Below are 72,089 nucleotides of genomic sequence, written 5' to 3'. Positions count from 1 at the left end.
ATTTTTCCTAGCATAGGGGCAAAATAGTCATTTTGCCGCCCAAGGGTAAAATCGTAATTTTACACCACCCAACACTTGTCCAGCACATGGATTTTACCCAATATTATCATGGATAATTGAAAAAATTTAAGTGGTGGAGAGAGATTGCTTAATGGCTAAGTATGACACATGGACCAGTGGAATGGTGACGTGTCAAAATCTCATCCATTCATTATTTTCCTTATAAATTAGCACAAAATCAGCCCATTTCTCATTCATATGGCCGGCCAAAGGAAGAACAAAGGAAGGAAAAGAAAGAACAAACCTTAGGTGAAGAATTTCAAGAGAAAAAGTGTGGAAAATCAAGGAAAACAAGTGAAAAAGGTAGGATTTCTCAATTTAAACTTGAAATCTATTTTCCTTAAGCATTTCTCCTTATTTTTCATGGTTAAATTACATGTTTTCATGGTGAATTCATGGCTAGCCAAATGGATATGGAGAGAGAATGATGTTGGATTGAGTTGATTTCAAGTTATGTTAGTGTTTTTAGTTAGTTTACCATGTCTAGAAGCAAAACAACAAGAAAAGAATTCATTTTCCCCATCACCCATCAATGGCTGAACCTACCTTGTATTGAGTGAGGATGAATTTGATTTTTATTTTAAGAGAATTGGTTAGAAAATGATGAATTATGGTGTGGAAAAGTAGTAGAAAAAATCACGGTGTTGATGCACCATTATTGACAGAAAATTCTAAGAAGAAACGTGAAGATGGATTTGCCAAATTTTAGGCTATTTGACTTGTGTTTGGTGAATTAAGAATTGGAAGAAAAATAGAGTTAATTAGAGTTAAATTGGACGTATTGGCCAATTAATCGGGTGATAGATCGAATTAGGCCCATACCGATTTATTTAGGTACACAAGTGAATTTATATTGAACACCGTATTTAGATAATTACCCGAGTATTTCACATCCCATTTCATGCATTAGTATAGAGCCTGAATTGGTTTTATAACAATTTAGCACAAATGTAGTAAATGGCTTATTGTGCATTATGTCTAGGTGGTGAGCATTCTAGCAAAAGCAAAGAGATAGTACTCGAGGATCAAGAATCGGAGAACTCGAAATTCGACTCCCAAAACAGTGAGTAACCTTACTATCGTCTTAATTATCTAGAGTGATTTTTATCCGATTTTGTGATTTTTAGAAAATGAGTTTAAATGGTAAATCTTTATGTTTTATAAATAAAATGTGTTTAAATGAAATAATTTTATAAATTGTCTTGAAATTAAATGATGGCTTTGAAAATAGAGTAATTGGAGACCACTTGATGTGTTGTAAATTTATGGTTCTAATTGATTGGCTTATGGCAATATTGGCATGAATGGTTAACTTGATAAATGTGTTGCAAATGTATGAACTGTTGATTTGTCTTAAAAGGCTGTAAAATAAAATAATTGCCATGTCATGCTATATCAAATTTTATTGTATGGTGGGTTAAGCTTGCTGCAGTGGGCAGGGTTCTGTGGATTAGCCTATTAAAGGGGCACGGAATCCTGATATATTTTACCTCGATTGGAGAGGCGAGCAGGGTAACTCTCGAGGTATAACTTTTAGAGTTCACTTCACGCCAAACCACCACGTGAGGGTGAACTCAGCCAACGCCAAGGAATGGCTATATTTTCAAAATAAAAACATGATTTATGAGTACATAACTTTTTAATAGCCTTGGCAGACTCGGTTTGGGATAGCCCGCGGCCAAGGTATCCCTGATAACTGAGTATGAGAATGATTTTGGCATGAGCCAAATCTTTTAAGAAATTCATAAGCCATGTTAATTACTCAATTTATATGAATTGATTTTATTTGGTTAAAACTTGTTGAAAGGTGATGAATTACAGTATGTTAAACTATTTTATCTGTCTCCATTTACTCAGCTTTAGATATTTTATATGGTATTTGTTTACTCACTAAGATTATATAATCTCACCACCCTCCTTTCCACCCATTTCAGGCTCAGAATAGATTGTAGATAACTTATATCGTTGAGGACTACAGTTGGACTTGCCACATCCAAAAACTGTAGGTTCATTTCTTTTGATACTTTTAGTCATTCGTGGGCCCACGTGTCATTGTAAATTAAATTTTATACTTTGGTTATCTGTATTACAGTATGTATGAACTTATTTAGCTTTTACGCTACAAAAATTATTTACCGATAACTCTATAAATATTGTTGTATAAGAAAATAGAATATTTTATTGAATATTTTTGTTATATTCAAATCGATATAGTTTCATTTTAAATGAATGTTTTAGACATCTAAATTTATTTTTGATTATGAAATATGTGTTTTCCACTCGTATACCACATTTTTAACTAGTTTCGAGATTTGTGAGGAAAAATGACCAAAATGCCCCTGTGAGACAAAAGAATTATTTTTCTATTGTTTTGATTTGGAAATAGTTTATAACCTCTCAAAACATGTTATATTACAACTATTGATCACAGGGGAGGTGAGAAAACTAATATTAAAGCCTTACGAGGTTCCGATCTGCATTTCGAGCTATGAATGTCTATTGGGACATCGCGGCGGTTGTCACGGGCTCGAGGAGAGTACCGGGTTTGACATTTCCCATGCATTATTTTACATTTTCCATGGTTGTATCACAAGATATCATGAAGGATGCATGGCTGACCGAATTTAGAGAGAGAAGATTTGATGATTGATTTGGTTAGATTTTAAGATATTTTAGTGTTTTTAGTTAGTTAGTGATGTGTAGCATGAAAATCAAGCAAGAAAAATTCATTTTCTCCCATCACCCATCATTGGCCGAATTTTCCATGTAGAGTGTGGATGATGATTTTGATTTTATTTCAAGTGAATTGGTTAGGAAATGATGATTTAAGGTGTGAGAATCAAGTTGGAAAAATCATAGTATTGATGCACCCACCATGGCCGAATTTTCCAAGAGAAAATGTGAAGATGATTTTGCTAGATTTTATGCTATTTGACTTGTGTTTGATGATTTGGAGTATTGGGAGAAAAATGGAATTATTTGGAGTTAAAGTGGACATATTGGCCAATTAATCGAGAGATAGATCGAATTAGGCCAACACCATTTTATTTAGGTACATAACTGAATTTATATTGAACACCATATTTAGATAGTTACCCGAGCATTTCACATCCCATTTCATACATTAGTATAAAGCCTGAATTGGTTTTATAACAAGTTAGCACAATGTAGTAAATGGCTTATTGTGCATTATGTCTAGGTGGTGTGTATTCTGGAAAAAGTAAAGACATAGTACCCGAGGAATCAAAAATCTGAGTACTTGAAATTCGACTCCCGATATAGTGAGTAACCTTACTATCGTCTTAATCATCTAAAGTATGTTTTATTCGATTTTGTGAATTTTATGGAAATTGAATTAAATGATTAATTTTTCGATTTTATAAACCAAATGTGATTTAATGAAATGATTTTATAAAATTATCTTGAAACTGAAAGATAATTTTGAAAATGGAGTAATTGGAGACTAATTGGTGTGTTATAAATCACAGTTTGAATTGAATGGCTTATGACAATATTGGCATGAATGGCTGAATTAGTATATGTGTTGAAATGTATAAACTGTTGTTTGCCTTGATAGGCTGGATAATGATAAAAATAGCCATGTCATGCTGTTGAATTTTTATTGTATGGTGGGTTTAGCTTGCTGCAGTGGGCTGGTTCTATGGACCAACCTATTAGAGGGGCAAGGAACTTGGTCATATGTACCTCGATTGGAGAGGCGCGTAGGGTAACTCCCGAGGTCAAACTTTAGAGTTCACTTCATGCCAAACCACCATGTGAGGGGAACTCGGCCAACTCCAAGGAACGGCTATGTTTTCAAAATAAAAACATGATTTATTAGTACATAACTTTTTACTAGCCTTGGCGGACTCGGTTGGGATAGCCCTCGATCAAGGCATCCCTGATAACTGGGTATAAAAATGATTTTGGCACAAGCCAAAGTTTTAAGAAATTCATAAACCATGTTGATTACTCGATTTATATGAATTGATTTTATTTGGTTGAAACAAGTTGAAAGGTGATGAATTTCAGTATATTAAACTGTTTTATCTGTCTCCATTTACCCTGCTTTAGATATTTTAGATGGTATTTGTTTACTCACTGGGATTATATAATCTCACCACCCTCCTTTCCACCCCTTTCAGGCTTAGGATAGTCGGTAGATAGCTCACTTTGTTGAGGGCTACAGTTGGACTTGCATCCTCAAAAATTGTAGGTTTACTGCTTTTAATACTTTTGGTCGTTCGTGGGCCCACTTGTTACTGTAAATTAAATTAAATACTCTGGCTTACTGTATTACAATATATATGAATTTATTTTGCTTTTATGATGTAAAAACTATTTATGCAGTGTTCTAAAAATATTAATTTATGAGAAAATTGAATATTTTAGTCAGTATTTTTATTTTATTCTAATAATCATAATTTCATTTTAAATGAAAGTTTTAGATTTTTAAACTTATTTTTTATTATGAATTATGTGTTTTGTACTCGCATACTACATTTTTAGAAGATTTTGAGATTCTTAAAAAAAAATGACCAAAATGCCCCTGTGAGAAAAAAAATTGTTTTTCTATTGTTTTGATTTGAAAATAGTTTATAATCTCTCAAAACATAATTCTAGTGACTAATACTCACAGGGGAAGTGAGAAAAACTGATGTTAAGCCTTGCGAGGTTTCGATTGACATTCCGGGTAATGAATGTCTATCGGGAATTCGCGGCGGTTGTCACGGGCTCGATGGGAGTTTCGGGTCCTGACAACTCCGATTCTTGATCCTCGGGTACTATCTCTTTACTTTTGCCAGAAAGCTCACCACCTAGACATAATGCACAATAAGCCATTTACTACATTTGTGCTAAACCGTTGTAAAACCAATTCAGGCTTTATACTAATGCATGGAATGGGATGTGAAATACTCGGGTAACTATCTAAATACGGTGTTCAATATAAATTCAATTATGTACCTAAATAAAATGGTATTGCCCTAATTTGATCTATCACCCGATTAATTGGCCAATATGTCCAATTCAACTCCACATAATTCCATTTTTCTCCCAATACTCCAAATCATCAAACACAAATTAAATAACTTGAAATATGGCAAAATCATCCACACATTTCTCTTGGAAAATTCGGCCTGGAGGGTTCACTAACAATATAATTTTTCAAGCTTAATTCTCAAACCATAAATCACTAATTCCTAACCAAATCACTTGAAATAAAATCAAAATCATCATCAATATTCCACATGGAGAATTCGGCCAATGATGGGTGATGGGAGGAAATGAATTTTTCTTGTTGGCTTTTCATGCTACACATCACTAACTAACTAAAAACACTAAAATATCTCAAAATCTAACCAAATCAAGCATCAAAACCTCCCTCTAAGTGTTCGGCCAGCAAGGGATTCATCATGATTTCATGTGATTCAACCATGGAAAATAAGAAAAAATGCTTAAGAAAGGGAGATCTCAAGCTTAATTGAAAAAATCTTACCTTTTTCACTTATTTCCTTGAATTTTCACACTTTTCCCTTGAATTTTTCCACCTAGGGTTTTGTTCTTCCTTTTTCTTGCTTCTCCTTGGTGAGGCTGACCATAATGAAGAGAAATGGGCTGGTTTTGTGCTAATTTATAAGGAAAATAATAAAGAAATAAAAGCTTGACACTTGTCACCTTACCATTGGTCCATTTTTAAATTCTGAACTATTAAGCCTTCATTCTCCACCACATAAAATCCTTCAATTATCCATGACAATAATGGGTGAAATTCATGTGCTGGACAAGTGTTGGGTGGTGTAAAATTACAATTTTGCCCTTGAGGTGGCAAAATGACTATTTTGCCCTTATCCTCAAAAAAATGCCAAAATTAAAATTCTTCACTTCTCAAACTCAAATTATACTCCAAATGATCAATCTTAATAAAACATTTCATGCAACACTCACATCTTAACCTCGGGTAGCAAAATGACCATTTTACCCTTAAGTCATGAAAATTCCAATTTGACTCCAAATCGGTCCTCGAACTCCGAATCACCATTTTAAGTCATTCTAGGGTTTTAAAATTCTCAATTTCATCTTAAAATCTCTATTTGGCCTAATTCGAGGCTTAATTCAACTTAATTGTACCATTTGGTACATTGCCGTCCTTTAACGATTTTTGAGGTACCCAAGTAAACAAACATGCATTCTTATGTAGGAATGGCATAATAAATATATTGTAGAGCTGGGCTTGACATAAATAATCAAGGGTTGATGTCACGGTCTAATTTCTAGTCCATGACCGGCGCATGGGCCCAATGGGCACAACCCACTAAGCCCAAGCAAGCCTTTCTATGTAATAAGTTCATACTTTCTTTAAACATTCCTAAAGCCATGATTTGTAATTTTCCACTATAAGTACTGTAATAACATACTATGACAACCAAGAATTTACATTTGTATAATCTAAAATATGGTTGTACATTTGCCATCTCATAATGGCATCATCAAATCCAAATTATACAATTATTGTTTATAGCATAAATCTTAGAGATTTACATCAAGTGTATATGTACACATGCAACAGACTCTCGACGACCAATGGAGTGACTTGGACGAGGGTACGGTTACTGAATGCCAAGATACCTATCAAAGGGTGAATACAAGCAGACGCCTTATTCTAGGTCCCAATTGACTCCGAATATGAAAACATGAAGTTTAAAAGAGTGAGTGAACATAAGAAAGGGAACAAGCAATGATACGAAGAAATTTTGAAAACATGATGCACTTTAGTTACAAACAATGCAATTTAGTTTACTTTCTTGTAAAGCCTCTTAATTCATCCTTTGATTATTTAATTCCTTAACATTTAAAATCCATGATAAACCATGAAGTTGAAAATAATGAAAATTTCAGCAAATGTCCACGCAAGACAAGCAAAACAGAGGGTTTCTCGCTACAGCAGAAAGGCATTCTCGCTGCAGCAAAATTCGAACCAAAATTTTGAACCACTTGAGAGTTTCTCACTACAGGGAAAACAGAGCCAATGCACACCCTCCCCCAACCTAAGACTTTCTCACTGCAGGGAGATTGATTTTTGCTGCAGTGAGAATCTAGCTAGCTGATGTTAGGGGAAATTTTCACTGCTATATAAATCCAATCTTGTTGCAATGAAAATCAACTTAAACACATTTGACAATAATAGAGTTTCAACAGTAAATGCAATCACATATCAATTCCAAACCTCTCTATTTAGTAAATATATATATAAGCATATACACCATCACCACCTCACCCAGCTCATGTGCACTCCCACACTACACATAGCTGGAGTCATCATGTGCATCCCCCACATCACACACAGGCATTATCATCATCCACACTCCTGCACTCATCATCACTGGCATGTGCTCCCCCACATCTCGCACATGCACGGCTATATTTATTACACAATATCACCTCTCAACGCACAACACATATATGTTTTTATCAACATAATAAATGAGTACATGGATTCATCACAGTCACATTTCACAACACAACATAAAAAAAACGTTTCATCAAGGGCTTGTTCCCATGTGCATTTTGAAGAAAAATCAACTAAAATATTTCAAGTGATCATTCAAAAATATATACATGTACCCATAACATTTTAATGCAAGTTCACTCACTTGTTTTTGTTAATGCTTTTGGATCGACTCCAACTTCGACTAATGCTCTGAGTGAAGATGTGGGGCCTCGTTGGAACCTATCACAACAATAATATCACAACCAACTCAATTTACATAAATGTTACTCCAAAAGCTATTTTCTAATTCAAACTTTACTGGTTATTCCTAACTAACTTCCAATTACCATTTGGCTGGCTATCGATTCTCCCTACTCTAGTACCACTACAAACAAATAAACAAACCTAAAAAAAATAAAAAAACTCACAACTCCAATTACTTGCCATTATCAATAACCTAAAATCAATCCTAATTCATTACTCACCTTGGTAGATTTGTAGTTGAATTCTTTCTCAAGAGTTCTCAAGCTATTATGGACAATCTCTCTCTCTCTCTCTCTCTCTCTCTCCCTAAAATGTCCAACTAGTGAGAGAAAGTATTGAGGAAAGACTTTTGAGGGTTCTTGAAGTGTAGAAGTGAAAGAGCATGAAAAATCCTATGACAAGGTATATAAAAACATAAGTTTTGGGGTTACCATGAGAAAATTTATGGAGGTTTCAAAGCAAGCTTTCATGGAAGATGAGAAAACTGAGAAGGGGAGAAGAGATGGAATGAAGAAGAAGAAGTTGCTGAAAGTTAGAAGAAGTTGATGGAAATTAGATATTTATATCTAAAGTTTATCCAAGTTTTACTTAATTTACAAAAATGCCCTTAACAAGGTGGCTTTATCTTCCTCCTATCCTTTGTGCAATCTTTTTACTATTTTGACACTAAGACAAAGTCCATAATAGTCTAGAAATACTCGGGTTCATGAAAACTTAAAAATTTTGACTCAAGATAAAAATGACCATTTTGCCCTTACTATGGAAATTATCGTTATTTCTATTTTCTTCAGTTATTTCATTATTGTGTGCATCACTTATTTATCCCTTAGGCCTACTTAGGCATTAATAATATCAGAAAACCCACTTCTAGGAGCTCACCAAGGAAAATGACAAAATTACCCTTAGTCCGTGTTATCGCATTTGCTTCTAGTTACGTGTCTATGGAGGTCAAGGTTTCATAGTTGAATTAAGGGGCTTTACAAGAAATTAAAATAAATTGCATTATTTTTAAAATAAGTGCATCGTGTTTTCAAAATATTTCCTTATCGTTTACTTGTTCCCTTCCTATGTTCACTCACTGAGTTTATACTCATTATTTTCAACTTCATGTTTTAGTTTTCAAGTTCGAAGGTAGTTGGATTCCTAGGCCGAGGTGCTTCCTTTTATCTATTTTTTGGTAGGTCACCCTAACACTAAATGTTAGCACCCACGCCCAGAGTCACTCCGTTGACGATCAAGGTCTTTGTATATGCACATATATGTTTAATGTGAATTGTTAAGATACATTTGACAAACTATTTATGTATATTTTAATTTATGATATCAGTGCGAGTATTTACTTGGGTTTTACGAATTATCTTTGAACAAATTAGCATTCAAACACTATTAAGTATAGATCTTAAAGAAATATGAATGATAGATGGACTAACATACAAACTCGTATAGGAAGGCTTTCTTGGGCCTAGTGGGCTATACCTATTGGGTCCTTGCACCAATCATGGCCCGGATAGGGTTATGACAAAGGTGGTATCAAAGCTCTAGGTTTAGTTGAGTTCTAGGGAATCTTGTGTCTGTCAGCGGAGTTGTGGGAGTCTGTGTAGAGTCTCATCCTTGGATTGTGGGTGTGCAACCCAAGCTAAGGACGGGAGGCTACATAGGCCCCTAATTCTTTAGAAAACCTACCTATTCCTATGATATATATATATATATATATATATATATATATATATATATATGTGGCTAAGCAATTGATGCTTGGTTACGTATAGGTTTGGAGGTGCGCCTGTTACACACTCCATGTCTAAAAGCGACAGTAGTCCAGATGCCCCTCACAATACTAGCGAAGGATCGCTAGACTCCACTGTTAGGAGCCAATGGCGCCCTGATATAGGTAGTCCAAAAAGTGGCCCGTCCTGGATTCCTATTACATAGATTCCACTGAAATTGGAAGAATAGTTTCGTAATAAGGAAAGCTTTGAGAGTAACGAGGGCTTTGAAAGTAAGGATAGCTCTGACATTCAGGAAGTTGTAAGAAATTTCCTTTTGGAAATGTCTGAGGAATGGCATAAGAAAAAGACGAAAAGGGCAATTGCAAAGGGAGATATTCGTCCTAGGAAAGTGTCAGGTATCCAACACTTTCCTCCTGGTTGTGGTATAGGTGTTACGCCTGTGAGTAAGGAGGAATACATAAGAATACAGCAAGCTTGGATTAAAGGTAAAATGGGAAAATCTCAAGAGGTAGAAAAGGACCTGGAAGAGGATCCATCGATGTGCTCGGATCAAGGTAACGATGATCCTAAGGACACTTAATACTTTTGTTGAACTCCGTATTACTTTAAGTATGGGAAAATACGGTGTAAATTAAGTAGGAGTAGTCGTCTGTACAAAGGACTTAAGAGTTTGGTTTTTATTTTCGTGTGACTCGAATGGATTATGAAGCAACTACTTAAATGATTTGGTGCATATGGGAATCTTTTGGTATGACAGAGGAGGACTAACAATATAATTATTGAGGAAGGATATACACCCTAGTGGCGTGATTAGTCACCTTAGGCAATTATTGAAGGTTGACGTAGAAAGTCATTAACGATTCAAGCAACTACAAGACCTGACGATAAAAATGCTTTGCAGTACTATGAAATGGTTACCAATAAACGTGATGGACTTTTGAGTGTTAACCCTAGATTTTTGACAAGGCATAAAATGCCATTTCAATTGATAGCGTTTATTAGAAATTATCATTTACCATGGTATGTGGGTTTTTGGCATGATTTCGAATGCAAAGATAAATAAATAAAGTCCTAGCTTATGTGGGCAAGTTGAATAAAAGAAGTCGATTTTTGAGTAAACACATTGAACTAGGGATTATGTTATAATAAGCAGGTTCAATGTGTTGTAACTGCATAGAATATTGTGAGAAAGCATGGTAAGGTAAGTAATCCATCGCGAAAATATAAAAATTGAAATCTCAATTACAGTTACAATTCGGAAGGATATGAGAGAAATCAATGAGGCTATAGGTGGCACTTTGCATGGTTAACGTGATCAAGTCAAGGATTGTAAAATTTAAGTATGGAGGGAACTACAAAATGATGCCATGACATTATAAGATGATAATTTGGTACAAATATAGACCAATTGAGGCAAATTATGGAACCTGGAAAAGGTGAATTTTTTATTTAATAAGAATTATGAGTATAAAGTGTGGGAAAAAAAAAGAAAAGATAAACTATTTTCCTAATCATTTGTAGTGGAAGTCAATGAACTATCTGAGTTACGAGAATAGAAAGATAATTAATTATGAATGGTATGAATTATGAAATGCCATAAATAATGAACAGTTATGTGTGTAGTGATATATATATATATATATATATATATATATTGTGAATTCATTACACCATATGGAAAGGATGTCCTAAGGTGGGACTTAGTGATTGATGATAAGTGTTAAAAGATAATATGAGTTGAAAGTATTAACTTGGCTTAGTGCAAATGATAAGCAAAGAGAAGATACACATGCTTATGGAAATTGTGGTAAGAGCTTAAAGAAAAGCCATATGGTTGAGAAGGATTGAAGTAGTAACTTTGAAAGTAGGAGAACTTCCTTGTGGAAGAAGTTTCCGGCAGTTGCACCATCGCAACACTAACTATTAAGCGCACGACGCTAAGAACATCTTGTGTATTGAATGTATGAGCAAAGGGTTGTAACCCGATCCTTGGGAACTCTTGTATGTACATAGTGGCGAAGCATGACTCTTTGCCTAGAGGTTTATAGAGGAAAGGGCTACCCAAAGAGGTGGAGCTGCCCTTAGTGACAAAGTTGGTATTAGAGACCTTGATATTGAGCATTGTTATGCGGAGATTTAAATGATTTGTAGAATGATACATGAATTGAAAAGTCACTTTATTGCCCTATATATAGTGGCATGTAAGTGAAAGGGGAGATGGAAAGTCTTTGAGATAAGCTACGATGTAAAGAATCAAGAGGAATATTAAGTTGATTAAAGATGGTTAATAGTACTTTCAAATACTTTACCTGCATGATGAGGTAATGTGGTATTCGAAATTGTCAATAAGCGTAATGGCTAAACCATGGGTTACGAGGTCACATGATGTGAGTTTGAAAAAAAATTGATTTTGACAGTGATATTGAGAGGTACTTAAGTAAAATCCTATTTCAAGTTATGCAATTACGGGCATTGACTGTGTAGATGCAAAAAGAAAAATAATGGCACACTAGTGTAAAAGAATAGTACAAGATGTTGAAGGTAATCCCGATAATGAAGCTGGTTAATGGGAATTCCCTAATGTGGAAATTGGAATTCAAAAAAAAAATGCAAGATGTGCACACGACTCCCATAAATCTAAATTTTAAGTGACTAACTAATATCAGGATGAATAAGGATATATATGATGGAAGTATAGAAGGTAAATGAGAAATGAAGATGACTCTTAGGAATTGTGATATTGCATAAGAGGCAAGGATGAATTAAAGGAAACCTTTGAAGGATCAATAAGATCGTAAAGCATATGCGGATACTGGATTGTAATTGGATGAAATGATATTTAATGATTGAAATGTGGTTAATGACATTGTGATACAAGTATGCGTAAGATGATGAAACTTATGTGTATGGTTAGAAATGATAAGAGAAAAGCTTAAGTTTGTAAGTACGTAAAGTTATAGATCGGCATAATGTGAGTTCATGTGGACTATATGAGGGATAAAGTATAATAGAATGTAAGCTAAATGATAACTTAAATGTCCAAAGGGTAACTTGGGAATTGATTATATTTGGATGTTTGTGGACTAACTATGATCTATGGATATGAAATGGAAGGATAAATTAGACATGTCAAAGTTGAGGAAACTAAAAAAGGTTTCTTATACATGGTAATGGATGTTGACATTTAATGGATGTATATATGTGTATGTGGAGTTACTCATGTCATCGATGGGAATAAAAAATTATTTTTAGTGATTTGAAATTTGAACAGAGTATGCTTGATGAGTTGCATAGGTGGTACAATAATAAGAGATCCCATCAAAAGTTGAGCTATGTTGATATAAGAAATTTTGGAGAAATAGTCAAGGGGATGATATCAAGGAAATGTAATCCATAGCGTGGTTAAGCCATACAAGATGGACAAATACAATTAGGAAGATTAAAGTTGCATAAATGCAAGATAAACATGATGCATGAGGGAATAATTGAAGGCATTAACCTCCCTTCCAACGTCGAGAAATACATGCAGGAATAAACATGGCATGTCTATAATGCTGTAAGCTATATAATAATGTATGGGGATAAGATGAATGAATGAAAGTCAAGAAGTTCGACAAGGAGTGAAGTAATAAGATGGGGATTAGGCATATATAAGAAGTATACTGTGTGATCAAAATAGGTAGGATTGAGATGGAGTTATGGTTCAAATTTAATGATAGTGATAAAGGCATACTCGATGTCTCAATATAACATATAATGATTGTAAAGGGTACTGCTGATCTGATTCTAACAGATGATAATAGACATAAGTGAAGTATTCTAGTCGAACTGGAGATGAACGAGGTGAATAAACCAAAATTCCCTATAAAGGGAGGAATGAAATACGATCATAAAGTGAGATTGATAACCCGACATCGCCATGAATTCGAGGACGAATTCTATTTAAGCGAGGGTGACTAAGGGAGATTGTAATACCCCGTACTTTGATATGGTGGCTAATAAAGCTTATCAGATGCCAATTGAGGTTAATTAGAATGTGTAAAAGTGATGAAAGGTGAAACGAATAGGTTGGAGAAAAATATGCCGCACGCAAAGAAATACTAATTAAATAATAATATTTTTTTATTGAGGATGAATTAGTGAGAAAACAAGTGATTCGAAAGTGAATCAGGGTATAACAAGGTGTTTTGGGTGCCAAGGAGACAAGTGGAAAATTTTAGAATAAAATAATATTAAAATATTAATATTTTATTCTATGTCAAAATTTTCAATAAAGGAGGAATCTATGGTCAATCTAAGTGGGGGAGAAGACGAACGAGGAAATTTCAGAGAAAAATGGCGTTAATGGAGCCCGCGTGCCTTTATTAAATAAAGATAGCGCGGGTAAATAAATATTTTAAATATTATGGGGACATTGCGTTGGAGTACAAATTTTATATTTCATTTGTACATATGTAAAACAAGATAATAAAAGGAAATTGGGATTTAGAAGAGGGTTGGGAGGACTAAATTGAAATGATGGGAACCTAGGAGGGTAAAACGATAATTTTCCTATCAAGCTTGGTCAAAGCTTCCTTTGACCCTTCATCCTTATCCTTGGCTGATCCTTATCTCTTCAAGATGACCATTTTTTCTTCTTCATCTTCTTCCTCCCACGCCATTTCCATACTATCACCCCATTTTTACTTTACCCCATGCAATTGAAGAGAAAAATAAAAAGAATCGGCTAATAAAAGAAAGGAGAGAAAGGTGGAAGGCTTGGGTAGTAAATGGTTCAAGAGAAATTGAAGAAATATCAAGTGGGTCTCAAGATTCAAGAAACATAAGGTAAGGATTTTTGTGTTTTAAGTTCATGGTTGGTTAAATCCTTGGAAAAATAATGTGTGAATCATTTTGTGGCAGCTATGGTGACCATGGGTGTGAGGAAATTATGAATTTTGTTAGGTGATTCAAGCTAAAACCAAGTGGTAAGCTTAATGCTACAATTTGAAGCTTATGATTGGTTTAATATTGTGAGAATGATTGTATGCATATGTAGTGTTATTGTGATGTCATGGGTATGGATGGAAGGCAATTATATTAATTAAAAGTTTGGTGTATAAATATGTGTTGTTAGGAAAGGTTTGAAAGGTTATGGATGTTGGTGTGCATGAATGAATATTAATGTTATGCTTGGTGGCAACATGTAAATGAGGATGGTGGTACATGTAGACTTAGAAAATGTTTGATGGAAGTAAATTTATAGTTGCTGCCATATGCTAGGTAATTATTGTGGAAATGATGGATAAACTTGATAAACATCCTTAGACAAGATTTATATATGTGCTAGAGTCATAAATAAGTTGTCGGTATCCATAATCTAAAGAATGACGCAAGTAAAGGATAAAGGCCACTTTGGTAAAGAATGTGTCAAGATATAAGTTAGTTGAATAAGGATTCATGATTGAAGGAAAGAGAGAAGTAGAAATGAGGTACACTAAAGATATTGAATTTGGATTGTTGCTAGGAAGTCCAAAAGTAAAGGTAGTGTCTGTGGTAACGTGCCGGAGGAAATAACGAGCGATCAGCAAGTAGAAATAGCTAGATGCGCCTCCGAACTAATAGCGATGTAACATCCCGTTATCGTAAGGTGAGTGAACTTGGATCAAAATGTTTTGGAACAAATGATTATATGCTTGATTGAACCACTTGAAAAGTTTTATTATTTTTCTTTAAAATTTGCATGGGAACAAGCCCTTGATGAAACGTTGTATGTTGTGAATGTGTAATAGGATGAATCCTTGTGCTCCTATATTATGTTGATATATATATGTTGTGTATTGATAGTTAATATTGTGTGATAATTATAACCGCGCATGTGCGTGATGTGGGGGGTGCACATGCCAGTGATGACGAGGTGCGAGAGTGTGAATAATGATATTGCCTGTGTGCGATGTGGGGGTGCACACGATGGCATTAGTTGTACGTGATGTGGGGGTGCACACAATGACTCCAGCTATGTGCAGTGTGGGAGTGCACATGAGCTAGGTGAGGTGGTGGTGGCATATGTGTGTGTGTATATATATATATATATATATTTAATGTATAGAAAGGTTCGGAATTAATATTTGATTGCATTGACTATTGAAACTTGATTATTGTCAAATGTGTTTAATTTGATTTTCATTGCAACAAGATTGGATTTTTATAGCAGTGAAATTCCCCTAATTTTCATCTGCTTAGAAATTTCGCTGCAGCGAGAAACTCTCAGGTGGATGGCCTTAACCCTTGCTCTGGATTTCGCTGCAGCGAGAATGCCTCTCCGCTACAGCGAGATTCGCTCTACTATGCTTGCCTTGCTTGAATGTCCTAAATGTTTTAAAATGAGTTGAAAAATAGCACGACATCAGGTTATGTTCATAATATACAAAATTACATTGTTTTTAAACGAGTGCATCATGTTTTCAAAAAGTTCTCCGTATCATTTGCTTGTTGCCTTCCTATGTTCGCTCATTGAGTTTATACTCATTATTTTCAACTTCATGTTTTAGTTTTCAGGTTCGAAGGTAGATGGATTCCTAGGCTAAGGTGCTTCCTCTTATCTATTTTTCGGTAGGTCGCCCTAACACTAAATGTTAGCACCCACGCCCAGAGTCACTCGGCTAGTTGTCAAGGTCTTTATATATGCACATATATGCTTAATGTGAATTTTTAAGATGCATTTGACAAACTATCTATGTATATTTTGATTTATGGTGCCAATGTGAGTATTTACTTGGGTTCTATGAATTCCTTTCGAATAAATTGGCATTTGAACACTATTAAGTATAGATCTTAAAGAGATATGCATGATAGATGGACTAATGTACAAGTTCATATAGAAAAGCTTACTTGGGCCTAGTGGGCTGTGCATAATGGGTCCTTATGCCGGTCATAGCCCAAGAATTAGGCTGTGACACTTTCAAATGTTTTACTTCAAAAACTTCAATTCTGTTATGAATAGGAAATGAGAAATGTGTGTGGATTTATGGATGACAAGTGGATATAAGGTCCCACCTTTATACTTGATGATGAGAATGATAATTTAGTATTTTTAGAGAAATACAATTCATAATAAATTTGTCAAGCTTGACTCTACAATATGTTTATTATGCTATTCCTACATAAGAATGCATGTTTGCTTACTTGGGTACCTCAAAAATCGTTAAAGGACGGTATTGTACCAAATTGTACAATTAAGTTGAATTAAGCCTCGAACTAGTCCAAATAGAGATTTTAAGATGAAATTGAGAATTTTAAAACCCCATAATGGCTTAAAATGGTGATTCGAAGTTCGAGGATCGATTTAGAGTTAAATTGGAATTTTCATGACCTAGGGGCAAAATGGTCATTTTGCTACTCGAGGTTAAAATTGGAATGTTGGAAGAAGTTTTTGATCAAGATTGACTATTTGGAACATAATTTGAGTTTGAGAAGCGAAAAATTTTAATTTCGGCATTTTTTCGAGCATAAGGGCAAAATAGTCATTTTGCCACCCCAGGGGCAAAATTGTAATTTTACACCACCCAACACTTGTCCAGCACATGGATTTTACCCAATATTGTCATGGATAATTGAGAAAATTTAAGTGGTGGAGAGAGATTGCTTAATGGGTAAGTATGACACATGGACCAATGGAATGGTGACATGTGTCAAATTCTCATCCATTTATTATTTTCCTTATAAATTAGCACAAAATCAGCCCATTTCTCTTCATATGGCCGGCCAAAGAAAGAACAAAGGAAGAAAAGAAAGAACAAGAACCCTAAGGTGAAAATTCAAGAGAAAATCGGTGGATTTCAAGTAATCAAGCAATCAAAGGTAAAATTTCTTGATTTTGACTTGTGATCTACCTTTCCCATGCTAATATTATTTTGCAATTTCCATGGTTGAATCACAAGATATCATGAAGGATTCATGGCTGACCGAATTTAGAGATAGAAGATTTGATGAATTATTTGGTTAGATTTTGAGATATTTTAGTGTTTATAGTTGATTTTTCATGATTGGAAGGAAAACAAGTAAGAAAAATCACATGTTCTTCATGGATTCTTCATTGGCCGAATTTCATAAAGACAATATTAAAGATGAATCTTGTGATGTCTTATGTTATTTAGTTAGAATTTAATGAATTGTGGTGGTGGAAACCGAAAATGGTAATGTTTAGCATGAAAAACCGTATACCCCTCAAGAACCTCCATTGGCTGAATCTTCCTTGTAAAGTATTGATGATGACTTTGATCTTAGTTCAAGTGATTTGGTTAGGAATTAGTGATTTATGGTGTGAGAATCAAGCTTGAAATATTATATTATTGATGCACCCACCATGGCCGAATTTTCCAAGAAAAAATGTGAGGATAATTTTGCCATATTTCAAGTTATTTAATTTTTGTTTGATGATTTGGAGAATTGGAAGAAAAATGGAATTATTTGGAGTTAAATTGGACATATTGGCCAATTAATTGAGTGATAGATCGAATTAGGCCAATACCATTTTATTTAGGTACACAATTGAATTTGTGTGGAGCACCATGTTTAGACGATAATCTGAACAATTTGCATCCCATTTCATACATTAGTATAAAGCCTGAATTGGTTTTATAACAATTTAGCACAAATGTAGTAAATGGCTTATTGTGCATTATGTCTAGGTGGTGAGCTTTCTGGCAAAAGTAAAGAGCTAGTACCCAAGGATCAAGAATCAGAGTACTCAGAATTCGACTCCCGAAATAGTGAGTAACCTTACTATCATCTTAATTATCTAAAGTGGTTTTTATCCGATTTTGTGATTTTATGAAAAATGAGTTTAAATGGTAAATCTTTATGTTTTATAAACAAAATGTGTTTAAATGAAATGATTTTATAAATTGTCTTGAAATTGAATGATGGCTTTGAAAATAGAGTAATTGGAGACCATTTGATGTATTGTGAATTTATGGTTCTAATTGATTGGCTTATGGCAATATTGGCATGAATGGCTGAATTGGTATTTGTGTTGAAAATGTACAAACTGTTGTTTGCCTTGATAGGCTGGATAATGATAAAATTGTCATGTCATGCTGTTAAATTTTATTGAATTGGTGGGTTATTGATTAGTCGCTGTAGTCGACGGGTTCCGTGGACCAGCCTATTAAAGAGGGCACGGTAACCCTATTATATTCATACCTCAATATGAGAGGCACGAATGGATAACTCCTGAGGTTAACACTTTAGAGTTCACTTCACGCCAAACCACCACGTGAAGGTGAACTTAGCCAACGCCAACGAACGGCTATGTTTTCAAAATAAAAACATGATTTATGCGTACATAACTTTTTATCAGCCTTGGCGGACTCAGTTGGGATAGCCCTCAGCCAAGGTATCCCTGATAATTGAGTATGAGAATGATTTTGGCACGAGCCAAGTTTTTAAGAAATTCATAAGCCATGTTGATTACTCGATGTATATGAATTGATTTTATTTTGTTGAAATGAGTTGAAAGGTGATGAATTACAGTATGTTAAACTATTTTATCTGTCTCCATTTACTCAGTTTTAGATATTTTAGATGGTATTTGTTTATTCACTGGGATTATATAATCTCACCACCCTTTTTTTCACCCTTTTCAGGCTCAGAATAGTCGGTAGATAGCTCACTTTGTTGAGGGCTACAGTTGGACTTGCATCCTCAAAAACTGTAGGTTTACCGCTTTTGATACTTTTGGTCGTTCGTGAGCTCACGTGTCATTGTAAATTAAATTTTATACTTTGGTTATCTGTATTACAGTATGTATGAATCTATTGGGCTTTTACGCTATAAAAATTATTTACCAGTAACTATAAACATTGTTTTATAAGAAAATAGAATATTTTATTGAATATTTATATTATATTCAAATAGTTATAATTTCACTTTAAATGAATGTTTTATATATCTAAACTTATTTTTTATTATGAATTATGTGTTTTATACTCGCATACTACATTTTTAGATGGTTTCGAGACTTTTGAGAAAAAATGACGAAAATGCCCCTGTGAGAAAAAAATTATTTTTCTATTGTTTTGATTTGGAAATAGTTTATAATCTCTCAAAACATGATACTTAACAACTATTGCTCATTGGGGAGGTGCGAAAACTGATATTAAAGCCTTGCGGGGTTTCGGTTGACATTTCGGGTAATGAGTGTCGATCGGGACATCGCGGCCGTTGTCACGGGCTCGAGGGAATCACCGGGTCATGACAAAATTACTACCTACATTATTGCTACAGAAAAGCATAAGAAATGAATGCTTGGTTGGAGGTAGACATTCCCACCCTTAAGCTTATGATATGTTTTCATTTGAGGAATACTAGAACATGTGTGACATGATTCTATAGGTTAATATGTGATGTAGTGCTATATACCTTTAGAGATAAGATTGTTCATAAATATGGTTTATAGAAAAAGATGTGCTTGATATGTTGATGATGTATGTATGAATATGCAAAATTCTATATTATGATTAAGACATTGAGTTGAGCTTGTAGAGATGGTGGTAAATAGGGATGGTCTAAAAGTCCTGCTTATGATTCCCACCTGCAATGCTTTGATAATTTTCTAATGATTCCACACAGTGTGAGGTAACATTCCACAAATAGTGCCAATGCATAGTGATATGAGTTAAGCAATCCCCAAGCATGGTGAGGCAAAAATTCTACTACATGGTCACGACGCTCCACATAAGTGAGGCTAATGTAACACTCATGAGCTTAGACGTAGGATGCCCAAACCAGTAGGCATCTTGAATTCATGATTATTGCACATTAATTTTTGTTATTATGATGCCTCTTGTGAATCTTTCTTGTGTTTATGATGTTTGATTGAGTTGTAAATTAAACTCTAAGCTATACGATAGCCAAGATGGGTTAATAGATAAAATAAATCCCAAGGCATTAGTTAAGTTTATAGATTATAAAGATAGGATGGTCACTTGAGTTTCATGGATTGATTTGATCACTGAGTTATATGAATTGAAAAATGATTACTTTAGTTATATGGGTTGGACATTGATCACTAAATGTTATGATTGGTTTCTCTTGGTGAATCTTTAGTACATGAGCAGCTCATATGATTTATGAAAAGATTGGAGTAAATCACCTTTAGCTTGGAATATATGGTTAAGTATCGTTTCCCTTAAGGAGGATCCAATACCACAAGTAAGGTACAACTTCCTTATTTTCCTACAAGGCTTATCTATCGAACAATATGTTTATGAAATGTCAATTCCACTTTGAAAATGAGACTCATGTATAACAACTCTATTTTATGAGATATTTGAAATGAAGTATATTTATCTAAAATTCTTGTTTACATTGGTAATGTAATTTGTGCAAAAAATCCCTACCTTGGCTTGTCCCATTCTCGTATTCACTCATGGAGTATTTATGACTCACACGTTATTTTTCTCAAATATTTTTGTTTGCAAATAAGTGATAGCATTCAACTCTGAAGTCTAGGAGATGTGATCCATTCATCTTTTTATGGTAGGTGTCAAACAGTCCATTTGATGTCTAGAGAGTTAGGTCATGTTCCGCTAACGAATTGGTTTTATGTTTATGGATATGTTTATGTTTATAGATATTGAACATGTTTATAATGATGTAGCCAATGCTTGGCATATACTTATGAATGTTATGGATGAATGTACACCCAAGGGTGTTGAGAAACGATTATGGCATGATGTATGAGTTGTTAACTCTGAGTTTATTATGAATGAATGCATTTGCACAGTTTATGTTGACTTACATGTTTTTTTTCCCAATATTTTTGTTTGCAAATAAATGATAGCATTCAACTCCCAAGTCAAGGAGATGTGATCCATTCATCTTTTTTGGTAGGTGTCTAGTTGTCCACTTGATGTCTAGAGAGTTGGGTCATGTTCCACAGACGAATTAGTTTTATGTTTATGGATATGTTTATGTTTATAGATATTGAACATGTTTATAATGATGTAGCCAATGCTTGGCATATACTTATGAATGTTATGGATGAATGTACACCCGAGGGTGTTGGGAAATGATTATGGCATGATGTATGAGTTGTTAACTCTGAGTTTATTATGAATGAATGCACTTGCACAGTTTATGTTGAGAAGTTTTATAATTGTGTATAGTTGCCTATGGATGCATACATGAGTTTGATATTGTATGCTTTATTTATGATGATTATGGTTAATGGGACAAGTTATGATGAATGAATATAAGAAGGTTTGCTTGAACTTAGTGAGCTACATCTGTCTGGGTTCATGCACCGGTTATATCCCACCACAAAATAGAATGTGACATGCCTAAACCTTTAACTGTCAACACAGTTCATCAAATGACTAATGGCATGCCTTACGGCTTGTGAATTGTAATTAAAGAAGGGATTCCGTTCAAAGACATTTCTAATGTCTTGAGCTTTGTATTATTCATACTTTCATTATTTACTTTTTAATATTTTTTTACTATTTTAGACTACATTTTTTATTTCTAACTATTCTTATATAATTTAGTTCTTACAAAACAAAAAGCAAAATTATCATCTAAACAAAATCTAATTAAGTCAATTTCTCTATCTCAATAATATATTGATATTCATGCACAGATAATAAACTAAATTATCTAATAATCTCGCACAACTAACAATTAGATGAAGGCAGTCGCTCAATTTGGTGAAAAAATTAAAATATATATATTTTTAATAAGTAATTGAACTGACCAAATTACTCAATTAAAACCATATAAACTTTAATCACTTAATATAATCTTTGATTCGATTGATTTGATTGGTTTAACTATAACAATATAATAAAATAATTTTAGTAAATAAGCAAACAAAAAGTGATATAAATAACAAAAGAAGAAAAATCTTGTTGATAAAAATTACGGTTCTTAAATAATCAAAACAACACTAAAATCCAAAGCATAAAATATTGAAATACAAAAAAAATTGGAAATTCAAATTACCGTATATTTATAGCCCTTATCTGAACCTCAAAAAAATTAGAGCAACAAAAAGGAAAATAAAGAGCCCATTTTGGAAGCCAGTCAAGCTTTGGCCTCTCCCTTTCATTTTCCAATTTTCATTGCATCTCTCATATTTTTTTTCTGCCTCCTTTTCTTGCAGATGAATGACTAGTCCAGCCAACAACCAAATTTGACCTCCCAACCACCCTAGATGTCGCCGCTAACATTGGTGCGGCCTGGTGGTTTTTGAATGCTGTCGATTGTCACGGTGGTGGACTAGTGGTGATGGACCCTTGGTCACGCAAAGGAGGCAAGAGTCGTCGAGATTTGGGCGAACAACTTGATTAGTAGGTCTTTTGGGGCATAAGGTAAAGGAGTGTAAGTGGTTGGCAAGGTCAGGATTTGAAGGAATGTGGGGCATATAGAGGTTAATCAAAAACATACTAATAGTATATATTTTTATATAATTATATGTCATTAATAAATCGATTTAATCAGCTTAATTACTATTTTTTAACTCTTGTAAACTGATCAATTAAACGAACTTAACTGAACCTTTTAATCGATAACAAACTGAATCGAATGGTCGATTTATTATGTTTTGACCGACTAATAGTCTGCCCTACTAACAATCCTTAGTAAAATGTGAATTCTATATACTCTTGCAACGCTTGATGAAACAAATCAGACAAGCTTTACAAAGTTAATTTAGGTGAGAGCAGATGGGAAATTTAGCAGTGTAAGCAAGGCATTTCTGATTGGCAAATATTCTCAGAATTATGTAAAACACGCACAAGAAAGCAATAACCACAAGCAAAGTTGATTATAAAGACCATAGCAGAGCAAGATAGTAAGTAAAGAATCCCTGGGAACTTTGGCACAACAAACTGAAAACCTTATATGGTTTATCAGAAATTATACGAGAATGTTTACAATATACAATTGTAACATGATCATAAAACTTCCTTCTCAAGTTTCAACACAGCCATAAAGGCTTCTTGAGGTACATCTACTTTACCTATTGCCTTCATTCTTTTCTTCCCTTCAGCCTGTTAACAGACGATTTAAAAAAATAATAATAAGGGATATTAATAGAGGACTAACTGAAGCTTAGCATGTGGAGAAATTCGTGTTTTAGAATGTTTTCACATTCATAATGCATCTTCATTTGATTCTTTACTTTGACAAAGTGTTACCTGAAGCTTTAACGAGGAGTTTATAAAACTAAGAACTCTTTTGGCAAGCTCATACTTGGGTATGCATGCTATTGTTGAACATGCATGCAGACAAAAAGCTTTCAAGGAAGGTTGTTCAAATGAAGGATGATCACACAAGCACATTGAAGCATAATGTTGAGTGCATATGCCAACATTCCAAGAAAAATGGCTTTTCTAGTAAGGTTCCTCAAATGAAGTATAATCATGCAAGCAAGCATAGTATAGCTTAATCTTTAGAGTTTAGACCAACATTCCAGGTACTAATCTGGTTCAAAGTGTTTCTGAATGTTTGCCTATATTAAAACTATATTTTTAAATGAGTCTTTAATTCAACAAAGTGTTGTTACCTGAAGCTTCTGTAAGGAGTTAATAGCGCTTAGAACTCTTGCTAGCTCATACTTGGAAAAGAATAAAAAATTTTAAAATGCAGAACATGTACGCAAATAATAGAATACACTGTGGAATGTACATGAGAATGAAAAGTTTTCCAAGGTTGTTCAAGTGAAGATTAAAATAAAAATATCTCCGTGTAATCTTTAGGGTATATGTCAACCATAATCAAATAAAGAAAGCGTAGAGAGCCACAAAAAGCTATAAATGAACTGGGAAATTAAGCGAGTACTTTTTAAATGAGAAACTTTAAGTATAGGAGGATTAGAGGCACAATCTCATAGAGGCACAAAAGCATAGAGAGGCACAAACAGCTATGAATGTAACTGGGAAATTAAGCGAGTAATCTTTAAATGAGAAACTTGAAGTATAGGAGGATTAGAGGCACAATCTCATAATCACCCTCATTTAAGCATATTTTGTAACAAGCCACAGCTTTATGATTACACAATTACAGGTTTTCTTCTTTAATCATGCGCTTATGTTTCCATAAAAAGACAAAGTGGTTTTTAAATATTATAAAAAGCTCTAACTACAGAAAAGAAAAATGAAGAGTGTGTCAAAGGCTTTTTGTCAACTCTCTAGTATAAAATGGAGCTATTTTTAAAAGAAAAATATAAACATGAGATTTTGTAGAGTAGAAAAAGTTCAAGTAGCCGGTTTCTTTTGTGTCTATGAGTTGTACTTTTGTAAGACGATTTTGAGCTATGAACATATATCTTTGTTCATTGTTCATACATTTTGGATGTGAATACCCTAAATTTTGTAGCTTGGTGAAAAGCTCAATTGCATAAAGCTTGGGTTGTGCCTATCAAAACAGAACTTGTTGCTTTGATAAATTTAATCAAAGAGTTTTTTTTTTTTCCCTTTTCAGGAATATGACAAAATATGGGATGTAGGACAAGTAAAAACAATCATGAATAGCTATGGAATCTCTCCTTTGTATTTGGTTATTTCTTTCTAAACTCTGCACTTCATTGCTATAATCTCAAGCATTCACTGCCACTTTGGACCTAAAAAGAAAAGCCAAGTATATGTAACACCTTTCTTAACAAATAAAAACTATTCTTGAACTCTCACCCACTAACTTAAGGTATTAGGTGAAGTGGTTCATGACAAGTTATTAGAGTTGTGAACACATTCAATTCAGTGGGTTTGTCATGAGAGGGCTTGTTAATGGATAAAAATATTTCTGGACCTTCACCTAATAGTTAAAACTATAAGGATGAGTGATTACTTATTCTCTTAACCAGATCCACACCAAAGTAACCATCAATGAGAATGAAATTTGATTGTTTGAAGCTTACTTTAACAGATGAGTATCCAAATCCACCTCAATTCTGACTTATTGTTGAACTATAAATTATCACTCGGTTTAACGTGTTCAAAAGGGCCCCAGAAAAATGTGAAATGTTGAAACTTGGACAGTCTTCACTAGGTTTAACTTCATTCTATTGCCAAGGTACAAATGTGTGATTTTACTACTCTTAGTAAAGTAATTAATAGCTAGATAGAAATGTCAAAGATTATCATGTATATCAGTTCAGAAGAGATAACTGAATTTTTTTATTACATAATATGATTGTGATAACCTCCCTAACTTCTCTAGCTTCTCATTTATGGATGAAAATGTCTGTCAAGGCCTTATAGTTAACGATTATAGAGTGATAGTTCACAAAAATCTTCTTAGTTCAGTATAGTGGTATTGTTACGATGTAGAACAATCAAAAGATGGCAGGAATTAAATAGAACAAGCAAAAATAATGAAAAAGTTGTTAGTCGACAAAATATTTTTGGTTTGAGAGACAGGAAAGGATAAGAAAACATATTGTGTTCCAAGCATATTTTGAAAAGTAAATAAAAGCACCTGTTTCTTAAGGAGTTTCTTTTTTCTTGAGATATCTCCACCTACAAAGAGAAGTTTTTTTTTTTTAAAAAAAAAAAAAGCCTTGTCATCACGAAATAAATAGACATTAATCAATCATCACAACTCAGTAAGAAATTACAAAAATCTGAAGCCTAACTACAGAAAAGTCATCTTCATTAAGATTTTTATTCATACTACATGAGGCATGAGGTTATACAGTTGTTAAATAATAGAGGAAACAAGTATGTAATATGCTGGAAAGAAGAGATATAAGAACCATAATGGACAAAAAAAGAAATGTAAAATTTGAAGTGAAAAAAATTCAATAATTCAGATGTGTAATCATTCAAGATTAAAAATCTTACAAGAATGGAGGCAATTGAAATTCCACAAGAGATCATTATGCAGTGTTTAAAAATTATATAAAAGTTGAATGATCTAATTAGATATCATAAATTCCATTTCAGAGACTTATAACTTTCAGTTAAATGAAAAGAGTAAGAATAGCTGGTCTAATACTATCATAGCAGGGAGAAGTCACCTGTAAAAGAATAAATCTACTAAATTTAATGGAAACATCAAACAACCAAACACAATTTTCTTACTTAAAAATTTATCTATCTGATCTAACAAATGCTAATCATACCATAGGTTGCAATATGAGAATTAGACATTAAGTAGCAATCTTCAATTTGAATACATTTTCGAAGCATCTTCAGAAGTGGAAAACTGATCATTCAAGTTTAAGTACTGACTTTCAGGCCAAAAAAAAAAAAAAGTAAATGACTTGAAGATGCTTGGATCTGTGACTTCAGCTTGGGAAATTATCATGCAACTAAACTAGCAGTTTTTGAATACTAACATAATAATGAACAACACTCCTAAAGAGCAATCATGAGCATAAAATCTTTTATATATGAGAATTATAACATCTCAAGAATTTCTTTACAACATCCATCCTACTTCCATAAGGTTGAGATAACAGAAGTTAGAAACTATATGCTTTCCTATGATAACTTGGCTATGATATATAATTCTATAGGAAAATGTTAAGTCTGAACTTGGCCAACTCAAACTCCACATGATTTCCTATATGCTTTCCTATGCTTGGCATATACTTATGATTTGTCACCTCTCTCGCTTTCTTTAGTCTTACATGAGTTGTTGACTCAGTAATTTAACGTGCATCTAATTTTGTTGTTGGTCTACAAAGGGGAAAGCAAAGCCACTATTATCTAAATAATCTCCTTCTTCTTTCAACATCTTTATCATAAATTATCACTTATAATCAATTTTTAATCAAAGAAATAAATTAAATTTATATAATTCAATAGATACATCCTACTTTATTAATATATATAACTACAACCCATTTCCTTATGGGCTCTTTTAGTCTTATCCACATGGCTTCAAAATAACACACTTGACAAGCCAAATAATCCCACACATCCCCACGTCTAAGTCCAAGCAACATAGCTTATGAATATATTTCAGAAAGAGTATTCACCAAATATCCTATCAGCAAAGAGGAAAATGTTCACATAGAAAAATATATCTTAAAATATACTTACCGTAGCATTTGGCCAATACATCCTTTCTAATTGCTGACAAAGATTCACTAGCAATTACTTTTGAACCTATGCATGCCTGAATTGAGTAAATAGTACACAAATTGGAATCGCATTAGCATGTGACTAAACTAATTGAGGAAGTATGCACTCAATGATTGGTGAAAAAGGAAAGAAAAAAAAAAGAACTTTATCCAAAATGAAAAACTTTTCCACTGATTGGCAATGTTTTTGCTTTTCTTATTTCCTTTTATTGTTTTTAAATGTAGTAATCTGCCACTTTTTACTTCAATGCCTGAGGATAAATAGTAGATTCTGGACAATACAAGCACTTAAAAGATATGTATATGGATCAATATACAGTATACAATATAAGCCTCTAGAGCAACCTTGTCCTGAGTCTGAAGCTGTTTAGCTCTGATATTATTAGTGCATGACAAATGATGTTCATCAAAACTGGTGGAGAAGCCAGCTCTGTTACAAATTCCTTAGTGGTTATCAATGATTTCCTCTCCACAGGAAAATCTTAAAAAAGTCTCTGAGTGTGTGCGCTTGCCTTCCATACTTCACCAAAACTAATAAAGATAGCCTTTTTATTTTTTATTTTTATGTATTTATTTATTTATTTTGGAAGGGGGAGGGGGTTGGCAGTGGCCAAGGACTGAAAATAGCTGAAAGTGGTTATGTCCTAACTTTTCCACAATTTGGAATATTACACAAGCAGAAGACAATAGTGAAAAACATTCATGAGAATTTCATATAAAGAAAGAGTTGAGTAGGTAAAATTAAATTATTCCAAATTTTTGTTTCTAATAGATAAATGACTCAACCCTCCTTAGTGGTCAAATGAAAAGTTTAATGTGATTTACACTTTTTATATTGCAACTCTGAAAAACTCACCAGCATAATAGTAGAACTTTAATAATGACAGCAAAACTATTATGGTAGTATAAATACATTAAACAGTTATAACTTTTAGACAAGGTCAAATATTGAACAACACATTCTTTCATCCAGTTGAAACAATTTGCAGGTTAAATGGCAAGCATAAAGCAACTTCTGTGCATTATGCAGCTTTTATATGATAATATAAACCAGATACTTCACAAGAATTGGTTAAAAGGAAAATAAAACATCATATCTTAATATATTCAACAATATTTCAAGCATGTACATCTTACTTGAATTGGTACTTTAAACATTTGTCGAGGTATAAGCTCCTTCAGCTTTTGAGTCAAAGCCCTCCCAACAGCATATGCCTACAAAAGTTACCAGATATTGATTAAACTGCTTTTTAACATACAGAATATAAAATTCAAAGTAAGCCGCCTAAATCTGTCTCAAAGTTAAACATGGTTTAACAAAGAGAAGGGAGTTACACTATTGTAATATCACATCTGTGAAAAGCTTATAGAAATTAAGAATGAAAGCAAACACCTCTTTACAGTTACAAAGTAGTCTCAAACAGTAACAACATACTAAAGCATATATTAATTATTTTGATAAGTAAATTCAAGAACATAATGTGGACCATAGCTGGCAATATTGCTTTTAGCTTGTAAGATTTGAATAACAGCCTTAGACAAAGACCAATAGAAAAGTAGACCAACATTGACACATTAAGCTTAGCTGAATAATACACTTATTTATTTATGATGTTCACGAAATGCTCATTATTACTTAACTTCCAATCTCATCTAATATAGATATGGACTCAGATTAACCATCTTAACAATAGGCTGAAAATATATAGGGAAAATTCACCTACACCTTCTATTTCGACCTTTGTTCACGTAGCACCTTGTGATAACGAAAAGGTTCTCTCTCCTAATATTTAAAATATAATGAAAAGATGACCCTCACCTTATCCTTGTGCACGATAGCAGACAATGGTTCCACATGATCACCATTAATCTGAATGTCAAGCTTTATCAATTCACTTTCCTTATACCTGTAGTCAAGTAAAAGATTAACCCCACCGTGATTGTGGTGTAAATTGCAAATTTGAAGCACGTGATTTCCCGAAATGAAAAGTTTAAATTTATTTAAGAAATCAATAATTTTTCAACATGAACACATATACATCTGCCCAATTCAACATGAGGTACATTTTCCTTTTAAAATGAAAAACCCAAAAATACTGTGGAGAAATGATGAGATACAACACAACAATGTAAACCTAAGAAAGAAATAAAGTCCAAATAAGTGGGCACCATGAGATGTATATCTGAAAAGTAAATGTCAAGTCTCTGTGAAACAAAAGTAGTTATGGGGTAAATGTAAAAATCATTATTTACTACAAAATGATAAAATAGAAAGCATGGCAAATTAGTAGCTCAATTCCTAAATTCTCCCATATTACATCTTATATTTTTGGTTGTCATTCAAGATAAAATATTAGTGATATAGAATCCAAACACACTAGTTCAACTTTAAAAGTAGGTACCACAACTGAAATGAGGAAATCATTTCACCACCCAGAAATAAGAATATAACAGATATTGTTACATGCACTCACCCAAGAAAAGTATATTCCATGCTAGCATACCCCTTACTTCTGGACTTTAACTGGTCAAAGAAATCACCTACCATCTGTGGAATGAACATAGACAGAGACCCAGCAAAAAGAATAAATGGAACTTCTACATAAAAATGGTCAAAGCTATCGACAAAGTGATCTTTAGGTGAGGAAAAAGCAGGATGATATCAACAAGGGAAAATATTACCTCTGCAAGGGGTAACTCATAGATGATGGATGCTCTGTTCTCAGTGATAAATTTCATCTCTTTGAATTCTCCTCTTCTGTCTTGAGCCAATTCCATCAGCGAACCAATATAGTCCTTTGGTGTAAGCATCTCAATCTGTACATGTTACTTCATCGTAAAGAGTAGCATACAAATTTACAAGTTTCGAAAAAAGCTCTCTTAAATGCGAAAATTCAACACTTAATCAAGTAACAAATATCTTAAGATACAAGAAATAACCTTCACAAATGGTTCCTCAATTGACCTTCTTTGACCAGGTTCAGGAAGCAAAGATGGATTTGAGCATTCAACCTTCAATAATATTCATATTTGAATGGCAATAAGTATTACATGAAAGATCCTACATTCAAACAAGTTTCTTGTACAGCAACAGCCAAATATCAACTTATAAATCAGAAATATAGTAACAAGCTTTTCACTAGCAGAACATTAAGTATAAATACTTTAGCATCACAGAATAATCTCAAAGCCCGATAGTAACACAGCAATATTCAATATACTTGCTACCACCGCAAAAATGATGCCATTGGTCAAATAAAGCTGACACGCTTCCACACACTATATACTTGCCCAAGAGAATACCAGTATTTATTTTACTTTTCTTTATTTTTCCTTTTATGGTCAGATCAGAATTTTATGATTATGTTTAGAAGGATAGCATTCAAATTCAAACTAGATCAGGATGAATCCTAAGAATCCTCCTTTAATTAGCATTCTAGTACAGTTTTATGATTGAGCCAAGAACAACATGGAAAATTTTATTCCCTATGAAAATCAAATGAAGACTATTTTTTCCACGTAAAGAACATGTAATGGAATTTCTTAAGTGATTCTATAGTATATTACATCATCTGAAGTAATAATTTCCGAAAGACATCCTAGAAAAATGTCCATATTGTCCGTATAACAAAAGAACCTTTTCATTAACAATTTAAATCCGTCTTCTTATTCACAAGTTGCACATGGGCAAAGTCCGACGTCAAATACTCGCAAGTTTTTTGTTTTATTTTATTTTTTGTCAGGGAGAGGGGGGCAGAAAGAGAGAGAGAGAGGTTGAAAAATCCTTATGAGATTTGAGAAAGAAGAATGAGATTTTGCATCTTTGGAAAGTATAAGATGTTCAGTTTCTTCTCAATACTTTTTCAGATATGATCTTTTCTTTTTCATGCAGAGAAATCATTAACATTTCTTCCCCTCAAATGCAAAAGATCATGGCCAATGCATGGACTACAAAGAAAAACCAGCACGACAATGCAAATTTGTTGCAATTAATTTTATCAAATCTTCAGTGTTTCTTCTTGAAAAAAAGACATAACCAGCTATAATAAAGCACCAGCTTCCTGGCAACATTCTTGAAATATAATTTAAATAAGAAGTGCGGGTAGGGTTGAGAAGAAATTACAGTATCACCATTTATACAGTTCACTCTATACACAACACTAGGAGCAGTGGTTATTAGGCTCAGATTGTACTCCCTTTCCAGTCTTTCCTGTAAAACAATAACAAGTTAGAGCCAACACTGAATTTCAAAAGCTCTCCAGAATTTGAACAAGTAATAATAAGCAATAGTTAAGAAACATTAATAAATACATAAAAAAAGAAAACTGCAGGGGCATAAAGCTCGTGCCTGAACAATTTCCATGTGGAGAAGACCCAAGAACCCACATCTAAAGCCAAAACCCATAGCACTTGATGTCTCGGGCTCAAACTATATATTAAGACCAAAACCATAACAAACAGAAAAATTGCACTCAGTAATACATCAGAAAAACTATCGATATGATCAAATATCTTAAGTTCACACCATAACATAATATTTCCAGTGAGGTTGATGTGCTTTGCAAGCTGAATCCATTTCAGAAAAGAAAAACAGATGAACATTTGGCATAGTCCATGCAGGTTACACGTTGAGAATTACCAACAAATGTATCAAAAAAAACATCCTTGAGATTAAATCATGAGTGAGCATAACTCAGAATTCAAAAATTTGGGGAAAACCATATAAAGTCATTCCTTTTTTCTTTCACAGCTGTGCCATTAGTTTTTCTTTTTTATTTTCTTTTCAAGAGAAAACAAAAGGAAAAAATTAATTTTAGTAGTTTAAACAAACTCTAGTATTCAAAACTTAAGTCAGGCCCACCAAAAATTTGAAGATGCATTAAAAATCTCAGCCGGGACTGTAACTTCTCAGTCTCCTTATCCTAGAATCTTCAAGTTTATTACCAATCCAATTCATAAGCCTATGATAAGAGAGCTGTGATACTGAAAGCCATGGAGTGTCATTTGCATACTATAAGGTACATTTTCTAGACGTTTCAAGTATTATCAATTAGTCAGGAGGCTCTCCAATTTTAGTGCAAACCTTAGGAATTTTAACAAATGAAAAAGTTTTTTCAGTAGTCAAACACATATTTAAATGTCTCAACTTTTGAAATAAAAAAGATATCTAAGATTTCTATCAGAACTGATACTTATGCTAATATTCAATCTGTTACATGTTTCTACCTGTAGCTAGATTTCTATCAACGATACAATTATGACTATTTAAAGAAAATGTGCTACTACACTGAATTCAGTAAAAATTTTCAATGCTACTTTATAACTCTTTTCTAAGTTCACATATGATGGAGAATCCAAGAATATTACTATATAAGGTGATATTAGCATGAGGCGCTGAGCTCAATAGATTCAGCCTCTTACTTTAAAAGTCATAGTAGTGCGATATCAAGAATATAACATGATTTAAGTGGAAACCTAAAACTCACTGGCCATGCAATGAAGACAGTGGTACAGTGCCAGAAAAACAAATTCTAGATAGCTATGGCGGCAACCTTAGTTTATATATTTATTTATTTTCAATGTAACAAGATTTTGATAACCTACTGCATTTTTACAGAAAACCATAAATGGTTAAGCATTAAAAAATAAAAAATATTTACTTGATAGTATATTTAGTTATATAGTTACCTTCAATGCAGCATCATTCAGTTGCAGTTTTTCCAACGCATCACGCAACTCTGGAAACCTGCCAACAATACATATAAAAAATGAATGATGCTAGAGATACACAGGTACCTGCAATGGCATTTTTGAAATTCAAGAGGAGAAAGGACAATTGAATCAATACTGGTCTGCATCAACAGGAAAAAGGCCACAAAACACCATTGGAGTGGCTTCTTCATAACCCGGTAGCGAGCTTTCTGCCCTTCTACCATAGTGAGTGATAGTGTCACCCACTCTAGCATCTGCAACAGACCTTATAGATGCCGAAAGGTACCCTACCTGAAGTTATAAAATATCATAAAGGCTGCAAGCAAAAAGAAAAAGAACTAAAAAAATAAAGAGTTCACATTAAGATATAGAACATAAAGTGTTGAAATTGTTCTGGTTAAGTCACAATGTGTCATATCATGCATCACTTGCATCAGCTACTTGTAGTGGTCTAATATTCAAGTGGCACTTCTACAGAAATTGCACTACGTCTTAGGTATGATGCTTTAAATTGGTATGAGGACCCTAGTTTACATTTCCATTTCTATTATTTTACCCATTTTCGTAGTCCACATATGATGAACACATGCTTTGTAGATGTTCTATAGAGCCTGCTGCTAAGAGGGTGTGGTAAATGGTATTATATCCCACACTAGTTGTGCTAGGGTCTGTTATGGCCTTAATTGAAGTCAGACCTTACGCCTTTACAACTACAATCAAAAACTTGGGAAATAAGTTTATTGACTGTGAAAACCAACATTATTACTTCCCTATTATTTATAAGTATTAATAAATGCAGACAAAATAATTCTCAACAGTGTTCCTATGATAAATCCAAAATGTTCTCAAATGCTTGTTAACCAATGGGGATTTAGAAAAGAAAATATGACAAAGAAAAGGGAAAATTACATAAAACTATCTTGTGGTTTGGCTAAATTACATAAAAGCTAGCATCTAAAGAGATCAAGAAAAAATATAAGTGAACTTCTTAAACCCATACTCTAATTGACTATGAAACTATCAAATAACAAATAATAATGTAAATAAAACTAATAACACAAAGCAGATAAATAAATAGAACATAAATTTTCAAGCAAGGATTCTTCCATGAATACTTCACTTTCACTCAACTCCTATAATCAAAAGACTAAGACACATCAATGATCCCAAAGTGAATATTTGAAGTCAAGGTTCACAAAGAAAATAAAATAATATATTACTAAACCTTTGGAGAATGCATAGAGTTCCTCTACCTATACAGCAAGAGAAAGAGAGCGAGAGAGAGAGAGAGAGAGAGAGAGAGAGAGAATGCAAGCAGCAAACAAAATAGTACCAATTGAGGATAACTGATAGCAGGAAAACAAATCATTGGTAAAAATCAAATTACCTCACCCGCATACAATTCCTCTACCTGCATCTGATTGGGAGACAGAACTCCAACTTCATCAGCAAAATAACCCTGCCTTGCAAGACATAAATTATAAGAATTTTATACAAAGGATGTAAGAAGCTGCTGCACTCTATATGGAAGGGAAAAAAAACGAATAAGATAAATGATTTCACTTTACCTTCTTACTGGCCATAAAATAAATTCTGTCACCTTTCTTTATAGTCCCATCTATGACTCGAAAATAGACAATAACACCCCGGTAAGGATCATAGTAGCTGTGGAGACATTAAAAGCAATGTAAGTAACTCAAGGCAATGAAAAACACTACACAAACTGCATAAGAAAACTTTGTACAATGATGGGAGCAACATTCATAACTATTACTAAGAAATGAGTTATGGCACACCAAGAATAACACAATTCTCAATTTAGTAATCAATTATTACATTAGGAGCTTTACATGGTCAATGTTGAAAGAGGCACGTAATGCAGTGTGGAGAGGGAAAGAAGAAGCACAGAGAGAGAATTAGTTCTTATTTAAAAGATTAAATTTATAAATGGTCAAAATACCTGGGAAGTCCGTGCACCCATGCATTTTGTTCAATTTAATCCCTGTACTCAAAATCATAACATTTTAGTTCCTTAATTTTGGGAATTGCTTCAATTTAATCCTTCCCTCTAACGGCATCCAATTTTGCTATTAAAAGGATAACATCAACACTAACATCAACGCTGATGTGGCACATTTTGATAACGTGGCATGCCACGTGGCACCAACGTGATGACATGGCAATGCCACATGGCACCACTATGATGACTTGGCAATGCTAATGTGGCACTGACATGCTGACATGTCAATACCACGTGGCAAATCAAAAATTTTCAAAAAAAAATTTTTGTGCCACGTCCTAGGGATTAAATTAAAAAAATATATGATACAAGGACTAAATTGAACAAAATTGAGATGTTAAAGGATTAAATTGAAAAAAAATTTTGACAAATGCAAATCTTTAAGTAGATGATTAATAAGCCAAATATTTAAGTGTAAAAAATTTATGGTGTTAAAAAATATATATAAATTTTTTCTTACTTGATTATTTGATTCTAGAATATATACATTGTTACAAAAATTAAATTTGAATTCTCCTTTTATAAAACAATTTCAAAGAAAATTTCATGCCTAAAGTCAAATTTAGATGAATAACTTAGATTGTGTTGGGATAAAATGATATAAAAAGACTAAATAATTTTTTTTTATTTATAATAGTACAAAAGTTTGAAATTTATTTGACTTAGTTTTAACTTGAGCTGAATTCAAATTAGAAAAATAAATTGATGTAGTTTTTCTTTTAAAATAATGAAAAAGGCAGATACAGAGTTAACGATGATTATAAAAATAATTCTTCGTTCTGACTTGCTTAATTTGGACATTACAAACCTCTTATTACAACATAGAGTCTGAGTTACTCCACCTCTTCAATTATTTATTTTTTTTAAGTTTTTATTCTGTTTAATATTTCAGGTTATATTTTTTAAGTTGAAATTTTATGGATTAAAGACTGTATTTATAGTTGATAGAGTTACTGATTATTGTAAATATTTGTATATTTTATATTGTATTTACAAATTTTTTGTAGATCCAAATTAATAATTTAAATTTAAATTTAGCAAAATTTGATTGTAGCATTTGAAGTTAAATAAAATCGTTTTATAAGAAATTTTGAGTAAATTTAAATAAAAGATAAATTAGATAAGAGTTGAATAATTCAAAAAGAACAGTTATTTGTAAATTGTGAAGGTTGTAACTAAATCAACTTATTTTGTTAATTTGAATTCAACTCCAGTTAAAAATTAAGTAAAACATATTTGAAACTTTTATACTATTATAAATAGAAGAAAAAAGAATTTAGTTGTTTTATATTATTTTATTCCAATATAATGTAAGTTATTCATCTAAATTTGACTTTATGTATGAAATTTTTTTCAAATTTTTTTTATAAAAGGAGAATTTAAACTTGATTTTTGCAAAAACGATAAATTAATGTACATATTTTAGAATCAAATAATTATACATTTTTTTTAACACCATAAATCTTTTACACTTAAATATTTGGATTATTAATAAGTATATCTATCATCTACTTAAAGATTTGCATTTTTCAAATATTTTTTCCAATTTAGTCCCTCAACATCTCAATTTTGTTCAATTTAGTCCCTATACTATATATTTTTGTTCAATTTAGTCCCTATGATGTCACTTTTTTTTGAAAAATTTTTGATCTGCCACATGGCACCGACATATTAGCATGTCAATGCCATGTCATCATAGTAGTGCCACGTGGCATTGTCATGTCATCACATCGATGCCACGTGGCATGCCACGTCATCATGTAGGTGTCATGTTATCAAAATGTACCACTTCAACACTGATGTCACGGCTGATGTCATCCTTTTAACGGCAAAATTGGATACCGTTAGAGAGAGTGACTAAATTGAAGCAATTCTCAAAATTAAGAGACTAAAATATTATGATTTTGAGTACAGGGACTAAACTGAACAAAGTGCATGAATACAAGGACTTCTCAAGTATTTTGACCATTTATAAATACATAATAAAAAAATACTTTATATTAATATTTAAATATTTAAATACGTTTTCAACTAAATTTAAATACAAATGCATAATTTATTTAATAAAATAATAACTTCAGATGCATCTCAAGCTTAAAATTCTTTGCCCAAGCCCAAAACAAAGCAGTCTGGGCTTGGAAGCCAGGTGGCAGCCACCCTATGGATGGTCTAGTCATAATGTTTTACAGGATTTATTATAATTTCACTCCTCCTTTCTATTGCAACAAATAGTTACAAAACTAAATAAATTATTTTTTAAAGATGAAATCTTAAATTTTGAAGGTGAGAGGGAAAACAAAGAAAAAAAAAGAATAACAATAAGCAATAAGAGAAAGTGGCTAATAAAGAATAAATGAAGAGGAAAAAATAACATGAAATGGGAGGACAAGAAAGAAAAGAAATAAAGAATAAAGAGAAAAAGAAAACATGAAAAAGTGAAAACAAAATGGAAGAAGAACCAAATGTTTAGGATAAAAGAAATGAAAGTTGAAAATAAAAAACAACAAAACCCCAGAAAAACGAAAAGAAACGATCTAGAAAGAACAAGAAAAAGAATAAAAACAAAGAACATGATTGAATAAGTAAAAAGAAACAAAGTAAATCTTTAAAAATTTGCTGAGCGTACACGTATTTAAATTTCATTTTTAAGTACTGAAAATTTAACTTTTGCATTTTTTGTATTTTTGGGGGAAGGGGGATTTGAACCCTACTTTATTTATAGAGGGAGATCATATACCAACCAATGAGCCAAATGCTTAGATGCAAATTTAACCTTTGCATATTTGATTGTATGATTATAGACGAAGACAATACATTTGCTTTTCTAAGACCATAGTATATTAACAAAAATGTCTACACTTTGATCAGTATAGTAGCAGCCTTCACATGACCGACAATACAAAATTATTGAATTGGTTCTTTGATATGAATGAAAAAACACAAAATTGTAGCTATCAGAAGAAATAATAAAAATTTCCATGCATCAAATGACTGACAAACTAGTTGAAAAGAATATAGGACATTACAGTTTGCTATTGACACTTATGATATGAATTTACATAGACTCTAGCATTAGAATTCAAGAACATAAAAACAGTACAAGAGGAAAATTATATTATACACTAAAGAAACGCATTGCAAGACATGATCAGCAAATGATCATTAGAGCATACTGAAATATGACAGTTGATATCATCAATATGTGCAATTAATAAAACAAGTCAGATGTATACCTATCAAATATTAAAGCTCTTAGAGGACTCCTAGCAGCATCATGAGGAGGAGGAATCCTTTCAACAATTCCATTAAGAATTTCAGTTATACCAATTCCCTCCTGAAGAAAAAAACCTGTTTTTAGAATTACCAAATTCCATCACATACAGAAAGTATGCCCTATGTGTAAAGAAACAAAAACAATCCAGAACTAACCTTTGCAGAGCAGCATATTGCATTGCTACAATCTAACCCGATAACCTGCAAAGAAGTGCCATAGCAGTAGTTCAAAACAATCACACTGGTAATCAGTTTCTTATGATTAGTAAAACCAGTAGCAGTATCAGTTTACAAAATTAAAACTGTAGACAAGCAGCGTATTCACAGAGAAACTTTGAGGAGATGCAATGTGAATACTTCAATCCATTTACACAGACATGAGCACCTACTGGCACACACCGCATAGATGCATTAATGTCTTAACAGACCAACCTCCTCAATCTCCTTGATAACACGATCTGGTTCAGCACCTGGAAGATCTATCTTGTTTAGAACCTGTAGAAAAAAAACGATAACGAATCATCTTAATGAATCATCCAATAAATAACATCACTAATCTACACTACTATAACAAAGGCAAAATGGAACTAAACTCCAATTGAGGAGAAAATATCGAATACACAGGTAATCATATTCAGAACAGGCTTCATATAAATAACAGAGAGACACATTTCTAGTTCTCAGCATAGATATCATATTCACTAGAAAGAAGACAAACATAGAACGAAGAGAATATGAATATAAGATTATGAAAATAAGATGGAACAGGCAATGATGGGAAGAGTTTGAAGAATTTCTACATTACTTGAGAAAGATACTAGAAAGAGAGGAAACATAAATTCATAACCATACTGACGGAAGTCGGGCATAACGTCCATTATAGAAACAAAATGGAATAAAACAGAACAGAATCATAAGCCCCAAGCACTGATTTGGTAGACTTATTTGATTCAGGGCTGAAGAGGAGCCATCCTGATTTTTCTGCTTAGTTGCTGCTCACAGCACTGTAGCATATTTTTTTCATGGAAAATGTTGCTTACCTTTGCAGCACTGTAGTGATATTAAAATTTTCTGTCTCCTTTTCAAGTTCATTGTCCAATTAGTAAGGCCATTCTAAGTGATTAATTGTTGTTCTTTTTTCATTTAATTTAGTTTATGTTAGGTGATCCAAATAAGTTTATTTTGATTAGCTTTGAATTGCTTTCTTTGCAACACAATAAACCATTATCAGAATTTTGCAGCCATCTCATGTCATGAAACCTAGAAAGAAAATTCAGACTGATTTCATAAAGGCTACAACACACAAAAAGCCCTTGTACTTTCTCAAATTCCCAAATAAGCTCCTATCCTTCTATATTGTACCCAATTAGGCCCTTAAAGTACTATAAGGGCTCTATAAACGCTAATGTGGCATGCCATGTAAGCACCAACTAAACATGAATTTTCGTATTTTTCCAGGTGGGTGCTGATATGGTAAAGATAATGGTCACTTAGACACTGACGTGGCAAAGATAACAAGCTTTAATGGGTCCATCTAAAATAAGGGCTTCATTAAACAAAAATGGTATTTTAAGGGCTAAATTTGGTACAATAAAAGAATAAGGGCTTTTTGACAAAATTGGGAAAGTACAAGGGCCCTTTAGTATTTTAGCGTTTCTTAGATGTATTATTGTGAGGCTAATAGCTTGCTTTTTCCTTTTGTTTACATCACTTGTCTAATGTATAGACAAAAACAAATCCAGATTGCTCAGATTGTCATTCTCTAATTACCTTATCACAATTCCTCCAAACAAGCCTACCTCAGGTTCAGTCATCTAGTTTCCCTTCTGTGTCATCACACATCATATTCAACATCTTCCAAGAATCAAAGTGGGTGTAGGGATCAACTTTGCACTTTATGAAAGAAAATAGTAACAATAGCCATAACACATGCATGGTTAAATAATCATTTTTGTTAGTTCCATTAATAGTAACCCACAGCTGACTTCATACTGTCAATTAACTAAGTTGAACAACAGAGCAAAAGATGACAACAAACTTACAGGGATAATTTCGAGGTTGTTCTCCAAGGCCAAATAGACATTAGCCAGAGTTTGTGCTTCCACACCCTACAACATAATACACCTTGTCCAATAACACTAGTACTAGCAACAGTGCTATGGTAGCATATATATATTAATTTGCACATTTGAAATTGGATATAACTGGATTTAAATTTCACTTTACCATCCTCAAAATAAAAGTTCAAATAAAAGAACTACACAGTGACAACATTAAAGAGCTTAAATAATCAAATCAAAGCAATTGCAAGGATAGAGTAACCTGAGAGGCATCTACAACAAGTAGGGCACCCTCACATGCAGCAAGCGACCGAGAAACCTAGATAAAATGGGTGTCAAAGAGAAAAGAAATAAAAAAAGATCAAATTCAGGGATTTAAATAAATTCAATCATCCCACCAGTGAATCTATGCACATGTATGGGAGTCACTCTTAAGTTATCACATGTTTGTCCCCACAAAGAAAAGAAAACATGTTTCATATATCATTCCCAACAATAATAACTTCATCATCAACCACATATTCTTGACTTCTAACTAACTATATATAGACCATGACAAGTTTCTATACTTGATCGAATTCTTAGTTCAACAAGATAACAACCTTATTCTACCTTGCATGGTATAGATCATCACCTAAAATGGTTTTATCATGCAAATGCGGTAAGGATAGCTTATTTTACGGCTGAAAAAGCGTTCGAACCTGACTTTCAATCAGAAAAGAATAAAGACACTTATATGTCCCCATTTTCAGGAATTTTGTATCTGTTATCAGCTACATCAAAATTGAAATGAGATACCTCATAAGAGAAGTCTACATGTTTCTATATATCATTCCCAACAATAATAACTTCATCATCCACCACATATTCTTGACTTGTCACTAACTATTTATAGGCCATGACAAGTGCCTATACTTGATAAAATTCGTAGTTCAATGAGATAACAACCTTATTCTACCTTGCACGGTGTAGCTCATCACCTGAAGTGGTTTGATCATGCGAATGCAGTAATTTACAGCTAAAAAAAGCCTTCTGAACCTTACTTTGAATCAGAAAAGAGTAAAGGCACTTACATATTGCAATGTTCAGGCACAAAAAAATTTTGTGTACATTATCTGCTACATCAAATTGAGATGAAATACCTCATAAGAGAAGTCTACATGCCCTGGAGTATCAATCAGATTCAAGCAATATGGTTCATTTCCATACATATAACGCATTCGAGCTGCCTGCAAATGGATTGAAGTATAATCAGCTGGAACATCAAATATAAGGAAGGATTTAAAAGAAAATAAAAAATTTTAAGCAAAAGACCGCATAAAAGCAAGAGATAACCTCATAACAGATCCCATGTCAGCAAGCATACATAATTAAGAACGCTTAATCTGACTTTTGTCACCAACATTAGCTTAGACAGATATATTATCCAAAATTCAAAATGCAAAAGTGGATATTCAAACATTGTTATAAGATTGATAAATAAATAAACACATGAAAATTATATATATATATATCTTCATTTTCTGTGAGATTGATATGAATAGTAGCTTCTATATTGGATCATAGAAGCTTTTGAATTGGATCGTAATATTGTAGCACATTAAGGAATATAAAGAGGACACAGATGAGAGATAAATCACCAACACTCCTATCAGTTGAAGTCATAGTATAAAATTAAGGTACCCCACCTCATCCCAGTACATATTGCCTTTGATAAGAAATTATGGGATTCTAGAACAGCACAAATGTGTACAAGGATAGGCCTCTTCAGATTTTCAAGAAGAGCCATCGCAATTCTTCTACCTGGACATGGGTATTGAAGCCTTTCAAAGTAGGTGTCAGAGGTTTTAAGCAAAATTGGTCAGATTGGTAGGCAAGGTTAATGGAGTTTCCTTTGAAAGGTTTAAAGATCAGCCATTTAGATGGGTAAGTAAATTATAAAGTGAGAGAGAGAGATTAATCTGTCTTGTTTGAACATGGCTGTAGGAAAGGAAGCAAACCTAATGAAGAATAAATAGGCTTGACGGTTTTTTGCAACTATGATAAAGGAGATGACCATATAAATATGATTTTAGGATGCATCCAGGGATGTTTCGGTAATTGACCTGGGAGAAAAGGTTTAGTTTGTTGTTATTACTTATATACTGGAAAAAAGGGGTTTGAGGAACTGATAATTCGTATCATTAGCGCAAAGAACAGTAAGATGGAAAATGGGAGGATGCTGTTGGAGGGTAAAAATTCATACAATGTAAGAAGTTGAACTTGGAAGGGGATTAGTAAAAGATTCTTCACACTCATGTTGCTTTTGATGTGAGAAATAGAAATTCTATTTCCTTGGGGCATGACATTCAGTGTGTTGTTGAGCACTAGAAATCTCAGCTTCCAAAGTCAACTCTGTTGGCAAGGGATAAAAAGGCTTTGATGTGCTCTTGTTTATCCAGGCCTAATGGGAGGGAACTTGAGACATGAATTTATTAGGGAATGTTCAAGATTGACAGATAAAGACAATTTCCAGCTTCTTTGACTTGCTGTACAAGAAGATGGGTGATTTGAATAAAGAGGACAACCCGTAGAGACTTGGTAAAAAAGAATTTTTTAAAGCAGAAAATATGTAGTAAGTAGTGAAGAAAATTTCAAGTGCACACAAGGAAAGCTTACCTTGGAAACTAGTTTGGAGGAAAAATACCCCAAGAAGGTAGCATTTTTGCTTGGGGAAGGACTTTGACCATTGAAAACCTCCAAAAAAGAGGACAACTTATTCTGAATAGCGCTTTTTGTGTGACGTATTCGAAGAATTTGTTCATTTTATTCTCTTAAGTTGCTCTAGAGCAAGACAGTATAGGTCTTTAGCTTATGCTATGCTGGACATAGCTTGGGTTGCAGCAGGTTCAATTGTAGAGGAACTATTGGCCTAAAATAGTGTACTTTCTTGTACCAATAGGAAGAAAGTAATAGAGTTACTCCTTAACTTAGATATTCGAGTATTGTGAAGGGAATGTGATGAAAGAGTGCTTCCATGGAGAAGAGTTAGCCTTAGGAAAGCTCCTAGATGCTTGATAATTTACATTGTGTTTTTGATTTAATAGGCAGTAGTGCATGGATGTAATAGGTGCTTTAGATTTTATTACTATTGTCTTGTAATTAGCCAAGTCTCCTATTACATTTCTCATATAGATTTTTCCGAAGTCAACCAGTTGTAATAAGAAATTTGAACACAGCAGGAAGCATTATTAGAATAAGGAAACCCCACTTCCCATTTTTTTTGCAAAGAGAACATCCAATTATATGATAATATCACTTCCAAATCCATAAATTTAATTTATACAAACATTAAGGATAACAAGTGTAACAATACAATCAAACTGTCACAGTCAACACGCATATAGACAACGTGTTTCAATCAGAAAGGTTAACATGGGATTGAAAAACACCCATGAAACAATAAAAGCCAATGGATAAGGCCATTTGACAAATATAAGTAAGGAGTAGTTACTAAGTAGGCCCAAAAACAGGATGGAGATAGAAATGGAGAAATGAATAAGTTTGTGCCCTTCAAAAAGACTTCAGTCAGCAAGAAGTAGGTTGAAATGAGCAGATAGGAAAGCTACACTGAAAACTGAATAGCAGTTCAGAACTTGAATTCTAGACACTCTCACCCAGAAAAGTATTAACAAGCACGACAGAGAAACAAGTTAGTATTACTGTTTATCATAGACATGGTAATATATCGACAAGGCCACAAGGGTATGAAAATCCAACAAAACGCTTTATACAACTCGCTTTAGGTAACAAATATTCACATTCAGAAACCAACCTGAAGTTTGATGGTAATGCCTCTTTCCCTCTCCAAGTCCATGTTATCAAGAAACTGCTCTTTCATTTCTCGCTTCTGGACAGTGCCGGTAATCTGAAGCAACTTGTCTGCCAAAGTGGATTTCCCATGATCAATATGTGCTATGATGCAGAAATTTCTGATGTTGGAAACAGGGACCTTCAAGAGACGGTCTTGCCCAACTTTGGCACCCAACTGTGAGTCATAAAGCTCTTCCTTTACATCCGTCTGCGTCTCAACGCCCTGGGAGACCACTAGAAACCGGGAATGTTTAGAAAGGCGATGAGTTGGTGAGATACGAAGCGCGGACAACTGAGACCTCCTCCAATGCTGCTGCTGGCCTTGCCAAGTGTTAACGGATAACAAGGCTGTTAGCCCAGAGCACAGCACCTTAGCCATTTTTTACTTTTGCCAAGGCTTTGCTTTGTGCTTCTGTGGAATCTTCTATTTTCTCTAAAATTAATTCAATTTGTGTGAAGTAAGGTGCTTCGCGCAACTGCATGACAGCCACAAAAATCGGAGTAATCTTGGGCATAGCCCCCCGATAAATAGCCCAGCAGCGACCACTCTAGTTCCTTGTATCCAACAGCTTTGGCCGCGGGAAGGTCAAGCTCACCCTAGCAATATTATTATATGATATAATATAATTTAAAATTTTTTGGTTTGTCTTTTGGTTATTCTACTCCATGTAATAGACATGCCATCTACATTAAAAATTATTTAATTGTAATTATGACTAAAAATTACAATGTTCCATCTAAACTCTTATTCATATGTTTTTTTTTTATGCTGAAAGTTTTCGCAAAACTCAACTACTCTGTTAAAATTTTATTAATAAAATAATAAACAAATAAGAATGAGGGGAACATAGACTTGACCTTCGATTTTACATGAGCATTAAGTAGAAAAATAAAAGGACCTAAATGCAGTTTTATTTTACATTTATCATAAACATAAAAGCCACCTCTTTTACAAGAGTCTAATTTGAGATTAGAAAAATAGTAAACTAGAAGTACTGCTCTTTTACATTTTTTTAAATCTAACATGTGGCAAACTACTTTGGTCCAATCGTAGAATTCCTCATAATTTACCTTGTGCCACAGTGACAACTTGAATATTTTGATGTTCATGACCAATATTGGCTAACAAATCAACTGTCTGGTTACCTTCCCTGTATATATGTGATATGCGAAAGGAGAACTGAGATAATAGTTGTCAAATAGAAGTTAATAAGTACCTAATATCATGCGAACCTCGATACCCCTCCTGAAGCATTCGAATCACCCCCAAAGCATCCATCTCAATCCAAAGTCTCATAATATTATACTCTCGGCATAAAATAAGTCCTTTGTATAAGGCTAATAATTCTGCATGTAAAGAATTTTTAGCTCCAAAATTTTCAAAGAAACCGAATACCATTGTGCCTCTATGATCATGTACAATTCTGCCACTTGTAGCATTCTAACAATTTTTAAAGCCACCATCAACATTCAACTCAAACTCACCTGTTAATGGTTTATGCCAAGAAAAAATTTTTGGAGGCGAAGGTGTGTCCTTATGAAATTTTGGTCCCCACTCTTGAGCTATCTGAGTATCTCCTCACCACTACCATTTCTGTAACTGCTTCCCAAGGAAAAGCTGGTGTATAAGTTTCAAAGTTCACCACACTACTCTATTAGAATACATGCCAAGGTTCCTATGCTTTGCATCATTACGTTCCACCCACAAGAACCATAAAATAAATAAAGGCATTAAAGTGTTGATGTGGCCATGCTTAGAATAATCACCAGAGTACACCCATGCACATATAATCTGATTAATATTGCTAGGATTAATAACATAGATTTAGAAGAATTTCATAAAATAATTCCAAACTTGCTTAGCTATCGGGCTATCCCACATGACATGCATAAGTGATTCCTCCGAGTTACAACATTTGCAACGAGAAGTAAGTTGGAATCCTTTCGTTTTCAATTTCAACTCCACAGGGATCCAATCATTCAATAATCTCCATAAAAAAAAAAAGAAGTAGTTAGTGGGAAACTTTTATGCCAGATATAACTGAAAGTAGGATTAACTAATTGTCGTTGTCAGATTAATTCCCAAGCACTCTTTGTAGAGAGGTTACCATACGAGGTGGGAACCCAATATGCCATATCCACATTAGATGTGTCAATAGGAATTTTTAAAATTTCAATCACAATCTCCTCAGGCAATACAGCTTTTAATTTGTCAACATCCCAAGTATTATTTGAAAAGAAATAACAAATTGAAGAGGAAAATGAGGCACGAAAATTTACCAAAGGCTCCTCACCCATCCAATAATCATGCCAAAAAAAACAACTTGCCCTGTCCAATCTGCTATCTCATGTTTTGTTCTATAACTGCACAATAAGCGATCATGCATTTCCAAGTTTGGGAGTCATGGAGTTTTGGTTGAACATACCTTGGAATCCGACCACCACATATTTAGCCTTTATAAATCGTGTCCACAAGCTGTTTCAGGTCTGAAATCTCCACCAAAGTTTCATACTGAAGGCCTCAAAAACATCACCTAAACCACGGATATCTAAACCACCTTCTGAAGATGGAAATGCAATCTTAGGCCATGAAGCCCAGTGAATTTTCCTAGAGTCTGACGAACCTTCCCATAAAAAACTATTAAGTAATCTATTAATTCTTTCAATGACATTGATAGGAGGTTTCAAAACTTGTAACAAACAAATGGGCAGAGAAGATAATACACTTCTTAGCAATGTTATCCGGCCACCTGGGGATAGGATTTTGTTTTCCCATCCTATAATACGCCTCTGTATCTTTGCTACAATGTCATCAAATAGAATTACTTTTTTCGAGCCTTTGTAAAGAAGAGCTCCCAAGTATGTGATAAGCAAGCACCTATAAGAGAAACCGATAGTTTGAAAGATTATCTGCCTCCAAGAGTTTGTAATATTTTTGTGAGTAATAAAGCAACTCTTTTGATTATTTATTCGTTGCCCTAAGATCTCCTCATACTTCTGCAAAAAGGCCAATATTTTTTGCAAAGCGGATTTCAAACCATTAGCAAAAATAATAACATCATCTGCAAAAGCCAGATGGCTCACGACCATTGAACAACTAGAAAAATAGTGTGTAAAAGGATATTGGTCAAATAAAACATTCAAGCCTCTAGACAAATATTCGGCTGCTAAGATGAACAATTGAGGGGAGATGGAATTGCCCTATCGTAATCTTCACTCTGATTTAAAATACCCCACTGTACGACCATTTAAAAGTAAAGAGAAACAATAGTTGGAAATGCATCGTTGAATCATTCCAATCCATAAGGAATTAAAATGAAACTGCTGCAGCATCCTATAGAGAAAATTCCAATCAAGACGATCATATGCCTTCATCATATCTAGCTTTAAGGCCACATTTCCACCTCTAACTTTCTGGTTAATTTTCCGTATTAACTCTTGTGCAAGCAATATATTATCACTAATCAGTCTACCGCCAACAAAACCACTTGATTTTCTGTGATAATAGAATGACGGATCTCAGCTAGCCAGTTAGCCAAAATCTTTGTAATTATTTTGTTCAAAACATTACAGAGACTTATTAGCCTGAAATCACTCAACTTTGAGGCATTATTATTCTTAGGCAATTTAACTAGTGTAATAAAAGTGACTCCCCTTGGGAAGGTCGCACCTTGGAAAAAATCCACCACTGCCTCCCATAGGTCATTTACAATAATATCCCAACATTGTTGGTAAAAAAATGATGAGAAGCCATCAAGGCCAACAACACTGTCTTTATCAATATCAAAGACTGCTTTTATCTCTTGCATAGAAGGCATTGCACATAAATTAATGTTATCAAATTCTTAAATGATGGAGGGAATAAAGAGCTCTGAAACTGGTGATATCACACTATTCTGCTTTCATGAGTGAAGAGAAGAAATCCACTGCAAAATTCTACAATAAATCCAGGACCTCTATCCAGCTTTCATCTGGCTCTTGAATTTTAAAAATATGACTTCAAATTCTCTTTTTTTGCACTCTCATATGAAAGAACTTGGTATTTTGCTCACCCTCCACCGCCCATTTAATACCATATTTTTGTTTCCAGAATGCTTCCTCGATGCTGAGATATTGATTTAGCTGAGTGTAAGATTTATTCATATTAATCCTATTCGCAATTGATTGCTTCTGTTGAAAAATTATCTCACATTCTTCTACTCACTTTTTTGCCACCCTCAAATTATGAAAGATATCACCAAAAACTGTTTTGTTCCACCATTTGAGGTTCTGCTTTAATCTCATTTACTTTCCTTAAAAAGCCTTTAACCTAGTGCCATTGAAATGAAGGTTCCAATTTGTTTCCACAATTTCTTTAAAGTCATGATGAAGCACCCAAGCATGCAAGAATTGAAATGAAGAAGGAGCTTTTGCATGGGATTTGGAGTAAGAGATTAACAAGGAGTTGTGGTCTGATCCATCCTTGTTCAAATGTTGGATTTTGGTAATAGAGAAGCAATCCGCCCGTTGATGATTATAAACCACTCTAACTGGTCTTTGAAACATATGGGAGTTTGTTTAGGTAAATGGATTTTGTCACGACTCGGAACCTCCCTCAGGCTCATGACAATCGCCGCGACATTCCGATTGACACTCATTATCCGGAATGCCAACCAGAACCCCGCAAGGCTTACATATCAGTTTCTTTCCTTTCCTGTGAGCAATCGTTGTTAAATATCGAGTTTTTAGGGAATATACATTATTTTAGATAAAAAACAATCAAAATAAAATTTTTGCCACACAGGGGTATTTTGGTCATTTTTTCTCAAAAATTTTGAAACTGGCTAAAACGTAATATACAAGTACAAAACACATAATTCATATTCAAAATGAGTTTAAAAGTCTAAAATCTTCATTTAAAACGAAATTACGGTTATTTGAATATAATAAGAAAATAAAAGAAATATTAAGGGAAATATTCTATTTTTTTATAAAACAATATTTATAGAGTTATACGTGAATAATTTTTATAGCGTAAAAGCTAAATAAATTTATGCATACTAAAATACAGTAAGCCAAAATATTTAATTTAATTTACAATAACAAGAGGGCCCCTGAATAAATAAAAGTAAAGAGGACTGTGAACCTACGGTTTGGAAAATGCAGATCCAATGGTAGTCCTTGATGAGATCAGTTATCTACAGTCTATACTGAACCTGCAATGGGTGGAAAGGAGGGTGGTGAGATTATAAAATCCCAATGAGTAAACAGACATTATCATAAATATCTAAAGGCGAGTAAAATGGAAGTAAGTTTAAAGAACAAATTTCAACCCATTTCATAATGTTTTCAATTTATTTCTTAAACCATAAAATATTTGTAATTTACTAAAACAGTTATTAAGGCTTATGTCTTTTATTAAAACAAGGCTCAAGCCAAAACTAATCCTCGGGGATACCTTGGCCGAGGCATCTAACCGAGTTCGCCAAGGGTGTTAAAATATTCACACGTGAAACACATTTTTATTTTTAAAACAAGCCATCCCTTGGCATTGGCCGAGTTACACATTCACGTGGGGGTTCGACGTGAAGTGAGCTCTAATACTACCCTAGGAGTTATCCTCCTCGCCTTTACAACCGGAATAACTATATAACTGGGTTTACCGTGCCCCTCTAATAGGCAGTCCACGGAAACCTGTCACTGCAGTGACTAACCCACCAATTTTAATAAAATTTTGACAGTATAACGTGGCTTTTATTTATTTATCCAGCCTGCATAGTAAAAACAACTTACATAAATTTCCTAATGCACTCACAAAATATAGCCACATATACTCATCTCTCATAAGCCATTCCTAGGAAAATATATATTTTTCAAGTCAATTTGCAGCCTACAATTACTCAATTTCATAATCAATACAATATATTTTTATTTGTCACATTTATTCCTAAAACATCAAAAATCCCGTTTTAATCTCGTTTTCATTTCATAAAATACATAAAGGGCATTTAAAAATAAACTCTAGTTAATTTACAATAATAATAAGTTTACTCACAGTTTGTACAAACTAAAAGCTTTCTAAGCGCCCCGATCATTACTCGTCGGGTACGACTTCCTTACATTTTCTGGAAGGCTCTCCTCCTAGACATATTGCAAAAATTTACACAATTCATCACATTAATGCTAAATCACTATATATTTGACTTAAATCCTATACTAATGCATGGTATGAAATGCAATAGCCAAAAATGGCTTAAACGCGGTATTAACCTATTTTTGGCACTTTACCCGATAAATTGCTAACGCGCTCCATTTTAGCTCTAAATTGTCCCATTTTCTCTCCAACATTTCTAACCATTAATTATCAGCCAATATCCCTCTAAAATCACCAAAATCAGCTCACTCTCTTTCTTGGAAAATTTGGCCAAAAATGGGACATTAACTCGGTTAATTTTCTACTTTGTTTTTCTATCACGTTTAATCGTTTTTCATCATTTCCTCTTCATTTCCCGTAGAATAAAATCAATTCATCATCATTGTACAGCATTGAGCATCCAGCCAAGAGTGGGCATTGTGAAAATTTCATGCTTTCTTGCCCAATTTAATTTCTATACACATTTAACTAACTAAAACTATCAATTTAACTAAAAATCAAAACCTAAAAATTCCAAAATTTCCCCCCTTGAATTTCAGCCAGCACATGGTGTCACTCTTTGATCTCTCTCCTCAAGCATGCCCAATGGAAATAAAGGCATAGGAAAGGTAGAAATCAAGCTAAAATCGAAAAATCTTACCGTTAGACGAGTAAACGGACGAAATTCGCGATTTTCCCTTTGAATTCTCTTGTTTCTCTTTGGTTTTTCTTTTTTTTTCTTCCTTTCCTCCCTATTTCCTCTCTTGTTCTTCCTTATGGCCGGCCAGCACTTAAAATGGGGTTTAAATAGGCTGCCTTTTCATTAAAATAATATTATATCATTAAAAAAAATGCCACGTGTCACTCTCCCATTGGCCCATTTTTAAAATTTAATCCATTTGTTTCCAAATTTTTACCATACACTTGTCCCATATATTCATAGCTTAGATAAAATTCTCAGACTTATCCAAAGTCTCGGTGGAGTAATTTTTTAAATTTACACTTTTGCCCCCGTAAAAGTGAAAAATTACATTTTTGCCCAAAAAACTGAAAAATTGCCCATAGACATATTTTTCATCCCTTATACTCATACCATTCTCCAATTTATCAATTTTGATCTAAATTCTCTCAAAATATCAAATTTTATCCTCAGGTGGCAAAATTACGATTTTTGCCCCTACACTCTAGAAATCATCAGAATTAAATTTTTTCACTTCTTATCATTAAATTATACTCCAAATAGTTAATCTTGGTCAAAAATTTCACTCCATGATCAAATTATTATCTTAGGTGGCAAAATGACGATTTTTGCCCCTAAACATCAAAATTTTCGATTTTACCCCAAATGAACCCTCGAACTCTGAATAATCATTTTTAGTCATTCCTTGACTATAAAATATTAAATTTCATCCTACAATTCCTATTTGAACTAGTTCGAGGTTAAATCAATTTAAGTGTACCGTTAGGTACAATATCGGGTTTCGTCTATTCTTAGGTGCTTTTCTAGCGTAATAACATGCTACTCAGTGCATGTATGTCATGACATGTGTTTATAGGGTCAGGTTTTACAGATTTCCTTCAAAACCACCATCCATCAAGCCACAATCTAACAACGGTACATAAAAATCTTCCATTGAGCTTCCATGCAGAACGGCTCCATATAACCGTTCCTCCCCCCCCCCCCCCCCCCCAGCAATGGCTTATGAAGAGTTGCAGACAAACTTCACAAGCAGTCCCAAAGGGGTATTCTCTCAAACCTTGTGCATTTAGCATAGACAAAGGATGCGAAAATAGGAAATTCTAGCCAAGGTACAAAGAATTTAACATGTAAACACTGATAATGGTCTAATAACACCTCATAGTTTAAATAAAAAGAATAGAACAGCCAGATTTTTGTGAGCAATTGGCAACAACTTTCTCAAATCCCAGTTTCCTTCTAAAAAATTTTGCTTTGCTAAAATCTACCATGGGCTCCAGTATAACCAAAATTTTATTTTATGCATAAGCTACAATTTCTTAATTCTTCTTTGAATGACTGTACTTGAGATACCTCTCACGTTCCATACTAGGGCACTAATCACGGAAAAGTATGTGCTAGAAAGCATGAAAAGACAAAATCTTCTTACATTCCATCTTCATCCTTACTAACTTCTACTTCATCCGAGGAACGATTGGCACTAGGTATAATTGAAAAATTACTCTCATATTTGCTCTTATGTATGGTCATAATGTGAACCTCTATGTCTTTCTGGCTCAAGTTAGCATGGGAAGGAATAGAACTTAGCTTTTTATTGAAACCACACTAACTTGGTTCTCTATCTATCACGGGGAAATTCTCATCACTACCTTCTAACCTTTCACCTAGGTATCCCAATTGTGCTGCTGACTACTCATTTAACTGTTCCCTTGGTCATTCATTCTTGTTTTCTTTCTACTTTCTCAACTTAACGTTTGGTTGGTGTTTGTTGACTTGCTTCTGTTCATCTAGGTGCACTTCTGTTTCTGCATGGTTCCTTACATGGGGATGGACAGTGCTGAGTTCATTGATAACACCGAGTTGACTCACTTCAATGCCCAGCGCATGAACATTTATGCCACTGCTTTCCACCATTCTAGCACCTTGGCTTATGCGGTCCAATCTCCATTTTTGTCCTTCCGGCTGAATGCCCTCTTCCGGTAGTTGCAGATCACCACCTTGAACATCGATATAGATAATCTGTCCATTGGTTGTTTCCTTTTCTTCTTTCTAGCCTTCCTAATTGTCACATTACTTGCATTTTCAACCGCTCATTGGACAAAATCATGATCCTCAACATTTTCAATACTTAACAAATTGTCATAATCGATCATCCCACTCTCCTTAACTCATGCCTTTGTAAACCCTCGGGGAACGAGACTACCATCTTTCAGTGCTTTCAATGCCTTGAGTCTAACTTAGACACCCATCAACTCTCTCGACTCATCACAGATCTCCTGTATCTTGTGTTTATCATTTGGATCCCGTTTTAGTACCTGGTTTTCGCCGATTGAAACTAGTTGTAGTGGCGCATGTGGGAATTTATTTGGCCTGTTCAGGCTTGGCTGTTCGTTGCTATGAATCTCCCTATCAACAGATCTCATCGATCCGGTGGTCCCATGCTCTAGTTGAATGGCTTGTGGTGGTTGAAAAGAATTTTTTGGTATCAAGTTGGCATTGTTCACCCTCTTTGTTTTCCCTTGTTTTACAAGATCTATCTGCCGATCTTCCTTTATTGTTCTAAACATCCCAAAACTATTCGTAAGCTTCACCAGATCATCTCCACTTCCTTCCGAAATGATTTCCATTCCCTGTGAATCCTTGGCCCCACTTTTATTGGCCTTTTCTATCACAAACCATTTCAAACTCTGTTATGGTGGCTCCGTTCGAACCAAATCTTTTCTTTTTCTGCCCTTAGTCATCGGATCTCTTTTTTCTTTGCTTTCCATCCTTTTTCCATCATCAAACGTAGGCCTTTTACACCTTAGGGACTTTGGTTTTGTTTTGCCCAATTTCTCCATCTTGTGCCCCATCACCAAGCATTTTGAAACATTATGCCCCAGATGGCAACGATGGGTGTAGTATTCTAAAAGCTTTACAAACTCCACTTTTTGTGGAAAACCACTAGTGATGTTCCCTATTAGTCTGTCCCTAGTCACGATCCAAACCTAGTCAAGCAGTGGCTGTTGGCAATCGTACTCGACACAGACCCAAGCCACACTTAGCCTTGTACCATTCACGATGGCTTCATCTACGAACAATAACCTACCCACCAACTTCGCAGTCATCAACAGCGTTGATTTCTCATATAAATAGGCATGTAGATTAGGGAACGAAATCCATACCAGAATTAGAGAATACTCTTTTTTTGGTTGAAACTTCGGAGTCCATTTAAAGATTCTTATTTTTTAATTTACGATAAACCATGCCTGTCGCATCCAAACTGATTCAAGTCATGTTAGTTAGAGATATGGATCAGAATATGTTTGTAGTCTAGCCAACGAATCTTATAGGCACTAACTAGTTCAATGCCTTTGAAGGCAGTCGGATCTCATTCAATCGAGGCATGCGGGAAAACTTTCCAACCATTGTGTGCTTGAACGGTTGGGCTAGGGCAACAATCTCATCTTCAAAGAAAGACATAGCTGGTCGGTCTTTGTACCAAAAGGGTTCACAAGTAAGGGAGATTATGGGAGGTTTCTTGCCTGCCGTAGTTATCAAAAAAGATTTCCTTTGAGTTCGGGGAGACACAAGGGCTGGTTTTTTCCTTGTGTGTCATGCGACTATACATGGGAAAGTGACAGCACTCGATTTTTAGCTACTATGGGGTTTGGGTGGCCTCCAGTTGCTTGGGGAAGGAAGTGGCAACAGACAAGAGGGTGGTAGGAGGGGTTCGGTGGCCTACTAGCCACCATACTGTGAGGGTGAGGGAGTGAGGGAAAGTCTTGAAAGTTGAGAGTGTTTTCTAGATTTTTTTTAGTTTAGGGTTTTACTCTTATTCATATGTTGATTTGTATATTTATTTATTTGGTTTATTCTAGTCCTAGTAATAGTTATATCATCTATATTCAAAATTATTTAATCATAATTTTTATTTGTTAAGTTTTAGGTTGATTAGAATTCTAATATATATATGATTAGGATTTTTGTTTGTGTACAACCTCGAATAGTTGTATAACTTTTAACTTCTTATTTCACGTTAAGTTGTAATCTCATTTCACTTTCGACTTTTATATTATAAAAGTGAATTTCTAGGTTTTATAAAAGTGAGTAGTATTTTAGGAGTCGTAAAAAAGAAACACCTTATAACTCTATTTTTTTGCTTTAGGTGGAGTTAAAGTGGGTGTGGATGAGTGTTCTTGTAAGGCTTTTAAGAGAAGGTGTATGAGGGTCTTTGGTTTGGTTTGGGAAACCATAGAAGGAGATTTTATTGCACTTTAATTTCTCAATAGTAAAAGAATTATTTCACTTCGTGGATGCAGACAAAAGCCGAACCATATAAATTCTTGTATTTTTTTTGTTTGTTTAATTTCTCTAGGTTTTATCCTTGTTTGTTCTTGAGTAATTTTTATAATAAACTGATATCACAACTTCAATTTCAATAAATCTAACTTCAATAAAGATATCAAAGGTTACTAGTTTTACAAATTTCTCAATTGAGAAGTTTGATGGGAAAATTAGCTTTACATAGTAGCATTAAAAAGTGAAAGATCTCCTTGTGCAACAAAGTTTGATGCACCATTTAGTAAGGAAAGAGAAAGGGTAACAAGATGGCATGAAGGATGTTAAATGGGTAGAGTTGAAGGAAAGGTGTGTTAGCATTATTTGGCTTTGCATTAGAGATAACGTGTTTAACTATGTTATTGATACGAAATCCATTCCAAATTTGTGTTAAAAGTTGAAGAATATTTTTTAGCAAAAAATCTTTCCAATAAGTTGTAGCTTAGGTAAAAATTGTATTGCTTGAAGATAGAGGAGAATAGTAACCTTATGAAGCATATGAATGAATTCAATGGTATCATTGATCAGTTAAAGAGGGTTGACATTGTGAAACCCTAACTTTTCATTAAGTAGAATTTGGTAATTTTTCAAATAATATGATAAGCTATGTTATGTATGTTGGGAATTTAAAACATACTAAGGTAGATCATGTATAGGAGATCAGATCTTTGTGTATAGATGTGTTTGTGTAAACCATGGATTCTAAAAATTTTCGTTTAAGGAAGAAAGCAATCTAAATACACAAGTGGAATTCACAGATCATACTTCTAGTAAATCATGTAATCACATTCATAAAAATCCAGAACCTATAAAGAATGATGAACATACCTTTCTTGGATACCATTCCTCAAATTCGGTTCATACTAACAAATAAATATGATGATTTTTTCTCATTGATCCCATTCAACTAGGCATAATAGTAAACATAAGAATTGTACCCCTATTTCTTAGCTTTCCAATGCCTCTAAAATCACATTGTTTAGACCTCCAAAGCGAAAGTTTTTTGCAAATTACCGAAACAGATCTTTCCTTTACAAGATTCTCGATTTTTGACTCCTAGTGAATTGTAATAATTTCACCACCACACTAAAAATTGATTTCTCAACCAAACAAACTTACCACTTATTCTTCAAAAATGGTTTTCAACTTGAACCTTGAGTGGACAAGGTATGGAATGCAAGATTACAAAATGGTTGCTTATGTTGTCTCTTTTTTTCTTCCTAAAATTTATGGTGAGTTTTCTATTTGATAGGACTCAAGAAAATGGATAAAAGATGGGTGAGTAGAAGAGAGGTGCAACCAAGTAATGGAGGATGGGGAGAGACAGACAACCTTGGTTGCAAGAGATATAGACGGCTACGTTATCTTCACCTTTTTAATTAAACTTCTCATCCTTTTAACTATAAAAAAATAGACTTTTTTTGATAGAATTTTTCGTAGAAGATAGTCAAGTTCTGTTGGAAAATGCTTTTTTCTGATAGATTTTTGACGAAATTTTTAATTGAAAATTTCATCTATAAAAGTATTGTTGGAAATACATTTTGTCAGAAATTCATCGAAACTCCATCGGAGAATTTCAACAAAAGTTTTTGTTGAAAATATACATAAATTCGTCGAAAAAGAGTTAAATTTTGATATATTATTTTAAAAAAATCCACTGGAAAATGCAAAAATTCCAACGAAAGTTTCCGTTGGAGCGTTCGACAAAAGTTTCCGTTGGAAATTAATGACAGATTTCCAATAAAATTTTTCGTTGGAATTTACCAACATAGTTTTCCATTGAAAACGCTCTACCAATGAAAAATTCTATAGAAATCCCCAAAAACGTAAATTTTGTTATTAAAATAATCATATAATTACAAATTAATAAAATAATCTATGCAGCTTTCAATTAACATGCAATTAAAATACTTAATTCAAAGTCGAGTTGGCATAATTAAAAGTCATTACAAACACACAATATGCAAATATAAAAGTAAAGTTAAATGTGCTATTGTATGCCCTATTAAAAAAAGTATCTATGTCAAATTCGAAAAATAGGCTATTATCATGAATGTCACCTTACTTGTTAGAATCTAAACTTGAAGTACTCACATGGCCTTTTTTTGAATGCTTCCTTGTCATCATTGCTTTCATACTTGCCATAAATTCATTTATGGCTTCAAAATGTTGTGTCATTTGCTCAAGCATCTGACTCATGTCATTTAAGAGAATTTCCACTTTTTCTTCCCATCTAATGTCAGGACCAGTGCAAGGGCTAGCTACTGACTCAAATATTGCTGCAACAATAAGAATAGTTGTAGCAAGCCTCAGAGAACCAAACCCATACACATGACTGCGTGTAGTCGTCATCCTTCTAATTGCTTCAGTCCAAGCATGCAGATCAAATTATGGCTATGAGGATGAATCTTCACTGTACTTTTGTGATAATGAAGCAGCATATGTTTCCTACAAATAAAAAAAGTGAAAAGAATTAATATATAATTTTATTGTTAACTTTGGAGTAAAAATCAATTAATTTTTTATGTACACTAATAATTTTAGACTTATAGTCTATAAAATCACCATGACCTCTTAAACGTTTATGGGTACGATTGAATACTTCCACAAAGTTAACATCTCGATTCATAATATTTGCCTGCATTCATTTAAAACTAAACCTAATCATAATGCGCATATTTTACATAACATGTAAAGCATATTAGAATATGCTTTAGTAGTAGTATGTAAAGCACAACAAATAAATATCAATTCATACCATCCTTTTTGCATAAACAAGGAATGGAACTGAACCACTAGTGTCACGACCCAAAACTCCCCATCGAGCCTGTGACAACCGCAGCGAGGCCTCGACAGACATTCTTCACCCCGAATGCCAATCGAAACCCCGCAAGGCTTAGCATCAACTTCCGCATCTCCCCGATGAGCAACAATTATTAAATATCGCGTTTAAATAAATCATAAGTCATTTTCAAATAAGAATAATAAAATATTAATTTTTTTTGGCTCATAGGGCCATTTTCGTAATTTTTCGTCAAAAATCTCAAAACTTGCTAAAAATGTAGTAGGTAAGCAGAAAATATATATTTAATGATTTAAAAACAATTAAGTATCTAACACGTTCATTTGAAAGCAAATTGTTGACAACTAGTACTATTCAAAAATAATAAATAAAATATTCTATTTTCTCATAAAATAAATTTTTATAGAAATATTCGTAAATAATTTTTCGCACATGAAAGTATAGTAAAAATTGTATGAATAGAAATACAGATAACCAAAATATAAGTTTTGATCTGCAATGACATGTGGGCTCCAATTGACCAAGATGATGTAAGACTATGAACTCTTACTTTCTATAATGCAGTTTCGAGCTTAGTTCTCGTCCTACTCGACTATCTACAAACTGTCCTGAGCCTGAAAAATGTATAGGAAGAAGGGGTGAGATTTTATAATCTCAGTGAGTAAACAGATACCATCTAAAGTATCTAAAGCCGAGTAAATGGAGACAATTAAAATAAGTCATCATACTGTAATTTCATTACCTTTAAGTTCATTTCAACCAAATAAAATCAATCCATATAAATCGAGTAATCAACTTGGCTTATGAATTTCTTAAAACTTTGGCTCCTGCAAAAACTCATACTCGGTGATACCTTGCACAGGGCATCCAACCGAGTCCGCCAAGGCTGTTAAAATTTTGTATACACTTAAAATATATTTTAGTTTAAGAAAAATATAGCCGTTCCTTGGCGTTGGCTGAGTTCCCCTTCACGTGGTGGTTTGGCGTGAAGTGAACCCTAAGCTTTACCCTAGGAGATACCCTACGCGCCTCTCCGTTCGAGGTAATAATATAATGGAGTTTACCGTGCCCCTCTAATAGGTTGATCCACGGAACCCCCTCTGCAGTAAATAATTAATATATAATCCACCAATCAATAAAATTCATTCTAGCATGACATGGCAATTTATCGCAACCTAGCCTCTCAAGGCTGAATACACAGTATAAATAATTCTAACACCAAAATCAGTTTAGCCATTCATGCTCATTTAATATCATAAGCCATTCAATTTAAAACCATAATTTACAACACAAGCAGGCAGTCTCCAATTACTCTATTTTCAAAACCAGTATTCGATTTCCTAGAAAATTTATAAAATCATTTTATAAAATCACAATTTCTCTTAAAACATAGCAATTTACCATTTAAACCCATTTTTCATAAAATCACACAATTGTATAAAACTACTCTAGATAATTAAGATGATAATAAGTTCACTCACAGTATTAGGAGTAGAAATACTCATATCTTCCGCCCTCGGGTGCAGTCTCTTACCCGAAACAATTAACTCTCCACCTATCCATAATCTATGACACAAAATTCAATAAATTGTGTCAATTTATCATAAATTATTTCAGGCTCTTATCCATGCGTATGCACTAGACAGGATTTGAAATGTTTAAACAATCGCTTAATTGCGGTGTCCGACCTAACTCGCCTATACACGGTGTAAAGTCCTAAAATCCCCAATTCGACTCCAATTCCATCCATTTCAATTTCAATTATCCAATTATATCCACAATACCTCAATGACTGTGAATTTGATCCAATTTATCAGTTCGGACTATAAATTACGCTTTTACCCCTAGTGGGTAAAAATTTCAATTTATTGCACCGAAAATTCCCATTTAATTTCCAATCTCATAATTCATCATTTTTCCACCCAATTCTCTTAAAATAAAGTCAACCTCATCCTCACATACCATTGGCTAGATTCGGCCTAGAGAAATTCATGGAGAAGATAAATATTTTTCTTGTTGTTTTACTCATAAACATGCTACACTAACACTAAACACTAACATAGCTCAAAATCAAATTTATCTAACAACTTTCTCTCTCTAAACCCATATGACCAGAATTGAAATCATCCACAAATCACATGATTCAACCATGGAAAATGATGGGAAATGCATGGGAAAGGTAAAGCACAAGACAAATTTAAGAAATGTTACCTTTTTTCACTTGATTTTTGAATTTCCACCTATTTTCCCTTTAAATTTCTTGGCTAGGGTTTTATTTTCTCCTTTCTCTCTCTTGTTTCTTGCTTGGCCGAATGTTGAAGAAGAAGAATGGGTGGGCTGATTTTTTTTTATGCCTTTTTATTGTTTAATGAAATAATATTATTTTATTCATATATTAAATATTTTATTAATTCATTTTTTTTCTAGCCATCCACTTGTCCTACTTTTTCCACCATGCATTCCCTTTGACTTATCCAAGTCTTAAGTGAAATTTCCAGATTTTTCCAAAGTTTTGGTGGAGCAAATTTTTCAAAATTACACTTTTACCCCCGAACTTTTCAAAAATTACATTTTTACCTCAAAAATTGAAAATTTGCCATAATGCATAATTTGCACTCCTCATACTCATTTCACACTCCAAATAATTAAATTTGATCAAAATCCTTTCAAAAATTAAATTTTCGATTCTGGGTGGCAAAATTACCATTTTACCCTTTTTCTCCAAATTATACCGAAATTAAAATTTTTCACTTCTAAACCTCAAATCTTACTCCAATAAGTCAAATGGGGCCAAAAATCTTTTCTAAAAATTTCCATTTTGTCCCCAGGTGGCAAATGACCATTTTGCCCCTAGATAACGAAAATTTCGGTTTGACTCCAAATTGATCCTCAAACTCCGAATCACTTTATTAAACCATTCTGGAACTTTAAAATTCTTAATTTCATCGTAAATTCTCTATTTGATCTAGTTCGAGGTTTAAATCAACTTTGTTGTACCTCTAGGTACAATTCCGACTTTTGTAAAAATTTTTTTTTTTTGGGACTCTCCTAGCATGCAAACATGCTATCCATCACGTGTATGTCATGATAAATATTTTTATAGAGTCGGGCTTGTCATCGTCTCCCCCACTTGAATCAACCATATGATCTTTCTTCTTGACTGATTTCGACATCCGGCTAAATATTAATATTTTAAAAATTTTATCTTGTCTCCTTGGTACCTGAAATACCTTATTATGCCTCACTTGACTTCTGAATCGCCTTTTATCTCACAAATTCTCCTCCGATAAAATTATTATTATTTTATTGTTATTTTCTCACTTGCAAAATATTTTATCCTAAACTACTCCTTTCGTCTTTTATCACTTTTAAACATTTTAATTGATCTCAATTTGCATTCAATCAACTTTATTTATCACCATATCAAAGTATGGGGTATTTCAACTAGTGTGCTTTGTAATGCTTCCTTCTTTTTACGTTAAATGATTCCTCCTTACATGTTCTAATTTGTTTTTCCATTCTTCTGTATCCCATACCGTATCGATAATGGCATCCCAAACTTCATTTGTGATCCATTACCTTGACATGCCTTTGTAGTCCATGATGTTTTCTGTGTTGGCTTCTTTCTTTGCTTGTGTCCTCTCTTTTGAAAGCATGTCTCTTACTCGATCAAAACAAATTTTATTCCAAATTCGTTGAACCAAAAGATCTTCATTTGAAGCCTAGACAAATTTTTTCTACGATAAAATAATAAAGTAAATAAAGAATTTAATACATAATTAAACACAAGTTATAATTTAATTGAATATTAAACATATACTTCAAATTTCTTAAACATTAAATCCTTAACGTTATTAGGGATTTTCTTCCATGTCAGCCATGGACTGTAGAAATGATTTTTTATGATTTTTATTATTCTTATTGTTAGGAATTTTGAGAATATGGTGCCCTGGAAAACAAGTATATTCTCATGTTTAAATTCATTGAATTTATTTGTAATGAAAGTACATTTTGATAATAAGACGAAGAGTTTGTTTTAGTAAGCATTCATTATCTAGTTATTAAGGTACCAAGATTCTATTGAGATATTAAAATACATTTGTATGAAGAGTCATATATAGGAGATATGTATTTTAATTAAATCTAAAAATTGTTCACAGCCATATAATAAAGCTGGTCACTTTATTATGTTAAGGCTGTAGTGTCCAGATTACTTCCAACGAAACGAATGTGATTCATTTCAAGGGAATGATGAGTCTAAAATCATCGAAATGATTGACTTTGAGTAATGACACTATAACATGAACTGGAATCATGTGAGAATTAAATTTAAGTTTTACCGTTACCTAAATCTTGATCTTGCACTTATGCATTTACTTATAGTAGAACCGAAATCCTGATGGATAGTGGACTCGTGTTTAATCTCCTTATAATCTTTGATTTATCATGAGCATGATCATCATAAAACGTTGATCTAGACTCTGTATTTTGGGATTATAATTGAGATGAACATCTGGGAACATATATCCAAATAATGGAGTTCACACCATTAACATCACTTCTAGTGATTTCAAGAATATTGGTGATTAATCTGGGTCTAGTGGATTGATGAATTAGCTACTCATCACATCTAGATACTCAAAAGATTAGATCTAGAGTATTGAATCACTAATTGGATGAAATTTGAGACTAAAGGACGAAATTGACATAAAGGGTAAAACGATAATTTTACCTTTTGTCATTGGATGGTTATGAGGGTTCACAATATAAGGCTTGTAATTGGACAACTAATAATTAATATCAAATATTGAATTATTTTTTGTAATTATAGTTAATCCAAGAGTGCAACCATGAATCTATGGTGGAGTGATTTCATGGTTAAAAAGCTTGAATTTTTTTTAATGAGATTAAGAATAATTCTAAGTTTATTGGAGTTTGGAATATCTATGTCCAAATAGATTCCCCAATTAGCTTCGTAGAATTCAACTTGTTTAAGTTGGAATGCATGTTTTAATTTGTTTAATTAAATTGTGTACAAAATTGGTAGCTTTGACATATTTGTCTCAATTTAGACAAGATAAAATATTTTTTTGTCTTAATTACAGACAAGAGTTGTCTTAAATTAAGATAATTTTAGGACGATTCTTGCAAAATGAATCTAGACATCCATGTTGATAAAAAGAGACTCCATGTTTGACTATTACTTTTTTATTTATCATTAATTCTTTTTAAATAAAGATGGATAATAATAAAATAAGGGTTATTATTCAATAAGGAGTTTTATTTTGTCAAAAACTCTAAATGATAATTAAATAATTAAATTATTTATTCTTTAATTTATATTTTGATAATTATGGAGCATGTTTGATGCTTCCATAACTCTGAATGGATGGTCAAGATTGATTCAAAGGTGTTTCATTTTGATTAAGCCTTTGAAGCAAGAGTTTTAATAAAAAGAGAAGAGATTGGAAGAAAAGAAGAGAACGTACTTTTTCTTAAAAAAGTTTCAGCCATGTATTCTCTCCTCCTCCTCCAAGCTTTTCCAAAGAAAAGAGAATAAACTTAGTTGCCATCTTTTAGCCTTGCATTCCACACCTTGTCCACTCAAGGTTCAAGTTGAAAGTATTCTTGAAGAATAAGTGGTAAACTTATTTGGTCGAGAAATTATTCATTGGTGTGGTATTGTCAGAAAATAAGAATCTCAAAATAAAGGTATGGTTTTCTTACTTAATAGATTCTTATTTTATTTTTTTTAGATTTGATTATATTACTTGCAATAATAATAATAATGTGTGTTTTCGCTTATGTAATTGGATTGCTTGCTTCCTTTGTTAAAGAAATTTTTGAAATCCATGATTACACAATCACATTAATCCACAAGATCCTACTCCAACACTTACGGTGACCCTTATCTAAAAAAAAATACTACCACAAGATAAAAGAAAATTATTGCTTAGTAAAATATATAAGAAATATAACAATTTCATTACAATATAAGATAATATACCTATCTTCTAGAGGAGTTATATGCAATCTTTGAGTTGAATCTGTAGGTGTGTGTATTCCTACACCAAGCCCTCTACCTTTTGACCTTGAGGATGTACCATTTCCATTTACACCTAAATCATTGGATGTGGATCCATGAGAATCGTGGGTAAATGTCACATTGATTACTGGTTCTACAGATGCATCAAATGAAAAAGGTGGCTCTGAGGGCAAATCATTGGCCTGCTGCCTCTATGGATTAGTGGATGGATTAGGAAATGCACTAACATTCGTAAGTGACAACATAGATCTAGACGAGTTTGTTGCTCGAGGTCTTGGTTTTGAGTGCTTCCCTTTAACCATCATTCCTACAATGTAACAAAATATTCAAACATAAGTTAAAAGAAAATGAAACAAACTATCAAAATCATCATCAAAATATAAGAATTAAGACTAATTCCCATTCATGTTTACTATAAAAAATGTTAACAAAAACATGGAAGCCATGCTAAAAAAAATTGAAACAAACTATCAAAATCATCATCAAAATGTAGGAATCAAGACTAATTCTCATACATGTTTACAATAAAAAATATTAACAAAAACATGCCATTCTAACATACATTTAAATATTTTAAAATATTAATAAATATAATAACATATTAAGATTTTCCAATAATAATAATAATAATAATAATAAAGTTAAACAATTGTGTGAGAAAAAATACAAAACCAATAACATATATTTCTAACATCATTAATCGCTTCCATAATAAGCAAACTCATGTTCTTCATAGATTTCATTCTTATCGCTATCACTAAAAGTTTCTTCATCTTAGTCCTCAAGTTCTTCTTCATCTTCTTCCATCTCATATTCTTTGTCCTCAATCAATACATTAACCTCTTCATAATCACCACTTGTTAATACTGTAGGGATATCAAAGTCCTCAAAAAGAGTAATATTAATTGGAATAAACACATCATCTTCTTGGTACACTTCTTCATTCAAATCAATTTCATTTTATTTGTCTCCACTACATGGAAGGTGGAATATACTCCTAGCTTTTGTTTTAAATACTGCTTATCAATCACATCGATCTCTTTTGGTTGACAGATAACTACTATAGTAAACTTGGTGAGCTTGTGCAGTTAAGACAAATGGTTCATTCGTAGCTAGCATCAAGTTGTGTTTAATTTCAGTAAGACCATGAAAAGGGTAGACCTTAACACCTTTTTCAGTGTCAAACCAATGACACTTAAATAGCACAACTCTATTTTCGATACCAAAATATTCCAACTTGATTATATCCACCAAGATACCATAATAGTCATACTCATAATCGTTGTAAAAACTCCCTTTAACACATACCCCGCTATTCATTGTCTTAAGATTTTGCTTATAATCTAAGGTGTGGAACTTGAAACCATTTACGAAGTATCCTTTGTAACACCTTGCCATACGTCCTGGACCATGGGAAATTTCAAGTATATGTGGATTAGTTTCATCCCTATGTTTTGTGACTTACTAAAATGTAATACAAGAGCATTAATTATTAATGTACATCACTAATGCCTATTTATTATTAAGTGGCAACTTATAGATTGCACATAAACTTACATATTCTTGGAATCATTATGCAAATCTTGCATCACGTATTTTCTCCAATTCATCTTCTGATATATGGACAACATCTCTTTTCACCATTTCATCAAATATCCTAACATTACATCAACATTACAAATCAAGATTATCTTATATCAATCATTAAGGTTAAAGGTATAATGGTACTTACTCAATATACGGAAGCATCTCCTTGCAATTCATTAAAACATATAGTTTGGTAGCATATAACTCATCTTCGTCTAAAAATTGAGATTTATCTAGTTGATCAAAAGCTCACCCAAGATGAGTGAAAATTGAAAGACGACCATTAGAGTCCATGTCTCCCTCATCATCATTACGTGGCACTTGATTTAATCTTGTCCACGCGGTAAGTTCAAAATATGAAGAGCAAAACAAAGAGACTTCCTCAATAACATATGCCTCACATATCTTTCCCTCCATGAAAGCTCAATTTTTCACCTTCTTCTTCAAATCATACAAAACCCTAAACATCATAATATTTATAAAATTTAATAAGTACCCTAAACTCTTTTAATGAAATAATTGAAATTTAATAACAGATATAGTACCTTTCAAATGGATGCATCCATCAATACTGGACAGGTCCACCAACCCTAGCCTTGTAAGGTAAGTGAATCGGCAAATGCTCCATAGAGTAAAAAAAACAAGGAAGAAAGATTTTTTTCTAGTTTACAGATAGTTTCAATAAATTTTCCTTCCAAAGCTTCTATGTGATCTACCAATATTTCGATTAAGCATAAATCTTTAGAAAAATGAGATATCTTAGTAATTGCATCCCAAATTGTGTTAGGCGCCATATCACAAAAGGCAATTGGGAGCAATTGTTGCAAAAAAAAATGACAATCATGACTCTTCATTCCATAAAATTTACATTCAATCTCATTAGCGCATTGAGATATGTTTGGCGCAAAACCATCAAGGAATTTCAATTGTTTCACCTCATCATAAACAAATTTTTTTCCTCCTCACTTAAAGTGTACGAGGCTTTATGCTTGAAAATTTTTCATTATTTTTCAATAATTCCAATTCTGGACGCTTGCAATACACATTCAAATCTTGTCTTGCCTTTAAGTTGTCTTTTGTTTTCCTTTTAACATCCATCATAGTGTTGAAGATATTCTCAAAGACATTATGTTCAATACGTATCACATCTAGATTGTGACCAATAAGAAGCATATGCCAATAAGGTAAATCTCAAAATATACTCTTTTTCACCCAATTATGACTTTGACTGAAACTAGAAATCTTCTGTTCACCACATTTTATTCCAATGGGGATATTAAGAAATAAATTCAATTGTGATAAAATTTCTTCACCTACGAGTCGAGGAATTGGGAAGTCACGCTTAAATCTTTTTTTAAGAAACTTATCTCTCTGCCTCCTAAAAGCATGAATAGGTGGCAAGAATTGTCGATGACAATAAAAGAAAAAAGGTTTTTGCCATGCTCTAATATGAAAGACTTATATTGTTTCATACAATAAGGACATGATAATTGATAATTCTATTTTATAGAATTATTTTATTTCAATTTTGTTATTAAATATTAACTAAGTCCTCAATTTTTAATTATAATTTACTTATTTTTAGTTGTTTTTATAATTAGGTTACTTTTAAGTTAGTTATTTTAATTTTATGTTATTCTTTTTTAATTTGGTTACTATTTATTAGTTTTTATGTTTCTTTTGTAGGATTAAAAGTGATTGGGCTTAATTTTGGTAAGTGAGATGTTGAAGAACCCGAAAATCTGCTTGCATATACTTTAGTATTTTATCCATATCTCGAGCTACAAAACTTTAATTGATGCGATTCTTAGACCATTGGAAAGCTAAGAGATAGAGCTACAACTTTTATGAAGATCACTTTGCCTAGTTCTACATCGAAGATAGAGAAAAGCACATCTAAAAATGGCTGAACGTATTGTATTGGGAATGGAAATTTGTAAAGATTGACAATTGATTTTTGGGCCTCTTATTACACTTTTAATCCCAATTAAACCCTAGGTCAGTTTAATGAACTTTAAGTTAAGTTTATTAGTATAAATAGGATATGTTTAACAACATTAGGGGAAACAGCCTTGGGAGATTCAAGAAGTTACAAGTTGAGGCTGAAACTTGGAGATCAAGGCGGAAAATATTGTTTTGTTTTCTTCCTTAGCTTTTATCTTTCTTGATACTTTCAATGGCTGAATTTTATACAGTGTTATTTTATTTTACAATTATGAGTGGCTAAATTTCTTTTTCTAGGATTGCAATTTAACCACATGTAGTCTAAATTTTTAATCTCTTTCTTACTTATCTTTAATGGGATTTGAATTGTTTATTCCAATTTGTTCTTAATGCTTTTTAATTGCCTTTCCACCAATTAAATTGATTTAGGAACCTAAACAAACTTAGGAAAGGGAGTTTAGTGTAGACTAAAATAGGGATAGCATATGATCATATTAAATGATTTGCGTATAGGATAGGGATATACCTATAGGCCATATGTAGCTAGATTAGAGTCTGAACTTAATGAGTCTGTTTTAATTTCAATTCACATAGGGATATAGTGTTTTGGTTAAAATAGATATTTTTATAAGATGAGTCGGGAGACCTTTATAAATAATTTAGGACTCTAGGTTAGCAAGTCAACCCATTGAAATAGGTTAAGGAAGAGAGGTAAGATTTAGATGAAGTGTGAGGGATATTGTAGTCATAGGTTTGTTGATTTTATATTTTTTTCAAGTTATTATTATTTTGATTTTTCTTATTGGTTTTAATTTTAGTTAATTAATTAATTTTGATTATTTGGATAAGATTAAATTGTTCTAATTTTAGTACTTAGTAAAGTTTTAGATCAATTCCTTGTGGGATCGATACCTTGCTTGCTAATATACTATCTATTCGATACGTATACTTGCGTAGTAGGATTTTAATTGATAATAATCGTCTATGAGTGCCCCACCCCAACAACATACCAAGTAGGAAAATCATTAATTGTCCATAATAATGCGACCTTATTGTTGATTTCTCACACAAATGCATGTATCGTTAATAAGTAATATAGTAATGAAGTAGACTATCGTTTCCATAGAGAATTGTTTAATTCCTACTGTTAACTACTAAAATTATAACACCCTAATTTTATCCAAATAATTAAAATAAAAAAGAAAAATTAAAACTAATAAATTGAAACTAAAATTAAATAGTAAATAAAACTCACTTAACTACCAGACCTAAGATTGTGATGTCCCTCAATACTTCAACTGAATATTGTCTCTCTCTTAACTCAAATAACAAAGTCGAGGAATTTACTATATTGTCCCTAAATTGATATAAATTAATTTAAACTACTAATGCTTGATATGTAAATGCAAAATATGTCCGATTACCGCTTAATCACGGTATCGATTAAATTCGACCGATCACCCGATTAATCGGCGATTGTGTCCAAATCACCTCCAAATTAATTCATTTCTCCTCTAATACCTTAATTTACCACATACATTTAAATAAAGCCAAATTCAGCATTAGAACCTCACAATTCCTTATAGAAAAAATTTGGTCATTTGGTGTACTAGCATCGAATCTTTTTCTACATAACCGTTTCACCTTACTTCATCATTTTCCATGCCATTTTCCTTGAAATAAAAACAATCCCCCATTGATATTCAGCCCTCATGGTTCGGCCAACAAGGAACCCTAGAGAAATTGAATATTTCTTTTGTGTTTTTCTTCATAACCATGCTTAACTATCCCTAAACACTAACATAGTCTAAAATCAAATTATTCCAACAACAATTCCTCTTCCATACCCATTTTTCAGAATTGAATTCATCATGATAACTCAATATTCAACCATGGAAATCAAGAACAAAAGCATGGGTAAGCTAGGTATCAAGGAGAATTAAAGAAATTTTAACTTACCTAGCTTGTTACCTTGATTTCTTCACTTTTTCTTTGAATTTCCACCTAGGTTTTCTTGTTTTTCCTTTTGTTCTTCCTTTTTTCTTGTTGCTGGATGTCTAGGCCGAATATGGTGAGGGAATTGGGGATTTAATGGGCTGATTTCTATAGAAAATAATAAAATAATCAAGCATGCCATGTGTCACATGCTTATTGGCCTAATTTTTAACTTTTTGACTTTTTCTTCTTAATTTTCCACCACAAATATTCTGGTATTTATCCAATCCTACCACAATTAAAATCCCTTGGTCTTGACAAGTGCTGGGCCAAAAATTTTACTGATTTGCCCCTGAGACAAAAAAAATTACGATTTTGCCCTTATACTCCGAAATGTACCGGAATCTCATTATTTCTACTTTTCAACCTAAAATAACACTAATATTGATCAATATTAACCAAATGGGGCAAAAATTGTTTAAAAAAATTTTCGTTTAGTCCACTAGTGGCAAAATTACCATTTTGCCCTTCTGCTCCATAAATACCGGGAATCACAATTTTTCACTACTAAACATCATTTTATACTCCAATAATCATAATTATATTTCATATAATTATTCTTGGTCAAATGTGATCAAATCTTGGCTAAAAATCTCCATTTTATCATCAAATGGTAAAATGACCGTTTTGTCCCTAATTGGTCAATTTTCTGATGGACTCCAAACTGGACCTTGAACTCCAAATCACTATTCTAAGCCATTCTGTTGGTTTTAAAATTTTCAAATTCCTCTTAGAATTTCTATTTGAACTAGTTCAAGGCTCGATTTAACTTAGTTGTACCACTCGATACAATACCGTCTTTTAATCGAGCTTGACAAGGTCTCACATTCTCCCCCACTAATAAAAATTCAGTCCCCGAATTTAAATTCAATGTAGAGTGGCTTACCTTTACATATTGAAGAGGTGTGGATGCTTTGTCCGCATCTCATCCTCAACTTCCCACGTTACCTCCTCGCTAGTGTGATTCCGCCACAACACTTTCACTGAGGCTACATCCTTTGAACGGAGCTTTTTAACTTGCCTATCAAGGATAGCTACCGGTTGTTCCTCATAGGTTAGATCATTTTGCAACTGAATAGTTTCATACCGTATTACATGTGATGGATCTGGGTTGTACTTCCTAAGCATGGACACATGAAACACGGGATGAATATTAGAAAGGTCTGGCGGTAATGCCAAACGATAAGCCACCGCTCCAACCTTTTCTAAGATCTCGAATGGCCCTATATACCGAGGACTTAACTTCCCTTTCTTGCCAAACCTCATTACCCCTTTAGTTGGCGAAACTTTCAAAAATACATGATCTCCTACTTGGAACTCCAAGTCTCTCCGTCGGTTATCAGCATATGATTTCTGTCTACTTTGTGCTGTAAACATCTTCTGACGGATCATGTGTATTTTCTCGGTTGCATCCTGCACCAATTCAGGCCCCAAAAGTTTCCTTTCTCCCACCTCTAGCCATCCAATGGGTGACCTACATCTTCGTCCATATAAGGCCTCAAATGGTGCCATTTGGATGCTAGTTTGGAAACTGTTGTTGTAGGCAAATTCCACTAAGGGTAGATATTGTTCCCACCTGACACCAAGGTCTATCACACAAGCCCTCAACATATCCTCCAATGTCTGTATGGTCCGTTCAGATTGTCCATCAGTCTGAGGGTGGAAAGCTGTGCTGAAATCCAACTTAGTGCCCAATGCTTCTTGCAACTTTCCCCAAAACCTACTAGTAAACTGAGCTCCTCTGTCAGATACTATAGAAATGGGAATACCATGTAGTCGCACTATCTCATCCACATAAACTCGAGCATATTGGGCAGCCCCATAAGTAGTCTTAACCGGAAGAAAATGAGCTGACTTTGTTAACCGGTCCACTACTATCCAAATTGAATCATATCCCCCACTGGTTCGAGGCAAACCCGTTACAAAGTCCATAGCAATATGTTCCCACTTCCACTCGGGTACTGGTAATGGCTGTAGTAGCCCTGCAGGCTTTTGATGCTCGGCCTTAACCTGCTGACAAACCAGGCACTTGGAGACAAACTCAGCTACATCTCT

The 72,089-nt window shown here is 33.4% G+C and overlaps 1 protein-coding gene, 1 long non-coding RNA gene and 1 other non-coding gene across 3 annotated transcripts; 1 reads left to right on the top strand and 2 right to left on the bottom strand.

Annotated features, from left to right (window-relative positions):
* Positions 1–23,331: 23,331 nt before the first annotated feature.
* Positions 23,332–45,103, bottom strand: LOC18612935 (Small GTP-binding protein). The gene is made up of 21 exons (XM_018128462.2): positions 44,493–45,103; positions 41,821–41,907; positions 40,941–40,997; positions 40,661–40,726; positions 39,051–39,113; positions 38,775–38,819; positions 38,579–38,679; positions 34,894–34,990; positions 34,713–34,784; positions 33,462–33,616; positions 33,302–33,359; positions 31,962–32,042; positions 31,737–31,823; positions 30,554–30,625; positions 30,296–30,430; positions 30,088–30,161; positions 29,433–29,520; positions 28,751–28,828; positions 27,573–27,648; positions 26,002–26,042; positions 23,332–23,576 (listed from the first exon to the last, which is right to left on the bottom strand). Exons 1-21 carry the CDS (start codon positions 44,907–44,909, stop codon positions 23,481–23,483), a joined length of 2,046 nt encoding a protein of 681 aa, XP_017983951.2. The 5' UTR covers positions 44,910–45,103; the 3' UTR covers positions 23,332–23,480.
* LOC148764666 (small nucleolar RNA snoR8a) lies at positions 36,091–36,182 on the top strand. Its single transcript, XR_016024351.1, has one exon. It is a non-coding gene; the product is annotated as a small nucleolar RNA snoR8a (small nucleolar RNA).
* A 12,793-nt stretch (positions 45,104–57,896) lies between the features above and the next one.
* On the bottom strand, positions 57,897–58,524 carry LOC148764665 (uncharacterized). The gene is made up of 2 exons (XR_016025203.1): positions 58,418–58,524; positions 57,897–58,107 (listed from the first exon to the last, which is right to left on the bottom strand). It is a non-coding gene; the product is annotated as an uncharacterized LOC148764665 (long non-coding RNA).
* Positions 58,525–72,089: the final 13,565 nt, after the last annotated feature.

Source organism: Theobroma cacao, chromosome 1 (genome assembly GCF_053813885.1).
Source record: "Theobroma cacao isolate CCN51 chromosome 1, ASM5381388v1, whole genome shotgun sequence".
NCBI lineage: Eukaryota > Viridiplantae > Streptophyta > Magnoliopsida > Malvales > Malvaceae > Theobroma > Theobroma cacao.
This window is presented reverse-complemented; position numbering and strand designations above follow the sequence as displayed.

What these genes read in the sequence shown, in the direction of transcription:
- LOC18612935 (XM_018128462.2), bottom strand. Translation starts at nt 44,909, where the DNA reads ATGGCTAAGGTGCTGTGCTCTGGGCTAACAGCCTTGTTATCCGTTAAC. An exon ending in ATGTAGACTTCTCTTATGAG is followed by an intron (nt 40,998 to 41,820) that starts GTATTTCATCTC and finishes CATTTTATCTAG; the next exon opens with GTTTCTCGGTCGCTTGCTGC. An exon ending in TGTATTGGCCAAATGCTACG is followed by an intron (nt 26,043 to 27,572) that starts GTAAGTATATTT and finishes TTCTCTTTGTAG; the next exon opens with GTGGAGATATCTCAAGAAAA.